The sequence below is a fragment of the Elgaria multicarinata genome, chromosome 4, assembly GCF_023053635.1.
Source record: "Elgaria multicarinata webbii isolate HBS135686 ecotype San Diego chromosome 4, rElgMul1.1.pri, whole genome shotgun sequence".
Lineage (NCBI taxonomy): Eukaryota > Metazoa > Chordata > Lepidosauria > Squamata > Anguidae > Elgaria > Elgaria multicarinata.
Genome location: NC_086174.1, coordinates 94,695,201 through 94,767,289, shown reverse-complemented (window position 1 = coordinate 94,767,289; position 72,089 = coordinate 94,695,201). Strand labels below are relative to the sequence as shown.

Here is a 72,089-nt window from a genome sequence, read left to right as displayed (position 1 = left end):
TACACTGATTTTATTTGGTTGTTGTTATGGATGTATTTCCTCCTGGCTCTGACTTTTCATATTGGGTACTTGCCAGAACATGTTTCTTGAAGGTGGTACAAATAACATATGGGTTTATTGGCAGTGGCAACCATATTCTAAATCTTCAGCAGGCAGAGCTAACGTCTGTGCAGGTGTCAGCGGCTGGCTCCTCTAATCGCCTGAAGTAGCTTGGAAGAGTGGCTGGAAAGCCATGCTACCCCAAGGCCAGATGTCACTGACTACTTATTTTGCAAAGACCATGTTGAATGTTAACCCTATCACATAGTACTCTAAACTGAAGTAATGGGGACAGACTATTTCCTCACACGGGACATGGCTAAAACAGGTCCCATCCTGTATTTATTGATTAAAATTATTTATATCCTGCCTTTCAGGATAAAAACCTACCAAGGCTGCTTACAAGTAATACAACAATACATTACTAAAACCTGTTCTAAAATAATATTTTAAAAAAACAACTCATAAGGATAGTAGAAAGCCCTGTGGGGGAAAGGAGAGAGAGCCCAGCTTGAGCAGAAGCCTGAGGTGATCTTCCTCTGCCTGCCTGCCTCTCTCTTTTGGGATCTTTTCCACAGGGCAGTTGGTGGTAATGGGGAACTGGACAGTCTGAAGAGATCAGCTTCTTGTATTGTAAAATATCTGAACTATTTTACACAGACTATAGAAGGTTGGGATTATTGCATATCCCTTCTCTACCTTACTTTACCGTCACAACTTTACCTTGCTCTGATGAAGCAAACAAAAGTCTCAGAAGTCTTCAGCTTAAAACACTGTTTTCAGTTTTGAAATGTATGAGTAGGTTCTGAAACTATTATTATCATAGTAAAAAAAGATCTAAGACAATAATTCATTCAGGCTCCAACCCTAGTGATACTTAATCCAAATGACCCATTTCTAACCTTGCTTTATACTAGAAAGGACAATTTTGTGACATAACATGTAATTATAATTGTCTATGAAGGTGAACATTACTTTGTTATCATTGCCTGCCCAAATCATGCAGTATTTGACTGAACAAATATGTTACAGTCTTAATCAGATTTTTTTTTATCTTTCAACTCAATATTCCTTTCCCCTCCAATGAGTATAAATTTTTGACAGTGTGTGTACATTACTTTTTATGTTGCATAATTAGGTGGGGTCTGTGTGGCACATAAGAATAAGGAATGCAATTGACAAATGAATCTACATAACATTACATCCTCCTCCTCCTCAATGAGGTCTGTATAATGTTCACCATCTAGATTTCAACATCATCTTTGGGTGAATACAGATTCCCAATTTACCACATTTTTGTCTGGTTCTTAAATGTGTGCTAAATCACACCAGGTTGGAGATGGTTGTCCTAAACACACACTTGCCAGTTGGGTATCAAGTGAAGCTGTGCAGGTTAACTTTTAACACTAAAAGCAGTGTGGGAGGAAGAAAAACCTGCTCCCTCCCACTTCTTACTTCTGCTCTGCTGTGTTAAGACATTTCCTTTCTTCCAGCTTACTCTTGGTATCAGAACTGTGCTTGGACCAAGAATGTCTTAAAGTAGTGGACCACAGATAGGTACAATTTATTTATTTATTTATTTATTTATTACATTTATATACCGCCCCATAGCCGAAGCTCTCTGGGCGGTTTACAAAAGTTAAAAACAGTAAACATTAAAAGTATACAAAATTTAAAAGCATAAAAACAAGAGTATAAAATCAAAGGAGAGGCAGAGAGTTTCAGCCCAGACCCCCATGTTAACACCCAACCTCATTTTACAGCCAAACTGGAGACTCCAAATTTACTAAACACACACTTCAGGTTTGGCCCTCAATGTCCCCTGCCATGGATTACTAAAACAGATGGTCAAGTTTCCAAGTGGGAAAATGTGGGGAAACCTTCCCACTTGATAAGAACCCTCACTCTTACCTCATCAAACTTTTACAATTAAAAAATGTAGGGCAGTACCCTGTTTGCACAGTGCTGCCATGGTAATTGTTTGAATTGCAGGCACTCTTCATAAGAGCTCCCATAGCCATGCCCCCAAGGAGAGTTGAAAAATGGAAGCAGCTTTGTTGATCTGAATCAACAAACCAGTTCTAGAAGTTTTCATCTCCAGATTTTTTGGGAAAGCTAATGGGACTGAACTAGCCAGTCAAGACCAAGCCACCCCAAAATACTTGGCATTACAACAAGGAACAATATACTTCTCCTGTAATAGTACAGACCAGACGCAAAGTTACCTAGGCTATGTGAGATCTAAACCTCCTTTATAACAAAATATTCCAAATTAGTCTGCTCTGCTCCACTTGTAGGTCAGCACTGTGATATGCATCATTTAGTTGTCCTTCATAACTCTGAATAGCTGCTTTGGTCACAGCTAATATGATTTTATTAGAATGTAAGCCTATGCGGCAGGGTCTTGTTATTTATTGTTTTACTCTGTACAGCACCATGTACATTGATGGTGCTATATAAATAAATAAATAAATAAATAAATAAATAATAATAATAATAATAATATACTGGGCCAGTTCGCACATCACAATGGGAAATTGAATAAATTAGCCCAAGATTTGCCAGGATGTGAGTGGCTTCCACTTTGCATAAACAACTTAGAATAAAACCTATTCATAGGTTGCTGCATGACATGCAAACCCAGACACTCTGGGTTGTTTATAGGTTAAACAATCCAGAGTTGACTTAAAAACTGTAGGAACTCTGAGTCGTTTAACCCACAAAGAACCCAGAGTTTCCAGGGTTGCCCATTACACAACAACATACAAATAGCGCATTCATAGCTTGTTTGTCAAACTGGAAACAGATATCGTAGGAACTGGCTTATTGTTGCTGGAAAATTCATTTCCCCCATCCACCTACTGTGAGGATTGCAGTTAAACTCAGAGGGACCAGGGAATTCTGAGGGGGGTGGGCAGATGACATCAGCATACTTGCTAATAAAAAAAGTGCTGGCTGCAACCCTCTGAGCTCCACTACAGCACTGTGTTTGCATTAATACAGACAAGCAAGCAGTAGGAAGCTTTACCACATGGTAAGTTGTCTGTGTTCATCCTTTGTGATAAAGCATTGAAGTCTCCTCATTTATGAATGGTGTTTTTATTATCTTTAAACTTGGGCTAATTAGCCTATGGTAAAAGCAAAGTTAAACCGGTTATTGTAGTGGACAATTTCCTCACATGAATTAAGTGTAGGGTCCAAACGTGCTTGACAGCGGATCAGGAGGAAGGATGAGTACTCTTACCTAATTTTGTCTCACAAACTTGTTGTTCGCCTAAAATAGACCTGCCCATCCAGTTCTGCTTGTTCATTAACACACCCTTCTGGCAGGGTAAGCAACATTTGTGTAATTAGACATTCTAAGGGAAGGCTACCATGTATTATTAACTTTACATGCCAGGTGTGTTTTGCCTCGTGCCTTCAGCCACACTTTGGGATTTCGGCATTGCACAACAGTCATTTTATTATTATACCACCACATGACCTTCTCTTTTACATTATGTACGTTGGCATTATGCTTTTAAAGAGGCTTACCAGTCCTCAAATGGAATGTGTTGTGCCAGGGCTGTGAATCAGTTAAAGCAGTTGTCCTTGGTAAACAACCTTTCTTCTAGCTGATTCATGGGTTAATAACTTCAATAAATGAATCAGTTAACATTTCCATATTAACAAAACTTCAATATAGAAATCTTATTTAGAAATACAAGAAATGTAATATTATTATATTAGTGGAAAGCCCACGTCACCAGGGGCACTAGTAGTCTGAGGTTGAAACGATATTGCAAATTGAAATTCTGGGTAGCGCTGGGGGAGAAGAAAATGCCACCCATTGGGACGCCTGAGAGGAGTTGGACTTTTTAGTCACTGTAGCAGGAGATGATGCGGATGATGTGCTCCCAACTCTGGGGAAGGAGAAATGTCTCAGCTTAGTTCGGCCTGTTCTGTGCCTGCTCCATGTGCCTTCTGAGTCCAGGCTGGAGCAGAGTCAGGAGAAGGTGGCACCTTTGCAAGTTGTTGTTGTTGTTGTTATTATTATTATTATTATTATTATTATTATTATTATTATTATTATAAAAAATCTTTTAGGCTGGCTGGAAAGAAAGCACCATTGCAAATAAAGATACTTGGGGAAGAGAATTGGAGAAGCAGTAACAATGGTTGCTGATGGGGGACCCAAGATCCGGATCCGAAAGGAAAAGGGGAAGAGTTCTTGTCTTGGTAGGGCAGAAAAAGATGGTTGGATGTGGGTGCCAGGACACTGTCTGAAAGACAGAGGGGGAAAGAAGAGGCTATTTAAAGATAGGAGGATGAGGAGATCAGGGGCATTTCAGGGGGGGCTTGCTATACATTCCAATGATCATTGGCTTTTTTTCCTTTTTCTGAGGGGCGTTGATGTTGATCTATTCGTTAGTGAACCATATTTCCCCGCCTCACACTCATTTGGGTGTGGGTGGGGAGGAAAGGAGGAAAAGGAGGGCCTGGAGGGTTTCTATGACAACTGCAGGGCCTCTTCTCTCATGTCCAGAAAGCTGCATTTGCCCTTTTGCAAGTAAGGGGAGAGATCCATTGCATAATTCACTGACACTCTCTTCCTCCTTCTTGATTTTATTTATTTTTATATCAATAAAAAAATCCCTTGTTAACTTATGGTAAGGGGAAGCCTTTTATGCACACATACACACAGAGCATCTAGAGTGCTTGAGGGGGAAATGGATAAACACGACAGCAGGCACCATCTTCTCTGGTAGAGAGACTGCTCTTTTTTGAAGGGTCGACGGCAGGTCACGCCATCTTTGCTTTTGACCAGGATTTTAACTGGAGGGAGACTGAAACTGACCGCTGGGAACTGCCATCTTTGTTTCTGGCACAGAGGCTTCACTTCCTAATGCAGCAACAGCAAGAAATGCCATTTTTGCTTCTGGCAGAGAGGCTATTCTTATTAAGATGCTATCTGGCTAATAAAGCTTGAGCTTTGGACTTTTTCAAACTTTCAGAATTTTCTGCATATCTGTGCTGCTCACGCTTCAGTTTAAAACAAAAAAAAATGAGCAAAACCAATCTGGTAGATCTCTCTAGTAATAAGCCTTAAATAAAAACGATTTAATACTATATGATTAAATTTAATACTATTTATTAAATTGTGAGTTAATGATTTATTTATTTTAAAGGAAAGCTGTCTTCACAATTATTTAGTTGCTGCTGCTGATGTCCCCTGCTTGCAGTAACACGCCATGACAAGAACAGGCTCAAAACTTGAGGGAGCTTCTTTTTCAGAATGTTTGTGTCACTCTTTAAGAGCCTCTCCAAGTAGCCTGGATTATCCCTAAGCACAAGTCTTAATGGTAAAAGAGCCTTAAGATGCTCAAATAACTCTAGTAATGATGAAGCTGGTTATGTCTTTGTGGGCTACTCTTGCACCTGTACTCAAGACACCTAGAAGTGCTTTTCTAAACTTCTTGCAAGCATCTCTGAGGCCTCACAGATTGCCTGTTCCTGCTATATGTTTGAGGCATATTAAAATTACTATGAGCTCACCTGTTAAGGGTGTTTAGGAAAAGTGACTCAATGAATGTGCTGGATGACTGTCATGTCTTTCCTGGTTTACATTCCTAGGAACTAGAATTAGGATTCCAGAACTGGTGGACTGTATGGGAAGGTATTGTCATGTTGTAACAAATTAATGGGATATGGACCTGACCATTGTGTGAACAGGACCTAAGAGCTCTGTGTAAGCTCTCCATGAACCAGCAGGATGTAAATATAACAGTAAACAACAATATTCCCAGTTCTACAACTCTGTGAACGCTCACTGTGCATCACGATCAGTTCAGTGTGTAAATTTTAAAGTCTTGCAATTAACACTAAAAGTTTCAGTACATGGCATGACAAACTGCAGTGTGAAGCATGGTAAGCATTATTTCTATCACCACCCATTTTTAACTATGTTTTGTTGTAAAGCAGGCTGCAATACTTTGTGATTAAACTGATTGGATCATGCACAAATGTCCTGCACTCCAGTGCTAATGTGATAATATTCTAAACAAAACTAATGGTGCAATTTGAACACAATGTAGTAGATGTTCTTTTTGTACTTAAACTATCATTGCACACTAAAATGATTTGTATTTTTTTCATATTTACTCTGAAAATGTATCAGTTTAGGCCCCAGATCTAAACTCATACTTTAAAGAATCTGAAGTTTCAAAGGGGAAACAATAAAAAAAACAGCTTCGATATACAAGTATTCAAAAATACTGCCATTCAGTTACCAATCTGCTAATTACAATATAATTTTTAAGGAACTCCTGACCATGTATGGGTCTGCTCAATTCCTTCACTGGAACCACTGAGAGCCCCATGTAAGAGAGGAATGAAATAGAATAAATACAAATTCTTCAAAGTATTTTATGTAAATAGCACCATTGATAGGAGTTTTTTTAAAACCATCCAATTCATCTTTTATACCCCTTGCACTTTCTGCAAAGGAAAAAAAGCTGCATTTATTTGATTATTTATTTTATTTATTAAAACATTTGTATCCCGCCCTATATCAATAGGATCTCATTTGTTTTCGTAAGTCATTTAATATGGCTTAATAACCCAAGGGTGCTGTCTTCATGGCGCTGGGTTGGCACTGCCTCCCTCTTCAACCCCTCACTTTCCCTCTCCCGAGGTGTCATTGGCTATCCAGGTCCCAGAGCCGCCCCCTACTCTCTTCCGGGTGGAAAGTGACCAATTGCCGGTCACCTTCCACCAGGCTCTGCCCCCGGGTTGACCCCAGATTGGCCATGGAGTGGGGTTAAATGGCAGAAGCACTGTGTTAACATTGTTCCCTTTGAAAAAGTTGGGGCAAATCCCTAACTTTTTCAAATTGGAGCATCGAGGGAAAGCCCTACGGAGGTTCCGGAGCTGTGTTTGTGTCGTCTAACAGACGAGGTGCAGATCCACAGCCATCATGGGCTTTCCCCGCATGTAGACAGCCCCTTGAAATACAATGAAAGCATAGTTTTACTGAGGATTGGGAATGTTTCGATTCAGTTACATCTCTGCTGTGTAGAAAATAAAAACAAACAAACCACACAGAGACTAGTTACACATTTCTTATTATTTGGCCCATATATTGCACCATTATAAGTGCCTCATCACCTGGATCCTTCCAGAAAGTTTTGTAATTATTTGTAGTTCTTGATTTGCCCACCGAGATTGTTCTTAGGGCACGATCACTTGGTTTGCACAACACAACAGCCCACTGTAGCTTAATTTACTTGCAGAAGTTGTGGCATCATGTGGGTGTTCATGGTTTGTTTTAGGGTTATTTGTTTTAGGGTTGTCTAACCCTCAAACAGCCTCTGCCACCTGGGTTCACATGACACAACAAGCAACAGCAAGCTGGTGCCATGCAAAAATGCTGCCAGCGGATGCCCGGCACGATGCAACAGCCTCCCTGGGTGAATTAAGCCATGGGGGTTGTTATTACATGCGAACAGGCTCACTATCTTTGACTCCTTATTGTCACTGCCATCCTCTGGTTAGTAGATTCCACTGGCTCTTCTCCAAATAGTTCAATCACCTATTAACCGAGAACCAAAATAAAGAGCTTGGAATGAAATGTGTCAGATTTAACAGTGATGGTTTTAAATCTTTTAACCCACACAAGTGGCTTATCTATATTCAGGGTCCGAAGAACCAGATTTTTCTAATGGCCTTATATTATATTAGAATGGAAGGACTCAGCAATGAGCAGCATGAAACTGTAAATTTTAGTAAAAAGTCAAACAAAGCCGAATCACCATAATTCATGTTAATCCTTACAACAACAACAACAACAACCATAGAACCCTCCCAGATTGTTTCCTCAATCTCCTGTGTCATATGTTTAGCCTGTCTTATTGCTCCGTTGTTCTAGGTTGACTCACATCGCCAATGCAACACAATGCAGGTGTGACAGCTTACTAGCCTAATGGCTGTAACACCCCACCCTAAGAAGTTTTGGAATTGGGCTGTTAAGCCCATTAGTAAGGAATCCAGTTAAACTCCTCTTTCTTGTTCTCTTCAGAAGGGCCCTCCTCTTTCTTTCCTGCCACTGTGATCACATTACCTTTGTCCACCAATACAATCAAGTTTCTAGCCCTTACTATTTCAGTTTTCAAGAACATATTTTACAACACAAATATTTATAATAAAAAGAGGAAAGAAAAAATACTGTGGGTTCAGCAACCTTCCTCAACCTCCAGATGTATGAATTAGAACTCACAGCATTGGCCATGCTGGCTGGGAATTAAAGTCCAAAATATCTGGAGGGCACCAGGTTGAAGATCGCTGGGATAGAGAAATGTAATGGAAAATGGCTATATAGCAGAGAAGAAGGTAAATTTGTGTGGGTACAATCCGGCGCAAAGGTACGATTAAAAAAAAACACTCCACAACAAACTCGGTGCTGGAAGGCACTGAGAGCCATCGCAAACATGGTGAAAATGCTCTCCCCGTCGCCCCTGATGCTCACGGACTTGCCTGCACAGCTCCTTGCCCATTTCCTGAGCCCCGCTACTCACCGGGAAAAGGGAGGATCCCGGGAGGGAGAGCCATACCGCCTGTGGACCTTGGGATTGTCCTGAGACCGGAGAAAAAATCGAGACAAAAGCAGTCCCAGATATCACGGGAGACTTGAGCGGTCATCCCCAGTTCACCACGGGATCAGCTGTGCATCATTTGGACCCGCAGGGGCGACCTCATGTCCACATTGGATATATGGCAGGTGTAAATTAGGCTTCCTTCACCTAACTTAGGTTATAATCACTCTGGCAGGAACTACACCATTTCTGGTTTTCTGTGCAGCATCTAAGACATGGGTGAGACAGATAGACAGACCGATATAAGTTAGTCGCAATAGAACTTAACTATCACATCAGGTATCAGGAAGCATTTAGGTAATGTGTTATTTCCTAGTAGATAAAAGTGAAATTGATTCAGTATATGTAAGTAAAGGGTCATTGATCATAAGAAGGTTATAATTAAGTAATTTGGTTACTCTTAGTCATAATTATGATTCATTTTTCCTTATACACCCCACCCCTTTTCAACACACACAAAACTTAATTCAAGACTTAATTCCTGTTGTTCCAGCTGAACAAACCTGGAAGCCGACAAGCAAGTGTACATCTCCTAATTCCATTTGAATTTTGTCTTCTCATTTTCCAATATATATTTTTCAATTTTGGCATAATTCAGCAAGAGTTTTTATCCCATTCACTGGGATGTGCAACTATGTAACTTCAGCTGGTTTGTGTCTAATAGATAACACAATCCAATACAACACACACACACACACACACACACACAGAGAGAGAGAGAGAGAGAGAGAGAGAGAGAGAGAGAGAGACTGTGTTCACACACAACACATTAATCTATACTTTATTTAAAGCATGGTTTATTGCCCTTCCCAGGGTTTGTCTAGCAGATGATCCATGAAACCACAGATCTCTGGGTTATTTTCCCCCACCCCATCTCCTTTACCTGCTTCCTCCTCATATCCCAGAAGCCTTTGTGGTGGTGTACTACTGGCAGGGTTTCACCATGTCAGCTACCTGCTTACCATCGGTCTGGTCTACATATGGGGCATGGAAGATTCATTGGCTGTTCCATGCCCAGCTCAAGGCTGGCTCACTGAAGACATTTTTTCTTTCAGGGAATGTTAACCCTTTCTCACCGCAGCAGAGTTCTTGACCTCCAGAGATTTGGTAGTTGGGGTCAGCATTTTGCAGAAGGAAAATGTGTTTTGGAGGCTTAAGAGCTCTGTGTAACCTGCAGGATGTAAGTATAACAGTAAACGACAATATTCCCAGTTCTGCAACTCATCATCATCATCTCTATACCTCCCCATAGCTGAAGCTCTCCAGTCAGTTTACAAAAGAGTAAAACATTAAACATTAAAAATTGATATACAAAATTTAAAACTATAAAATGTAAGACAGCATACAAAGACAACATACATTTAAAAACAGCTTTGAACTTTCAGCCAAACCTAAACTTTGATCTGGGATTGAATAACAACTCAACATATGCTGCTAAATGCTTGGGAGAAAAGTCTTGACCTGGTGTTGAAAAGATAACAATGTTGGCACCAGGCGAGCCTCATCAGTGAGATCATTCCATAATTGTGGGGGGACACCACAAAGAAGGCCCTCTCCCTTGTTCTGAACTTCCCTCAGAGTAGGCACCTGGAGGAAGACCTTCGATGTTGAGTATAGTGTACCTATTACATAGCAGATATATAGAGTTGATTACATTATAGTAAATGGTAAATCTTCTATATATTTTAGATTGCTTTAATTGTAATGATTTCTATATAATTCCTTTGTGCTTTTAGAAGCCCTTGAAGAAGGAATTTATTTATTTATTTATTACATTTTTATACCGCCCAATAGCCGAAGCTCTCTGGGCAGTTCACAAAAATTAAAACCATCATAAAACAACCAACAATTTAAAAACACAAATACAAAATACAATATAAAAAGCACAACCAGGATAAAACCACGCAGCAAAATTGATATAAGGTTAAAATACAGAGTTAAAACAGTATAATTTAAATTTAAGTTAAAATTAAGTGTTAAAATACTGAGTGAATAAAAAGGTCTTCAGCTGGCGACGAAAGGAGTACAGTGTAGGAGCCAGGCGGACCTCTCTGGGGAGCTCATTCCACAACCGGGGTGCCACAGCAGAGAAAGCCCTCCTCCTAGTAGCCACCTGCCTCACTTCCTTTGGCAGGAATTGTCCTTCTAAAACACATTGAGCAGAATAAATGTTTCAGGCACTTTGAGAATTGTGTGTTTTAAAAAATTAACTGCTATGCTTTTAAATTGGGTGCTTCTTTTATATTATAGCTTTATTGACACATTTTGATTGTTAAAACATGTTATTTCTTTGCTAGTGAGCTGGGAATAGCAATGCTGGATATTAGCCTGTATATAGTTCTAATATATATATATATATATATATATATATATATATATATATTTAAAAAGTTACTTTATAAAACACCTTTGAGAATTGCCCCCATCTCTAAAGTCCCTTTATAACTCCCCAAGGGAGATCTACCATGCATGAATCATATACATCGGTCATCACTGCCCAAGCTTGGTGTCGGAAGCCTTTCTCTTCAAAAGCACAGAAAAAACCCCTTAGCAATGCCTTATTCGTTTGGAAAAAGCAGAAAGTTGAGCAAGATCATTCCTGAATTGCTGCCTTTTAGATCAGGTGATTACACAGCTTTCATTTCAGTGTAGGCACAATTACATATAAGGTTGCTTAAGGGTTGCATTTTGCATCCAGGAGGATACAAGAATGATGTCATCCACCAGCACTTTTTAAAAGTTAAGATTTCAGGTAAACTTTTTTTTTCCAATTTACAAAACTACTAAAATGTCCAATTAGCCACAGCAGAAAAACAGAGACATGGCTTAATTTCTCTTACAGAGCACAACGGAAAAAGGCAAGAAAGAGATTGGGACGGAGAGGCCTCATTCTCACAACATGCACATCACTCGCGTTAGGCATGTTGATGACTCAGAAGGAAGTCCCGCTGCGTTCAGCATGGCTTCTTCTTAAGTAATGGGGAAGAAGGTTGTGTTTAGCAAGCTTCTTCCCCAGCCGCCCTCTCCCAAGCCCCTTCTCAATGTCCTTGTCTACAGAACGAGCTCCTACTGGGATGGAGCCTTTGTACACACAAAGGCTTCCATGTGGCCTATAACCTTAATTGCCCAGGCTCTCAGGTGGCACAGCCGCCTTTGCATGTACAGCTGAATGTCAGAGGGCTCCATCGCTGGAGGTGTTCGTGCGCTAGACACGGGCATCGGAGCAGAGGCAAGTTGGTGCAGGCATGGGGTTTGTTGGAAAAGCTGCCAGCATAGTCCTTCTCCCCCCACCCACATATACTGGGACAACATGTGAGTAAAATGTCTGACTAGGACTTGACTCTATTCAGCTGAGAACATTGCTCTTAAAGTGATACGTGAGATACTAATGTTTCGTTTCTGGCATTGCACCTATTGAGATCTCTTTGCACATGCCAGGTGTAACTCAATGTAATGCTTATCATATAATCAACATGCATTTGTCACCAACCAGCAGTGTTTGAAGCAGGCTTGGAAAACAGTGAACCAAATTATCAAACTAAATATTTGAGGATCATTCTAATTTTGATTTATTCTCATCATTTCATGAAACACCTATCCATGCTGCCTGTAAACAGATAAAAAGAAAAGTGGGAAACCTGGTGAGAGAGTCATGTCGGAACAAAGCTTGCTTAATGGTTTCCTAATTACTATTAACTTTCTGGAACTAGAGATGAAAATAATGACTTCCTGTAGCTCTTGACATTAGAGCCATTTCCTCTGACGTAAAAGACAAGTGCTATGTGGGTCCCCTTCCTTAAGTGGCATTAATTTTTTTAAAAAAAATCACAGACTCTCTCAACCCTGTGAGCAATAGCACTAAAATCCTTGTGCTGCTCTCATTAAATTTACACACAGGCAACTTTCTATTGTGCTAAATTGATGAATCATATATTCTTCTGTTATACCCGATTTCCTCTGTAGTTTAGCTTTTCATTTCCCTCCTACCTGTTCTTCCGAAGTATGATTAAACACCCTGATTAATGTGAAGTCCCTCCCCTTCTCCACCAGTTCCCTTCTTTCATTTCCCCACCACCTGAGTATGCACTGAATTATGAGTTCTGAAGAGCAAAACACGTATGGGCATACATTTCTTGAGATCACACACAAAGGTGCTTCAAGGATGTATTTTACTATGATGTAACTCAGCCTTCCCGAACTTGGTGCCCTCCAGATGTTTTGGATTGCACCTCCCATCTGCTCCAGCCAGCTGATTGCCAGGGGTGTTGGGAATTGTAGTCCAAAACATCTGGAGGGCACCAGGTTGGGGAAGCCAGATGTAACTCTTCCTGCAGTCTGGTAGTGGTATGTATATTTTGTCTTGAATAGGACATCCAACACTTCCTCTGCATGACATGGCAAGATGCATAGTAAGAATATGTCTCCATGATGAGTTTTCCTGGAATCATCATACTTGTGAGACTGTCTCCATGCCTTGATGTTTCAATCCAACTGTGCATTATTCACCCTCCCCTTCAAGGAAAACCACACGCCAGCCACAACCATTTCCCTGCTCGGCATGGGGTAGCAATAGGTTCCCCAGTCAAAAACAATTCCTCCACTCAGCCTTATCGGAATTTGGTCCGATAATCTGGAAACATGGAGTTACAGAGCTTTGAATTAAAATACCCTCTTTAAATGGTTTTTTGAAAACTGCTCTATTTACGAGTTGTGAAAAGTTGCCTCACACTGTCTAGTCATAACATTAAACGCCAGAGACAAAATGCAGGGAAGGGAATGCCTTTAGTCACAAAAACGCTCGTTGCGTGCTTGTGACAGAAAGAACGGCAAGCTCTTCTTTTAGTTAAAATCCATGAGCTGCCAGAGCATGTTTTGTTTCAACAGGAGCCCAAAAATGAAAGGGAATTCAAAATGAACCAGATGAAAGTATTACTCTTAAATGCTAATATAGGAGGCAGTGTAGGTTTAAAATATGTTTTAGTACCACTGCCCTATGGTACTGTAGCTAAATGATCTATAAATCCATGTTCAAGCTGTCCAACACACACACACACACACACACACACACACACACACACACACACACCACTTCTTTGTACAGTGTGGAAACTTGAAACAGCTGGATTCACCCAAAATCATGGTTGAAACAAGCCCTGGTGGCTCGCTTAAGCCATGGTGTGTACTTGGCGCTATTTGCCCAATTACCTGCCTGGGCACGGCTTGTCATGTCATCCAAACGTGTACGACGTGGCTTGTTGGAGGAGGAAACAACCCTGAAATAATACATAGATTGTTTGGGGGCTTATTTAAGCCACAGTGATCATGCAACTCATGTCAGTGTTTCCTATTTATTAATAATTGGTTTCAGCTGCGCTGGCAAATAGTAAAACAAATGGCTAGCCTTTAACATGTATTTTCCCCCTTTTCAACAATCAAATGGACAGAATGGTGATATTCCTGATGTCGGAATGTATCAGAGAATGAAAACTACAATCACACCTCGGCATTAGGGTGATTTACATGAAATTCGTTAGGGTGGGCAATTAGTAGCTGATACATAAACAACATTGTTTGATCATACTTGCATGTTTCAATCACTGCATTGTTTCTGGGTGGCATGCATGCATAAGTGTGTGTGTGTGTGTGTGTGTGTATGACACCACAGTGTTATCTGACCAAGGCAAGATCAACACTACTGCTTTAAAACAGTTTATAGCAGTAGTGACAACTGTTGGGGCCCAGGACCCACTCCATATACAGTTTTCAAACTGTTTTCAAAGTGTCATATCCTGCTTTGTCTAGATCTGGTCCAAGACAACTCTGTGTAATTAACTAAGAGTCTCTGACCTTGCTCTAGTTCAGGAGATAGTTACGCAGGCTTCCATGCTGGATCAGAAACTGCAGACACAAATCCAAATAGAAACTGCCCATCTCTACTGCACTGCTTTCAGTAAGATGTGTATTCAAATACAAATGTGAGTGTACATTCTGGTGCAACTGGACATCTTTTTAAAGTCCAGCTATTATCTGGGTGTTCAGTCTCACCTTTCCATTCATTTGTTCTAAAAGGCAACTGATTCAACCAGATTACCACAACTGGCCTAGGGGTTAAAGTTTTCCAAGTGTTGCTCCAAAGGGCATCCAAAGTCATGGATAGCTTGCATCCAGTGTCTTAAGGACTAGTGATTTTTTCATATAAAGCAGGAGTGTGCAACTTGCGGTCCTCCAGATGTTTTAGCCTACAACTCCCATCAGCCCTAGCCAGCAGATCCAATTGTGAGGGGCTAAATTGTGAGAGGCACAAGTTACCTATCCCTGCTGGGAAAGATATTGCCTTCCTTGCTTTGTCATGGAACTGAATCACTTAAGGCTGAATTCATGACAAATTTATAAAAATGATTGATTTAAAAGATGAAGAAAATAAGTCTTAGCTCCCTTGGTACACTTACAATGGCAGAGCAATTGGATACTATTTCCATTTGCCTTCTACGTCATACTTCCAAATTTTAAATATATTCAGTGCTGTGGCTGAGAACAAGGAGAGAATATCTATGTCCATTCTGCTTCCCCTTACCCCTAAGGGACCTGAAATGTGGCCTTTTGCCAACTACTAGTAATCAGAGAAGTATCCAATAGCCTCTACTAGTTTATGTGTAAACAGAAGAACTATTACAAAGGCACATCAGACTAGTGCTGTCTTGCCAACGACATTAAAACCCTGGGATTTTGTCTCTGGAGTTCTCCCTTCTCTGGGAACTGTCAAGCATTTATCAAAGCCTTCTCCACAAAGACTAACAGCTTATTTTTCTGGCCCAAGTAACTCATCTAGTCAAGAAACAGTCAAGGCACCTACTTCTGTGGCTACTGGTTTCTCATGCAGACTTGTCTTAAGCTAGCTTTTAACAGTCTGTGAATGCAATGTTCTTGGCAGTAGCTTTCAGTGCTTCCTCAGATGCAGAGGAGGTGAACCAGACTTCTGGAGTGTAAGCCAACCTTCCCACTTGACAATAATGCCTTTGAATTTCTATTATGTTCTTAAAAAGAGTCCACGCTTGTCATTCTGAAAAGTATTTAAGTAATTATCACATTGCTAAAACTTTATATTCTGCAGATCTGGAGAATATTCTTATGGGTACTGTAATGGTTCTTCCAACGTATCATTGCTTAATGCAACCACTAAGCAATGAGCTCCTGCCAAAGGAAGTAAGGCAGTTGGCTACCAGGAGGAGTGCCTTCTCTGCTGTGGCACCCCGGCTATGGAATGAGCTTCCTAAGAAGGTTCGCCTGGCACCTACACTATATTCTTTCAGACGCCAGGTGAAGACCTTTTTATTCTCTGAGCATTTTAACAGTCTATGAATTCAGTTTTAACTTTGCTGTTTTAAATTTGTATTTCTGCACTGCTGCTGATGCATGTGTGACAAAAATGCATGAATTGATATTCCCTACGAAGTTATTCCCTTTCTATTATAGGAATCTTGTCCTCCATTGTATCTCATCACTCTAGCCTGCTCTGTTTTGGCCTGTGTAACTGGTGGGATTGTTACTTTTTGTCCTCTTAGGGTTCCTGTGTCTTAACAAGAATAAATTTAATACTCAGTGCAATTGTACACATGTGTACTCAGAAGTAAATCCTATGGGGTTCAAAGGAATTTACTCCCAGGTAATTGTGTATAGGAATGCAGCCTTAGTTGTGGAAGTTTTGTCTATCATTTAGCTGTTAAGTGCCCAAGAGCCCTGCCAGAAAAAAATGTGCTGTTCCAGAGAAACTCCCAGGGACGTGCCAACAAGCACAGAACAAACAAACAAACTCATTGTGCAATGGAGGTGGCCCAGTTTCTTTACAAATATCATTTATGCAATTTCCTTCTACTGCTTTCCCTTCTGCATTATGTAACCCAAAGTGGCTTCAAAAAGACAAAATACACATAGAAGCATGCTATTTACGTAAGTAAATCAAATCACAAATGTAAATCAAGTGATTAATACCACAGAATTTAAATCAGAACAGAGGCAGAAGTCACAGCAACATGGCAACAGAGATGCAATCACATTATCACCAGAGTTCATCACAGTGAAGCACCAATCTGTTGGCCCGCTCTATATTAACTGCCAGAGAGGAGGAGAGACTCTCTTAGGTGCCAAAAGATACCTTGGCTAGCCATACCTTAGGTGCCAAAAGATACTTGGCCAAGGTATTATGTACCTTGACTTGCAGGGGGAGAGGATGCTGTTCATTGCTCTGCCTCAGGTGGCAAAATGTCTCGGGTGGCCCTGTTTGTGCTGTACTGTGTCCAATTGGCATACAGCGCTTGTCCTATCGGCCAACCCTTGGACCTGCATGTACTGTTGTTGAATGTCTGAGGAGTTCTTAGTAAAATTTCTTTTATCCATTATTTGTTGCTCTCGAAAATTACCTTTGTTAGGAGGGAGGGAGGGAGAAAGGAACTGTTTCTAATCCTTGTCTTTCAGTGGTTTTTGACACCATTGATTGTGGTATCCTTCTGGAGGGGCACTGCTTTGCACTTCTGCTCCTTCATGGAGAATCAGACCCAAAGGGTGGAACTTGGAGAGGGTATTATTCGGCCAGGTGGGGCCTCCAGTGTGGGGTTCTGCAGGGTTTGATCTTGTCTCCTGTGCTGTTTTAACATCTTCATGAAATTGCTGAATAGGGTCATCTGGAGTTTTGGACTGCATTGTCATCAGCATGCAGAGGATACACATCTCTATGTCTTGTTTACATTACAAGCAGATGTGAATGTGGACACAGTGATCTTGTGCCTGGCCTTGGTAAAGGACTGGATGAAGGCTAGCAAACTGAAGCTCAACCCAGATGACACTGCAAATAGGTGGGCATTCTGAAGATACAACTCCAGCTTTGGCCTGCCTGAGCATGCTGCCAATTTGTTTCAAAGCCGAATTCTAAGTGTTGGTTTTGACCTATAAAGCTTTGCAGGCTCAGGACCCAAGTATCTCAAGGACCACCTTTACCCAGAACCTGCCCAGACTCTGAGATCGACATCTGAGGCCTTCCTCTCTTTGCCCTGAAACATTCAGAGGGTACTGATGAGAAAACAGGACTTTTTTAGATGGATACTTTTGTAAATGTACATTATTTTAACACATTTTATTGTGTTGGGCAGTTGCTTTGTTTTTATTATTTGTAAATCACTTCAGGCCTCCTCTTGGTTGTGTGAAGCAATACATAAAATGTAACTATCTCAGTAATGGCTACTCTGAACAGAGGTTTTAAGGGTCTAGAGAGATTCAGGCTTTGGAGCAAGAGTGGCATGCATGCTGGAATAAATAGCTAATTGCATTTCCTGCTACAATTTGAATGACACCTGAAAAAATTATTATGTCTTAAGCCAAGTGGTAGAAGTGGACACATAACTTTCCTATCACATCTATCAGAATAGATAATTTTAAATATTGGTTATTCTCCAAAGTATATAGGAATTCTCAAAGCATCTGCCTTAAAAATTGGTCAGATTGCATTTACAGTGACATTAATGATGGAAGTGTTGATTTTCACAGGCGCATTCATCTGACAACGATCTGTTCAGGGGATCTTAATAACTTACAGAATGTTTTCCTACATGTAGATGTAGATGTAGATTACAACCCATGCATACTACAGGCTAACCAACTGGACACCATCTCAAGCTTACATGAGAGATTGGCTGAGCAAACACTGCAGTCTAAACAGATCTCCCTGAGGGAAAGGATATTGAAAGGACACTAGCCAACCCCTTGACAATCTATTATATACACTATGACCTCATGGAGACTAGCTAGGTAAGGGGGAAATGGTCTGGAAGAAGTAGACCAACATTCCTGATTCCTGAACTATAGTTCGTGTATGCAATTAGGACACACAAATTGCCCTAAGTATGAAGTTAAGAGGAAAGGGGAGGAGAAGCATCCAATTTCTTACTTCTGCTTTTGTGAATAGATGATACCATTATTTAGAGTAAAAAGTGTGCTGCTTATTTTTCAGCATTCCTGTTTTATTAGAATAGACAATCGTATACAATAGTGAGACAACTAATAATATGATTCAGTGCACAAGTTATCGTTTGTAATCAGCAAGCACACCACAATCAGAAGCCATAGTCTGAAATGGATTTGCAAACAATACTTTTGGATTAACTATGGTTTGGTGTGATTTCAGAATTCCTAACCATAATCACAGACTTTGCTGCACCATAAAAATAAAGAGTACTGAGCAAATGGGAGTGGGATAGCAAATGGACATAACCATGGTGTGCGAGCTGCGTGTTTAGAAGCTCAAGCCATGGTTTAGGTTTTAAACTATGGGTAATCAAAACATGGTTTGTTGTAACATTTAAATTGAGCCTATTTGACTCATTAACATAATTGCCTGTCTAGTGCTATCTCATATACCCAAGTTTAGTTTCCATGACCAGGTAGCTTGAAATCTAAGAGTAAACATTGACCAATGAAGCAGATTTGGAGAGGCACTAGGAACTGCAGGAGACCTCCTCATTCTATACTGGTCAAAGTATGGTTGGATACAATACTGAATTCTTACCTGGGAGAAATTCCAATGCTGTCCACATGTCAGCAAAATTTAAACCATTGGAATAATGGATTCTGGCCCCATTCAGAAGACACGTTAAACCACAGCTTTTACCACGGTGGTTAAGCCAGAAAGCCGGGCCGTGTTCAGAAGACACCTTAAACCATGGCTTTAACCATGGTGCATAAAGCATGGTTAAAGTCATGGTTTAAAGTGTCTTCTGAAAACAGCTCAACTTTCTGGCTTAACCACCATAGTTAAAGCTGTGGTTTAAGGTGTCTTTTGAACAGGGCCTCTCTCTACTTCATGTGTTCCCAAAATCTGCTGCAGAGGGTTTGCGAACCGTTTAGAACAGATTTGGAAAGCAGGTAGGAGAAGACCCAAGCAAGACTGAATGTGGCCATCTGTGTTTAAAACACAAATGCAATCAAAATGTGGTTTCCAAGAGGCAGGAAAACCTTATTTGTTTAATGCCAAGTAACCATTTCCTTCTATTACCTTAAGTGTTGTTCTAGATGTGTAAACCAGACAGACACGTAAGATTCAGCTGCATATATCACTTCCCCACTTAAACAACATTATGAAGTTATTCTTCAGCTCAACAGTGCTGCAACTTTTGACAAAATACTCTTTATTTTTTCTTAAATATATGCAGTTAAATAATTAAAAGGGAAACAATATTGGTACAGTAAAGGAAAACTTTTTTATCTTTATTTTAAGGAAAGCTTTATAGACTAAGTAATTGCTAAAGACCTTTAAAAAAAAAGGAGAGAGAGTCATATTTAGGAGGCTGGAACAGGGCAGGGCAGTTAGGCAAGAGTTTAACATTCATATTACCAAACACTAGTTCTGATTGTTTACTAATGGGAGGGTGGGGTTGACAAATCTCCTTTAAACCAAGCCTTTATTCCTATCAATACAAAACTTTCACGTCCTTCTTAAGAATGCTAGAGAAAATATGAGCCAAAAGAGAGTGAAGGAATCTCCAATTATTCCAATCATAATTCTGGATCAATACAGGTAATTTAAAGGTATACCTTTAAATCCCTGGTTTACATCTTGTAGTCCCAAAATTTCTGGAGTAATCTGCTAACTGCTCTAGAACACTTTAAAAGAGAATGCCTCCTTTGTAGTATTAGTGATTTTTCTTTTTGTAGAATACTTTCTCCAAAATTTTATGTCAATTCATTGACATAAAAACTTTATTTTCCTTTGCTTTTTGTTCCGGTTTTTAGCTTTAAAGAACTCTATTTTCCTTCCAGGACTTTTTCCACACAGACACATATCTCTTCCTAGTGTTGACTCCAACTAGGAATCCTCAGCTAAGGCACTCTTACTGGTCTTCCACAGTCGGCAGAGGAGAGTTACACAAACAAAAACTTTCCTATGCTGCCTCCAAACTTAAGAATGAGAACAGCAGCCCTGAACTTGAGAGCCCAGCAAATACCAGACCTTGTCGCCTTCTGGTGCCAGCTCTGCGCAAGCAACTCCTACCTTAGGCAGAGCAAGTATGGTATGACAATGTGATCCCCTTTTGCTTTTTACATTTTTTTATGACAGTTGCCTAGAACTACTTTGCTGCAGCCTTTGGCAGGGGCTTTGTTACACTTAAGAGATGATCAGTGCTATCTGCTCTAACCTTTCTAGGGCTGAGGCGAGCAAATCAAGGCCCTCTCCTTTAAAACCTCAAGTCAGTGATGATAATCCATGTGGCAGAAGTGAGGTCTATGCACATAGCATACTGTTGCATACATGATTCCTGAATTGGGGTTAATGTATTTCTGGGTTTTAGAAGGGGGGGGGGGAACTACAGTATATTCCAATAAAAGATATTTTACACTGTAGGCTCCATCCTACATCACACAAGCAGACCTTCACTCATGCAACAGGACTTCCCTTTCCTCTCCTCCCCCAGTATCTCATATGCTTGCACTCTTCAATTCTTCTCCTGAGGGCCCTTCAACCCTCCAGAGCATAGGGGCTTTCTCTTTTGCAGTGGTGTCGGCTCCACTGGCAGATGGACACCTTTGTATACTATTATCTTAGTACCTGCTTTAATATGGCATACAGATTTGAGACCATTCAGTAGCCATCTCCATATAAATTATGCAATACTCCTAAATATATTACATGGAAATAAAATACCCTAAAGTCAGTAAGACTTTTTCAAGTAATATGTTTAGGATCAGAATGTAACTTGTGTAATACAAAACATGCTGTGATAGTTGTTTAAAAAAATCTAACTATATAAAATTGAAGAGATAGCTTGCATATGAAATCCTGAAGGAAAGAGTTTCGTGTAGTTTCATTTTTATAAAGTTTCTCCAAGTTAATATTAATAGAACTGCTTATTTTCTAGAATAAACCAGTCTTATCACTCTAAAGACAAGCCGTTGCAACTTTAGAAAATACCCCCGTTTATTGATTAATAAGAAATACAAAGTGGCACATATTTCCACTTGCTCCTCATGCTCTCAGCTTCATATTTTTAATTAGAAAACAGAAGACTTGCAGCAGCAGCCTTATAAAGTTTCTCATGTCAAATTTGAAGTTAATGATGGCAGTGGAAAAAAACATGGCTGATGCAAAATACAGCTGGCCCAACTGCTCTTATCACATGAAGGATGTTACTTCCTGTTTGGCTTGCAGCAGCAAAGATTTCTCGTCATCTTCACCAAGTGAGTTCATTTTGTTACTTCGATCAAAGGTGGATTCTCCTACAAACAGGCTGACACCTCAATCTGCAGGTTGAGGAATAACACTGATATGAAGAAAATTATCAGGATAACTCATGTGTTCACTTAGCCACTGTATTGGCGTCTCCAACATTGGTTCTATTCCATGAATCACCACTTGAGTCTTCTTTTCACCATCTAATTCCAAAAGAAAGAAAAAGGCCACTAATCAAACATCCACAGGCTAAAATATGCTTGAAGCAAGAGGCACTTGCTTTCATTACATGGCGAAACGCTGAAGAATCCTTGCTTTGTGGCACTGATTATCTTACTACTGCATATTTTAACTGAACGAACAGCTGGAAAGCCTGTCATGGAGAAAGTTAGAGCTAAAAAACATTTGAATTCAAATGTGTTTGAAAAAAATGGAAAGTTTTGTTACATGAAACTTAAAACAACTGTCAGTTTTTGAAACAGCTGTAATTTTAATAAGGCTGTAAATGGATTTATATTTCTGTCTGCTATGATACTGCAATTAAATATGTAACGGCCTTAAATAGGGCATTCAAAGATTTCTTAATTCAAAAGATATTAAATTGGAATTGAGTGGAACTGCCAAATAAGTGTGCTTTGGATGCCAAAAACCAAACAGTAATTCCGCATCAGAGGGGAGGGAAGAAGGAATCCTTAAGACACAGTGGATCCCTTAGGAATACTCTAGACCTATTGAAATAAATGGGACTTAAGCTATTCGATTCAGTATACAATGATCAGAATGTCTTCCTCACATGCTTTCACTTGGACATGTTTTAAGGAGTAAATGTAACTTTCCTGATCTCCTGTATGATTAAGAGCAACATTATTTCATAGAATAGTATAAGGCCATCGAGTCCAACCCGCCGCTCAATGCAGGAATCCACCCGAACGCATACCTGACAGATGGCTGTCCAGCTGCTACTTGAATGCCTCCAGTGTGGGAGAGCCCACAACATCCCTAGGTAACTGGTTCCATTGTTGTACTGCTCTAACAGTCAGGAACTTTTTCCTGATTTAAAGAACTATGGATAAATTATGGCAACTGTTTAGAATGACTCTCCCACACAAACTGCTTATGAATCTTTTACCCAACTCCTTCAAGATGCCACCCAAAAAACTAATTTTATTTGCTCTTTATTCAAGTTATTTGTTTCCTTTCCATAACTTTAACACAAACTACAAAGAGCAGTAGTGTTTTCTATAAACTACAACTACCTTGACACAGTATAGCAAAAGTGATGCAACTAGGTGAAACATGGTCTATGAGCACAGTTCTGATTCTTCTGATTCTTCTGATCTCTTGAAGAGAAAAGTATCAATTAGCATAGAAAGAATTCTGCTGGTATAATTGCATTTACATTAGGCATCTGTACTCATTAGCTTTTATTATTTATACTTTCACATGATACCAAAGTGAAGATCAAATTTAGAACAGAGATCATAAAGCTGAGACTGAGGATATAACATGGGATCCAGGGACAGTTGTAGATGGGATCCAGCCTTTCAAATAGTGAATGTTGGAGACTCTGGCTTGGATAAGTTAACTTAAGGAGTCTAACTTAACTTAAGGAAATACATGGATGGGTGCAGGGAGGGCAATCCTAAATAACAATATAGGTTAGGAAAGAAGAAATAGGAAGCCTTTCTTCTCTGAACATTGAGTTAACATTTTATAAACCAAGCCTATACTACTTATAACAGAAATGTCCATTTGCACCATTTACACATTTACCAGAGTGGTTTTCTAAGGCACTTCCAACTCTAAATATGACTGAGCCTGGATCCAATTCAGTACACTGACCAGTGTGGTGGGATATGGGTAAATAAATATCCTAAACAGTTCTGCATGTCTTACTTGTAACAGACTAGCAACTATCAAGACTGAACATTTCCAAAAGTATGCCAAACAAGGGAAGAATAAAAGCCTGAGAGAGTAGTTACGTCTAAGGTGAGGGAAGTGTAAGAGTGTGTGTGTGTGTGTGTGTGTGTGTGTGTGTGTGTGTGTGTGTTCAGGTAGAAACTGAAAGGCTCTGGGATAGGGAAACAAATGGCTAATTTTTATTAAAAAAACCAATCCAACATAAGAATCTCACTGCAACTCCAAAGTGTCAATATCACAAAAGACCCTTCGGACTTTTTTTAAAAAAACCTTATACATGCTTTCTAATTAAGGTAAGAGTATTCTGAAGATGCTTAGCAATTTAAAAACTTTTTGTTTTGGAAAAGGTGGGGCAAAAGCAGGCCGTTTCAACAAAAATGGTATATTGAATTAGATCTGGGATTGCAGTTTTGATAAAGCCTGATATAGCTCCACATGACAGAAATGATCACTTAAACCTGCTCTGGGGTTTTTAAACATGCAAAGCATCGTAACATATAATACCTTTGTGTGGATTCCAGCAAGAGAATGTAGCATCATCAATATACAGAGAATCATTTTATCAAGCTATGGAATGTATTGCAGAGACACGATTTCATTAAGATTTAACATTGAGCTAACGGCTCTGCAAAGAACTCTAGAAACTTGAGGTTTTGGAAAGGAGGGTACTGACATTTAAAGGACCTAAAAAGTTTGGGCTCAGGATATTTTTTTAAAAAAAAACCTGCTGGCATCATACATACCTGCTCATACCTTAAGCTCAGCCTTAGGGGCTCTGATAGAAGGCACATCAGCAAGACCTATTAATTGGCAGGCACTATAGAAAGGGCCTTTTTGGTCGAGGCCGCCTCACAGGTAAATCAATATTTTTTATTGGCACATTATAGAGGGCTGGTTCACATATCACAATAAGCCATCCTGAAAATAAGCCACAGTGGGTTGGTTGGTCACTCGTTAATCCAAGTTACTCCTGACAGACGATTGGGAGCTCTGACATGGCTTGTTTCCTCCTTAGTCCTCCTGCCTGCTCTTGGCATGCATCCCATGGGCCTTTGCGGCACAACCCCTCTCATATCCTCATGCCTATGGAAGGACACTCTCCTGGCTTCCTGCCCCAATCACTACCTGTTTTCTGTGCAATTTTTCAATTCATAACTTTTTAAAAAACAAAACAAAACTATGCTTTGGAAGTACAGAAACGGGCTCGTGTTTAATTCTGTCTTTTGCAAGTGCGCAATTGTATACATTTACCAATCCACTATTTACTTTGTTCAGCAGTACAAATAAACACCCCCTATGTATGTGTTGAAATACCACTTGTCAATTTCATCCTCTTACTCTATTACAGCTTGAACTGACCCTTGTCATTTCTCTCAACACCACTTCAGCGTTTCACCTGACCCTGAACCCCATCAGCAGCAGAAGAATGGGATGGGGCTATTGGGGCAGGCTGGCATATGTACTTACTGCAAAAATGTCTTTGCTTTTTAATTTGATTTTTCTGTCCTCAAGTGGATGTTTGCAAATGACAGAAAAATAAAATGAAAAAGTGAAGCTGTTTTCACAGTAAGTACATACACCTACCTACCCAAGAGCTCCAGCCCATTGAGTTGCTGCTTTTGGAGTTCAGGTTCAAGAGAAGTGCCAATGTGAGAGAGGAAACTGACAAATGTCAATTTCATTCTCCAGTATGTCTTGATTAGACAAATGGGAGTTTATTGGTGCTTCCTGCCCCAATCAGGATCCCTTTTCAGAGCAACTGGTTCATTCACATGCTTTTTCTTTTCTTTTTCGGTGCTTCTTAAGTGTGCAAATGGGTTCTTTTGTTTTTGCTATTTGCCCCCACACCCCATTCCTGCAAGTGAGCAGATATACCTGTCCACTAAGTACAGTCTATAGTAGTACAATTTATAGTACTGTCAACTTCCTACCTATTCCACTTTTGAAAATTCGCACACTTGCGAAGGACCAGGGGGTGGATTATGAAGCATTGAAAAATAAATAAATAAATAAATAAATAAATAAATAAATAAATAAATAAATAGTTGTGAACAAGTAATGGGCATTCCCAAGTGCTATTTCAGTACTGGTGGAGGAGCAGACACCACTGATGAGGAAGGTTGGCACTAGCAACACTAATGAGATCACGAAGAGCGGCGGGGCTATTTCCTGCTCTTGCCAGGCAGCTTGTAAGTCATGCCGAGAAGCCATACTGCTGGGTTAGCATGTCACAACACACCACCCTCAACAACCCAACAACAAGCCACGGTTTCTCAGGGTGGCTTGTGTGTGGTTAACAAACCACACTGAATCATCTGCACTGAGTTCAGATATGATGATATGCTACGCTGACACAAACCCACCAAGGCTTATCATGATATACCAACCAGGTCCAAGAGTAACACAGTCCAAGAAAGAATATAATTCCTCAGCAATAGCCTGAGAAAAATGTTTTTCCCCCTGTGATGAGGTTTCCAGTGAAGTAACCATGTCAGTGGTTGAAAAGGAACTGAGGATTAGGATGGGAACATACTGAGCATGCACAGTACAATGGTGGGGGAGAGTTCCCGCCAAAAGTGTTCCCTCAGCTATGGAAGTTTCTGAGGAGAGGCTCTGTGCAGGCGCAGAACCCACATGTGTGATGCACAGAGACCACGAAGAAGAACTCAAGCTTAGGGTCCTAACCTTAATAAGTACCTTACATTAGCTCTACATGATTCCAGAACCCAAGCAGTAACCACAAACTACAACAGTGCAAGTAAATGTATATTTGTGCTATGATATAAGAGATTTGTAGTTGCTGGAAAGTTTAAGCAATTGAAATGGTTACAAGCTTTACATTCCATACTTCTTCCATTCCGGCAATGTTACTTCACATTCCTACTTTTAACACTTTCAATTGACATCAAGATAAAGATGAGCAAACTTATGAAAATCTAGATAGCCCTGATTTTGCTTCTTTGTGGAGCAGTAGAAATCCAGCTAATTGAATACAAGCTGTGAAGAACCACATGCTTGGAGGCTGTACTACATACATCATGCTGAAGAATTTCTTCCTCAGCCACGGTGGTAATAGTCAGTGGGGTCAGGTCAAAGAGGGTTAAACTGAGTCAGGATATAGCCAGCCAAAACTAATACATCAAACACTGAGTTTAAAAGGACAATTAATCTTCAGCAGAAAATGCTTCCTGAGAAATGAGATCTCAATCTTAAGAGCACACTACATGATGTAGCAGTAAAAAAAGTACATATACAAGCTTAGACAGCTTTTATCCCATGATCACAAACAGAAGGGGAGTGCTGTTTATAAGAAAAATATAAACCTAATACTTAGAAACTTTTTCCAGGCTTCTACTCTGTGTGAAATAAATGAATAAAGTCATAACACTTAAAATCCATTCCTGATGTATACTACAATTACATTTGTTGATACTTAAGTATTTAATAAATTTGGACACCGCAAAATCAATAAATTGGGAAAAGAAGGCAGAAGGGAACGTCTGACAAAAAATAGTGGCAATATGAAAACAGCAGTTATACTGACACTGAGTAGATTTCAAACTGAGTTCTTTTTCCCATCGGTGTAGAAACCACAGGAAAAAGTTTGCCTTTGCCAACTCCTAATTATTTCAACCTGTAGCAAGGCTACATTTGGCATCTACTACTCGGCAATTCACATTCTGTTTGTCACAATAATTTGTCTGTGTTCAGACAACACAATAGTCAATAGTAGGTTAATAGTCAACTCCACGGTTGATTATCAAGGCGGTGCTCCCCACATGACATGATTATAATCAACCATTGTATGGATTAAGGCCATACTATTATTCAACAGTATGTCTGATTGACACATATCCCCTCTCCCTCCCACCCCAATCCTCTCACTGGTATCCCATCAGCTATTGAGAGTTATGCTGGCTGGACTAGAGTGGCCGCAACCGCTTTGGTTGCTCTTGCCAGGGGACTCTGTAGTTGCCAAAAATAACCCTGTGTGTGCAACAAAATAGTCAATGGCGCCTGACACACAATACGATAATGAATGGCTGTTCAAATAATCAACTCTGCACAGCTTTGGTTATTTGCATTGGTTACTTCAGACCAATCACCAACCATGGTGTGAAAAAGTCCCAACAGATGACACAATAACCAACTGTTGATTATTTAACTCACCGCTGATTATCATGTCGTCTTATCCCAGTCTAAGTGTTCCATTGCCCTCTGATAAGCGTGATGAAGTCAAGCTCCAGAATTCTTACAAATCTTGGAGCTGTGAAGGGGAGATTCTCACCAGAATTACACTGTGTTTTGGAGATGTTCCAAGCACCTCAGAAACACAGTACAAATACAGGGAAGATCTCTGTTTTCTCCCTGATGCCAAGGTTGGGAAGAAGTCTAAGACTAATTTTGGTGCTGGGCTCCTAAGATACTCCAAGCACCTGGAAAAGCCCAGCATAACTGAGGCTGCAATTCCTGTTCCCCTCTCCAGGTCCAATCTGGAAAGGACGACTGGGGATGTACAGCAGGTTGCATGAATGATTCTTCACTTTCCAGCTCCAAATTTAGAGATGACGCAGGAGCAAATTATTGTGGTTGCCAGCTAAAATTTGTCACCCCTTGCTACCAGCACATTCTAGATTAATCACAATAATCTTCTGGCACACCAATATAAGTGTTGCTATTTAACTAACCAAAGTGCCGTGCCAAAAGCCATGCCAAGCAGAATCTACCATATTCCAACTGATACAATGGCACAGGAAGTCAAGGCAGTATTTTTCCTGTGGCTGCCACATGCTGAAATGGTCTGGTGAAGAGCCCTAACTCCTTTTCTATTATATCCAATTATATTAGGTATAATAAGTAACTTATTTTCAACTACAACTAAGTACTTATGAACCCACCACTGCAGCAGTCTGCTGCATGTTTGCAGAAGAGGCAATTATCCCAGGTTTCCCATTCCCATCAGCTCTGACTGCAGCACTATAACATAGTAACTCAATGGCACCAACAGTCCAATGATGATAGATGATGATAGATTGGCATGGAATGATAACTACTGGAGAAAACTTGGAAAGTGGGGGAAGAATGGTATGGAGTTATCATGGAAGATGGCATGGCTGGCTGAATGCAACATTCTGTTCCAGGCCTGATTTGGATTTATTATTGGGCGAATTGTTATTAATTTAGACTGTGAACCAAACATCATGGACATTTATATTTCATGTCACATAAAAATGCTGTTCTGCCTAAAAATGGTCAGCCCTTGCTTCTGTTATGTTACGGAACATCATCTTCAAGAAGTGCTCATGCTTATGAAGCTCCCGAAAAAACATAGAAACATCTCAGGGGCAAATCTGAAAAACTGAATAATTTTCTTTTAGAATTATTAATTACTAAAGGTGTTCATATATTTCTACCCAGCATTTACTCCCCAAAATTATTTCTAAAATTATGTAATAGACCTTTATAGGAAGACTAAAGATGTCAAATTTCTAGAAATGTTAATACCATGGGAATTTGGTATCAAATTCTATACCAGCTACATTTCTATACCGGCTATTGGGCGGTATAGAAATGCAATAAATATATTTTTTTTAATCCTCTCATTAAAATTCTCAGCAGAGTTATTTATTCTATTGCTAATTAAAATTATAATCTAACACAGGGTAGGCAACCTAGTGCCCTCCAGATGTTTTGAACTACAACTCCTATAAGCCCCAGCCAGCATGACCAGTGACCAGGGATTCTGGGAGTTGTAGTCCAAAATATCTGGAGGACACCAGTTTGCCTACCCCTGATTTAATGTATCTTCTTCTGATAGACATTTAGGGATAATCCAAGTTATGTTCAGTTTACCAACATGTGACTCAAATTATTATATCGTTTGCAAAGAAAATGTGCATTGACATCAGTTTGGGTGTTCAATAGTGTTCTGTGTTTCTGGGCTTATTCTGATTAGATGCTGTAGGTGTGAAACCCATATGAGAAAAACACTGTATTTTATCTTGCCACTCCCACCATATATGATGGAACAGTGTGAGGCTTGGGTCTATGGGACTCACTGCCACAGTTTTTAATAGTTCCCAATTAGACCTCACTGTTAAAGAATGCTGCCTAAGTTAGCTATGAAATCTTTAACCACTGCCACCAAAATTAACCCTCTATACCTGAAAGAAAGTCAGCAGGCTGGTCCTACTCCAGAATGTTTACTTGCACCTTGTGTAACTAGAGAAAAATGGGTAGTAAAGAAACGGGTAGAGTTTGCAACACATTACTATAATAAAAAATATAGTGGCATAAAAATGAAGAGGCAAAAGTTATAGTGAGCGAAGAGGCGAAGGTTATACTGCAGCTCGTTGATCTACTCCATTCTTTGTAGTGAAGTTCAACACATGGCATACTCAATGCAGTGTCTGTTCTGAAAGTAAGGTGGGTGGATGGGGAGGAATGACAAGTGATCATCAACTATCACCATCTAGTAGTGCTTCATACTATATTGCATCAACTAGTAGTGGTTCAAAGTGTATGGCATCCTACAGACACCTATCCTTGATTGAAGGAATTGCCAGCTACATGAACGACAGGCTAAGAGACAGGGATAGCATTGCCAAGGTCTGTCATTGTCCAGTTCAATCATTGCTGAACAAGCCATCACTGGTAGTGGATAGAATTCTTGAGAAGGGAATAGGTTTTGGGTTGAACCTTTCTTTTTCACCTAAGAGTTGACAATAGATATCATGAGCATGTGGATTAAACCCCACTTCATTATGGTAGTCATTAATATTTCTCTCTATTTTTCAAATCCTGTTATATTATGGATCTTTAACATATTCTACTGTGATGAATGTACTGTCAAAGAGCCATTGTATTTATTTTATACCTGGTTTTAATCATGTATACCATAGTTATTTCATGCTGGGGAGCTATATGTCATTCTATAATCTTTCACATGTCCCCAAGCATTTCTTATTTATCTGTAGGAGGAAGGAGTGTTGCCTGCAGTGATCAGGGGAGGGGAAACTGTAAGCTTTCAGATGTTATTGGACTCCAACTCCCATCAGCCTTAGCCAGCATGGCCAATGGTCACAGTTGCAGTCCACCATCAGGAAAACTACATGTTCCCTTCTGCCTTTAGATCAGTGGTTCCCAAACTTTTTCAGGTAACCGCCCCCTTGGTTCCACAAACTCATGCCCAGTGCCCCCTACCCTACACTATAGAAATCATTATTCAGAATAGCGGTTTTCAAAGACCTACTAAGGAAGATAATAATAAAATTCAGAACAGTAACAATTGAATATTTATTCAAAATCTGAAGCACCTGCCGCACCGCAGGCTTGCCGAGGGAGGGAAAAGAGAGCGAACGCCTCTGTTTTGCAGCCGGCGTTGTGGAGCACACCAAGCAGGGTATGTCTCTTCATTAACATTTTGGTGTTTTTGAAACATTTCAATTCACCGTTAAAAAGACTCTTCTTAAACGGTATTAATACATTTGCCTCTTAACGCCCCCCTATGCAATCCTACCGGTACCGGCCACTTTGGGAACCACTGCTTTAGATGTTCAGATTTTATGCAAAATTAACCCAACTCTGTTAAGACCTCCCCATGCATGGTAACATGCACTGTCCAACCAACAAACAAACCAAATTCAGGCACCCTTCTTCGCTTTCACAGTGTGTACTCTTATATAAAACAAATATACATGGTTTCAACATCTATATTTTGAAGGATATTAATATTAATCATGATTATTCTATTATACTGGTTAAGATAAAAATGACTACAAATGTCCCTTGTCCTCATAATACCTACCTTGATAATATTTTATTTAAAATTCCCCAGACACTGCAAGCAAGAAAGCACATGTTTTATCATGTCTTTATCTCATACCTTCAGGGTTAATTGCAGCAGGGCAAACATCTTTTAGGAGATCCCCCAGTGTATGTAGCTGTCCATCTGCAGCAACAGGACGAAACAACTTCTGTATAAAAGGTCGCTCAGTTGTTACCTGGTAATAGATAACATTAGTAAAAATTAGCTAGAATAACCTTAATGATCTTACAACAGCATTATAGATAAAACAAACCTAAAGGTCTTCAAACAAAGGTTCAAGGTTACAAGAGACTACAAAACTCAGTCTCTTTGGGTTCCTTACGCTAGAAATTTGTTAAATTATACCAGTAGGTCTTTTATATCACTATTTTTGGCACAGGAGCTTAATGAAGAGGGAGTGGACATTTTAAAGCTATGTTGTTTTGGGCAGTAAGAAAGAAGGAAAAATGTTAGCATTAAGGAATTATCCATAGTAATCTATTATTTCTTTTTATAGTAATCTATTATTTTTAAATTTTTATATACTATTCCTTTATTGCCAGAAACATAAAATATAAAGATTTATAAATATTAAACAAGGGCATAAAAGCCATAAAACCTACAAATAAATAAATCATTCTAAAATACATTTAGACTGTGAGTTTAAATTCATTTCAAAATTCTCCTTTTATTGCCTGGGCTAACCGAAACATTGTAATCTGGTGCTGAAAAGAATAAAAAGTTGGGGGGAAACTTAACTGCCTTGGGAGGCATTCCAAAGTGAGGGAACCACCACAGAGCAGGACCTCTTCTGAATACTTCAATGCACAGACAGGATAGTACAGGAAGAGACATTCTTTCAGACTTTATTTATTTATTTATTTATTTTATTATATTTTTAAACCGCCCAATAGCCGAAGCTCTCTGGGCGGTTCACAAAAATTAAAACCATAATAAAACAACCAACAGGTTAAAAGCACAAATACAAAATACAGTATAAAAAGCACAACCAGGATAAAACCACGCAGCAAAATTGATATAAAATTAAAATACAGAGTTAGAACAGTAAAATTTAAATTTAAGTTAAAATTAAGTGTTAAAATACTGAGAGAATAAAAAGGTCTTCAGTTGGCGACAAAAAGAATACAGTGTGCCCATTGCCATTTAGGGCTTTAAAGATAATCATCAGCACCCTGAATTGGGCATAGAAACAAACCAGCTTCTTGGAACTGGGAGCCATCTACCCACACTGCATCCATTGACCCTCATCCATCCCATTACTAAGTTCACACAATGGTTTAGTGCATCCACAGCTCATCTGATTCAGATGACACTGAGAAACAGGTGGATATCATCAGTCTACTGATGACACCTCACTCCAAATCCCGAGATGACATTTTCCAGTGGCTTCATATAGATATTAAAAAGCATGGCTGACAATATGGAACCTTGTGGGACCCCAGAGGTGAAATGCCATAGAGTCAAGCAGAAGTTCCTCAATTCAGAACCACTGTATCACCATGACCCCCAATCCACAGAACCATTTAAACAAGATACCCTGCTCAATAGTATCAAAAGCTGCTGAGAGATTGAGAGGAATCAAAAGGATCACATTCCTCCTAACCAAAGCTGTTTCAGTGCCAAACTCTGGCCTAAACCAAGATTGAAATGGACCTAGATAACCTATTTCATTGAACAGCACATGGAGTTTGACCACCACCACCCTCTTGAGGAGCTTTGCTCAAGTTGTTATAACCTTCCAGGTTCAAAAAGTTTTTCTTAAAGAGTGATCTCACAACTGCCTGCTTTAAGGTAGCTGGGACCACTCCTGAATCATTATCTTCTGCACTCAACTGGTTAGTCCCCTTTGGCTTAATGTAAGGAACCAAGATGGCCTAGGGTTAAGAGACAATACAGATGTATGGAATCTTTTCAAGTACCATATCCACATTCTCAGACTGCAATAACTGAAACTGATCCCATAAAACCAGACCTGACAGTCTAATGTGAATCTTTTCTGGATCTGTATGAATGATGGCATCTAGGTCACAGTGAATACAAGTGACCTTACCTTTAGAGTGCCTAGCATGCATGCCATACCAGACTTTCAAAGATTCCAACATATCTCTTCTAGGGTCTAGAGGTAACAGCCCTTTCACAATACGAGAAAGCTCTGCTGGACAGCTACTTGAGGATGCAGTGGAAGAGGATAAGTAGGAGAGATTTGCCATTCCATGTTTGTCATGGCTGCCATCTAAGAAGGCTCCATTAAAGTGGTTCTGGCATGAATACTAAAATCCCTCAAGTCAAGCTTCTGAGTGTTTTCTAACACCAAATAGCTCAGACAACGAACTGATGGGCACTGGAGGTGGCTGGTACACTAGCAGAATCCTCAACCTGTCTCTGATCCAACACTAGGTACAAAAACTCAAGTCCAACAGATGAGTGGACTAGTCTCCTTGTCTGTAACGAGTATAACTAGTGTATATAAGATTGTACTGACACAAATTGCTTGTGTGAAATGAGAAGGCTTTGCTTATTTTGAAGCCTGGTGACAAAACAACCTTCACCTACTTTGAAAGCTTAGGTCAGAAAGCTAGAGTTCAAACTTTGGAGTGATGTAGCAGCTAAACAAAGTAGAGTTATCTCAAAGTAAGAAGAAGATTTAGAGAATAGTTGTTCCATAGGTATCATGATTAAATATTACTGAGTCTTGTGTGTAAGGACATTGGCTTATACACTTCGCTTAAAATTCCATTAACCAAACAGTTTATACAGGATGTAATCATAACTTTAAAAACATAACCCACAAATTACAATTCTTAAGAATAAAAGCCAACAAACTTACTAGTCTTTACATCTACATAAAAGAATGGGTTTCCTAATTGTATTTAAACCACTGCAAATTACCTTACATGTTGAACCCACTATAACCATCTTATGATTTCCACATGTCAATATTTTAGCACTGTAAAAACTGTAGCTCCTCTTCCATTACTTCATGTATATATCAGCATACTACATATAAGTCTATAAAGTTTTCTCAATTTGCTGTTGAATAAAACTGTCTGACAACAGCTTTTCAACTCTGCCTTAAAATTGGCTTCAATTTGACTCCTAAACTTCAGAATTAGGAACTATTTATTATTCATAGTGCAAGCCCATTGAATTCTCTCGAAAAGTAATGAAACACTCATTTTAAGTTTATTCTTTAACTACAATCAGCCATATACACACATGTGTGTGTTTATATTTCCAGGAAGTTTTTAAAATTAAGACATAGTTTTAAATTTATTTCTTTTGTAACTTCAATGAAATACAACAAATCTCTGTTACATGATACCAGTTCATATTAAATGAATTATTGCAGTCACTACCTGCTTGGCATGCCTGAATTCCTGGCAGTTATCAAACAAGTGGGTCAACCAAGCCTTGAAAAGTCTCTCTCTCTCTCTCTCTCTCACACCCACCCACACACCCCCTGCCATTGGATATCAGCCCACTATCACAGTGATGAGGACAGGCCTGATATACCCAGTTCCACCCATCACATTGTACAGATGGCAATATAACTGCAGGACAGGCAAAAAGGTATTCCAAGCAAAAGGTATTCCAAGCAATCCACCACTATCACTACAGTGATGCTTGTATTATGGTGGCAGGTGAAGACTACAAGGGTGATAGAAGATGAAATGAAGCCACAAAATCACACCTCAAGTGTCAGTTGATGTGTGCTTACTCCTCCCACTACGCAAACAGTTGAAATAGATGGGTATAAGGCTAGTATAATTTTAAAGTATTACTCAAACATTTTCCCATCAATGACTGCTAGTAGATTGACATTTAGCTCAGAGTTTATAAGCAATTTTGTCATTAAGTTTCTGCAAAACTAAACACAGCTGAACGTAACACACCAAGTTATAGAAAATAGAATTTCGTGAAAACTCAACACCAAAATCTTTATTGCAATCTAAAATGAAAAACACAATCACTTCAAGTGCCACACAGGCCTATTTCTACAACTCACTCAAGGCAATAAGATATACTGCTGCTGCTGCTTCTTAGGGCACCTTCTCCTATTGGAGCTTAGCTATCATTACAGCTATTTTTGTTTTTGACACCGCTGCTCTAAGTAATTGTATAGAAGAACAATTATAGTGCTTGATGCAACAACAAAAAATTATCTAGGTAGAGAGGATTGACTTACATATGAAGTCATGCCAAGTTCTGAAAATAAATACATATATTGGAACCACACTGTCAAGAAACTTTCATTCTCTTATCCCATTTTTTCTGTAGTCGGTCCAAGTGTTCACTGTCCAGCTGAGTTAATTGGAAGATCTTTGGGGGTAGCATATTACTAGGGAGCCATCAATATCCCTATCCTCATGAATTTATCTGATCCTGTTTTAAAGCCATCTAAGTTACTTGCAGTTACCACATCTTGTGATAGCAAATTCAGTTTAACCATGTGCATTCACATCTTTGGCAGATATAAATGTAATAAATAATAAACAAATACAGATATTTTCAACTGTATCTGAATCACAACATTGCTAAGAATTGGAAATGCTAAGACTTCATGTAATCTATAAAAACTAAACTGTATACAAGCATTTCAATGTTAAATATTATATATATATATATATATTCATTCTTTAAAGTTAGCTCTGTTGCACTTTGAAGCACTGTTGTTTGTTGAAAGCTAATAATTATACAGTCCTTAAGGAATCTGAAACAAATACATATGTAGTACACCCATAGCGGAAATCTTTAGTTGTCATGGTCTGTTATTTAGTAAAATGTTATCATTATGTCTATAACAGTATCAAAGTAATGTCAGTGATACTTAACCTAAATAATATGAATGTCTCAGAGACTGTGGTTGAATTAAGGGCAGCCATTAGAATTACACACACATCTGGAATGAAGTTAGACTTATTTATTTTTATATAGTAAGGTTTATTACAATGTTGTCTAGACAATAACGCTGAAAAGATTTTGGTCACAAATAGTTTAAGGACAATTTTCCTAATCATATGTGGGCAACAACCCATGTCTTCCTCACATCCTTTCATTTGGCAGGATATGTTGTAAGGAGTAAATGTAACTTTTCTGATCTCCTACATGATTAAGAGCAGCATTATTTAAAGAACTATGGATAAATTATGGCGACTGTTTAGACTGACTCTCCCACACAGACTGCTTATGAATCTCTTACCCAACTCCTTCAAGATGCCACCCAAAAAACTAATGTTATTTGCTCTTTATTCAAGTTATTTGTATCCCTTTCATAACTTTAACACAAACTACAATTGTAGTAGTGTTTTCTATAAACTACAGCTGCCTTGGCACAGTATAGCAAAGGTGATGCAACTAGGTGAAATATGGTCTATGAGCATAGTTCTGATTCTTCTGATCTCTTGAAGAGAAAAGTATCAATTAGCATAGAAAGAATTCTGCTGGCTTAATTGCATTTACATTAGGCATCTGTACCCATTAGCGTTTTATTATTTATACTGTCACATGATACCAGAGTGCACAAAAAGACCAAGCTTAGAACAGAGATTCTAAAGCAGAGACTGAGTACATAATATAGGATCCAGGGATAGTTGTAGAAGGGACTCAACCTTTCAAAGGTTGAATGTTGCAGAAGATGGCTTGGATAAATTAAGGAGTCTAAGTTAACTTAAGGAAATACATGGAGGGGGCAAGGAGGGCATTCCTAAACAACAATATAGTATAAGAAAGAGGAAGCTTTTCTTCTCTGAACGTTGAGTACATCTTAGAAGACAAGCCTATACCACTAGTAACCAGAAATGTGTATGTACACCATTTGCTCATTTACCAGAGGGGTTTTCTAAAGAGCTTCCAATTCAGCAGTGAAAACAGACATCAAACTTAACCATGGTTTGGCTTGCAAACTTACAAAAGGCAAATAATAGTTTAGAAGTGTCTACTTTCATTTCCTATTATCTCAGCACTCAACTTCATTAGTTCACGTTCATTCCTTTCTGCACAGTGCAACTGCAACAGCCTCTAGAGGGCAAATAACAGCCATACTCATGGTTCATCAATCAGACTCAAGCAAATCAAAAGTTAAACTTCCTTAAATGACAGTTTGATGAAATGTCTGCATTAAGCTAGCAACAGTCCACACAGTACCCCAAGAGTGTTTTGTTTTTTAAAAAAATTCTGAACGTTAGTACAAGAACAGATTAAAGAGAAAGTTTCCCAAGTTTCTTTTTCAACAGCTTTTGCATAAGAGCTATACAGTTTGAAGGGTGGGCCATGGGACCACCTACTGAGGGAGAAATTTTATAAAACTCTAATGTACATGGACATGATTAGTGGCTCTGAAAAATTTAGCTACAACTAGTATTCTATTTAGCCACTGTTTTACAAACAATTTCCACTCATTTTTCTTAATTCAGACTGCACATTATACACTTACAAAGAATGACTTGGTAAGGTGGTGAGTGGTACAAGACCAGGAAGGTGAAAAGTAGCACGGCAACTCAAGATGGGCAGGACATTCAATCCCACCCCTGGTAAGCATGTGTAGTAGTTAGATTACGGATACAAAGCTAGCTTACAAGACAATTGGGCTATGTGGTATTTTAACTTATTACATACAGAGAAATCGTTTTTAAAAATAAACTCAGGGCCAACATTAAATATCAGAAGTTATTATTTGAACCAAGGTTTCCTTTGTTCAAAATGGCAGTTGTACTAGTGAAGAACTGACTGATTTTACATCAACAATACAACAAAATGGAACTCCAGTGTAGATTGTACAAAAGTCTCATGAAAGCAGCAAAAAAGGGGAAGAAGCAAAATTCTTATACTAGGAACAACTGAAATTAAACCTCAAGGTTATTAAACTAAATTAAAAAATGAAGGGATGCTATAACAGTTAATAATTTAAGGAAACTTTTTTTAGAGAAGGGGATATCCATATTAGACTGTTATTAAATTTATACTGAGTATGTATTTACTAGTGGGAGGCAGCAACTAATCAGCTGATGGAGGTGGCAGAGTAGTTACTTCACATCTGTCTGTACATGCAAAGTATATGGGTGCCCAGTCCAGCTGTCAGGTATCTCTCAAGCTTGAATTTACTGGTGCCAGAGGGACATCATGGGTGGGCTCTATGCTAATCTCCTTGAACATCTCAGGGTAGAGCTACCCTCTCCACACTGATCTTAGTGAACGTATGTATCTCATGTCCTTAGCTCAACAAAAGGTTTCATAGCAATGTAAGAAGGAGTACAAATCTTTTCTTGGTTTTTATGCTGTTTCACAGTTCAGAATTAGCAAGACTGAGCAATGTTTATGTGGAAAAGAACATTCATATAATCTCCTACCAGATATATTCTAAATGGGATGTAACGGAATCCACTATCTTCTGGAGGGTACTCCATGAGTTTCTTGTTTATGGCCCAAAACTGGTCAAATTTGTCTGAAAACAAATGAAAAGAAATATACTTTATGCAGTGTTTTTTAAAATAAATTTCTTATTTTTATTAATGCATTATTGTATGCAGTGCTTTTATAGAATAGTTACAAGAAAGCAGCTTTGAGGACTAGATTCAGATAGAAAAGTGAAAAATAAAATAGAAGTACCCAAATACAGAACATAAATCTTTCTCTAGGTCAGCTTGTTCTCTGTGCAATAAAGATGCCCCACTCACAGTCAGGTATGAAAACTTTGGGCCAGTTCTCATGATCAAAATGCACCACTGTGTCTTATTTAAACCATTGTGTGTGTATGGGGGGGCACAGTTTCAGTCATCACTGCCTGAATTATAGATCATTATAATTCTGGATTTAATCCAGGATGAGCAGACTAACCTGGCTACTCACTAAAACCTAGTAGCCTGAACTAGGGTTTCATGGCTTGCTGAGGAGTAAAAAATTTTCTCAATAATCATGGGCTGTTGTAGGGTTATCAGTATGTTGTTTCCCCTTCAAGAAGCCATGCCTCCCAGTTCAGATGACATGATAAGTTGCACCCAGGCAGTGGTTATTTAAATAAGCCATCACTTATTTTGATTGTGTAAACTGGCCCATTCAGTTACTTACAGCGTGACTGAGTTTGCATGACATGCCAATCCATTGCCTGGAACAACCCAAGGTGGGTTAGTTAGTGATCTGAATCTGGGCGGCTTTTTCAGAAACAACCCACCCTGATAACATATGGACTGTCGTAGTGGTTGTTTTACCCATGATGGATTGGCATGTCGCCTGAACCCGGACATGACACCCCATCGTTGGTAAAGGGCATTGGTCAACAAGTTTCTTGGCAAGAGTGGCAGAATCCCCTGTTGCTCTTCCCAAGCAATTGTGTCCAACCCACTTGTACTGCCCCTTTTCCATTGCCAGTGACAGCCCCCCAACTGTGCTCAAATGGCACTTTAGAGAGGCAATTATTGGCCTCTTTTGTCCTGCCGATCCATCCATTCCCACTCTGTTCTTGATCCGAATCACGGTCGGAGTCCTTTTTAAAAAATAAATAAATAAATGTTTTCCTGGGACAAGGATTCCACCCCCTTCCCATATTTTCCTGGTCTCCATGGAATGTGCACAAATGCCCGCTTTAAAAAACCCCACAAAATCACCATTATTTTGTAATTCACATTTTCAGAGCTGTGACTTGAGCAAGTGGGGATCCTTAACAGGGCACCCGAAAGGATCCAGACAACCCTTTGAACCCTAGGGATAACCCCGCTAAGGGGGTGGTCTACACCAGTGGTTTTCAACTGGTCAAGACCTGAGATCCACCTCAGACTCCCAACCTGCAACATGCAACACCATTTTCACAATTGCCCAACATGACTGCAACAGCTTTGCTGAACCCATCTGGTTGAAGACCACTGATTTATACCCTGCTTCCCCACCTCTCAATTGCCAAGGTCTAGAAAACCATTTGCTATACAGTCTAGCATTACCTGTTACCTTGTATGTTTGACAGCTGAAACATTCAAGGATTCAGACAAGGCAAGCCTGCACTTGCACAACTCCAAAAATGCAAATAATGTTTCTTTTTTAAAGGGGCATTTGTATACATTCCATGGAGCTCAAAAAAAAGCTAACCTTCTTAATAGTTTGATATCCCCTACTGTGTTAGAAGTCTAGACAGCTGGAAGGGACCTAAAGTAAACAGAGGTCAGACAAACTACGGAGTGACTCCCAGGGTTTCTCTTTACGAAGGACATACCAAGTGGCCACACACACAAATAAAGACCTCCTGTAGGAACCTGAACTGCACTAAAAACTCCTGATGCTCTAACTCAGTGGTTCCCAAACCTTTTCAGGTCACCGCCCCCTTGGTTCCCCAAACTCATGCCCAGTGCCCCCTACCCTACACTATAAAAATCATTATTCAGAATAGCGTTTTTTTCAACGACCCACTAAGGAAGATCATAACAAATAAAATTCAAAACAGTAACAATTAATTGAATATTTATTCAAAACCCAGTTACATTTTTTTAGTTTATTCAATTAAACATAATTGATGAACTTGATCCAGTGATATCATCTTTTCAAAGTCGGATAGTCATTTAGCAAGAATATTAGATATCACATTTAGTAACTAGGGCAGAGTACCTCACTATTCTGTAAATTCTTAATGTAATGGATGGGCTTGATGAAGTGCTACCAGTTTCCCAAGGTCTGGTTTAAAGTCACTTAACATGAGTCTTAAATCACCACGTTTAGTAATCTGGAGTCAATTTCTTTGCTTGGAGAGAAGTAGGCAGACCACACTAAAACCACATTCCACCAAATATGATGTTGGAAATGCAACCAGGAGCTTCTGAACCACTCTCCATAGTGCAGGATAGTGACCAGAAATTTCCTTCTGTAACAAAAACTCCTGGTATGGAAAAGACCACCTCGAGCGCCCCCCTGCCGCCCCTTTGCCTCTTAGCGCCTCCCTGCCGCCCTCTTGCCTCTTAATGCCCCCCTATGCAATCCCACCACCCCCAAGGGGGCAGTACCGCCCACTTTAGGAACCACTGCTCCAACTTCAAACAACAATCTCTTCAGATGAAAAGATGTAAGATAATATTCGACCTCAAAGTCTGAGGATATCATAGTTCATGCTCTACAAGAAAAATAACTTCACTATTTCTAATATGCACCAATAGTGAGCTTTCTTAGAATCAATGCCTACAAGAACAAATGGATCACATGACATGAAGTTCTTTTAGAATATACTTCCAATTTTACTTGGACAGATCTAGGTTCTTAGCAATAGGAACATAGTATTTCAAGAGTAGCATTTTACATTGTATTAGATGATACTTGCAGAAGCTTCTTGATAGCAAACTTTTAAGTTAAACCAAAATTGTTATGGGTAGGAAGACAAATGCGTGATGTTTCATAGAAAAAGCAACTTGCAGATGTATCATTAACTATGAGGCAGTTATCACAACTGCTACTTTCTTTTCTTTTTTGTGGTCATGAATTTTGTTTCACAGAAGGTTTAAAATCATCCCATGTATAATGAAAGCCACAATGAAAGCCATACTGAAAGATACAGCATGTATTTTAAAAAGTTCTCTTGGTTTCATAAGTTTTTCTTATTTCTCTTTTACTAAGGGCTGTAATATAAAATTAGCATTTGAAAGCTTTCAAAACATTATCTGTTGAGTTCTACAGGTGCAGTTTCCAATGACACACACTGAAACCTATACAACCAACATTTGCGGGCAACCTCTTATCTTGGATTACTACAATGTTCTCCCAAACAAGACAAAATACACTTCTGCTTCCAACCTAAAGCAAAGACAATCTTTGATAAACTGCTTAATTAGCAGAAGAACAGATCCTAAAAGGTCACCTTTTGAATCTTTCTATTTTTCATTGCTTTGAATGGTCTGTTCGATTAAGTACAATCTATTATTATGCAGCCCATTTCCCACCCCACCCCAAGACTGTCTGTATTACTTCCTAAATGAGCAGGATCAAATGAGGGTGGTGAATTGGGCAGGCAAAGTGTTACGGATACACAAAATACTGTTTTATACTTGGGATGTCTAGCTACAGGAAGATATGGTTGTATGGACAGAATAATCATCCTTGGGGATCTTACAAGTACTACAGTTTCTGTAGCTGTTCCATAAATGGGCTCTCCACCTACACATGCCCATTGCTGTGACACAAAGTTTAGTATTTCGTCATTTACCCCTTCTATGGATGCACACCACACATTTAAACTCTTGAACAAAGAGGTGATGTGCCAATCTCTAGCTTCAAGAACTAGAAAAAGATAAAAACTAATTTCCCATTGCATTTAAATAGTGTATGGCACAAATACTGAAGACATAGTGTAGGAAAATAAAAGCAGCCCCAAACGAACTAGCAACTGAACCTTAGCATTACCAAAAGGTACAGGCTAGGGGTAGGGAACCGGTCACCCATGGTCCAGTTCTTGCCCGAAGAGCCTGCCTATCCATCCTGCCAATCTTTCTGTCAGGCCCTTCCCCCTTCTCCTATGACTGAATGACATCATCCTTGAGTGGCTCCACTGGTCCATGCTACTGTGTGCCACCATTCATCCTCAGGAATTGCTCTTCAGTGTTCAGTGACATGAAACAATTGGACATTTTTATAAGTACTATGCCCACAGATGGAGAGAGAAAGAAAGCTGGGGTCAGGCAGATAAATATGGGCTGCAGTAACTAGAATGTCTTTTGGAAACATCCCCTAGAGGGAATGCAGACCTCAACTTACACAGGGTTCCCCACCCCAGTATAGGATATCTATTGTACTTAGTAGGGTTGTTGATATAGCCAGAATCAAATACCTCACTTTTAAATACTGGACTGTCATTTTAGTATCAGAGGTGAAATGTTTGGTAACTTTTTCCTAAACTATGGGGATTCCTCATTATGCAATGGGGTGGGGGTGGGGGGAGTTTTTTAAAACTATAACTTTTAAAAAATCCTTAAACTCGGTGTGCTACATAAAGATTCAGTCTCTTAACTTAGAAGTTATACCTACCATTCTGTAAACCCATCCAAAGTTGCTTGTGGTCCTTTTTTTGCATCTCATTGATCACTTGACTCTTATGTTTTAAGGCATCCGCTTCTTTTATACAAGCCATGAAATGGGCTTCTATTACATCCTTAGAAGGACAGTGTAGAAGATCTTTTTCTGGAAAGTTCTAGAAGTACACAATTATTATAATCAAAAGAGAACAGTTTACTCAATTTTTACTTTAGAGCAACCACCAAAACTAACCATAGGTCATAATTCCTACCATCTTAATAGAACAATTGGTATGATATTCTAATTTCCCACTCCAGCTTAGCGGGGGGGAATTTTTCAGGATGTTTGCCCCACAATGCGCTCTCTGTAACAAGATCCAGTAGAGAGCAACATGATCCTTCCTATACCCTTCCTGAGTAAGGCAGATAGAAAGAGGCTCACAGAATGGAAGCTACAGGGAAAATTGGCTTTTGAATCACTAGAATTAGGTCTTCTTTGGTTTGACCCTATCAGACGCTGCCCTCATTTGGTATTTTATAAGCAAGAACTTTTAAAATTAAAGCAAAGTTTCTCAGAAAGCCAAATTCTGGACTAGATTCTGCATGTGTGGGAAGCTGTCTTGTATTTGCATACTGTTACATACACACCAACAATTCTTTATGCAACTGTCAGCATGTGGGAAGCTCCTCCAAAAGCATCAGAATTAAAACTCATCTCATTCTCCATTCCAATGCAGCTGAACTAAACTCATAATAAGCCAAAATGTAGAAAACAGATGTACTCAAGTCTTGACATACAACTGTGCATTTATTTATAAAAATATTTGCATACCTTTCCTCTCTAAAGGTTCCCAAGGTGACTTACAACAATTAGAAACGATTAAAGCAGGAGAGAAACAAACCAAACCAAGAAAAAACAAATAAAACAAAGCCAAACACAGGCATGATCCTCACTTGCTAACTACCTTTCACGTTTACTCATGTATTCAGTTATTATGACGGTGGCTTCTGCTTTAAAACTTTTGAAATCTAAACTAAAGACATACCTTAAAATGTACTGTAATGCTCCATGGAAGAGCTGTATTTGATGCATGAAGGTCAAAAAGCAAACCAATAGGATGATGCCTAGGAACAGAAGAGAATGTTAAAGCACGAAACGAAAGTGCAATAATTGCAGCAGTAAACCCTTCTAATTCAAGACCAGATAAGTAGTATTGCATTTAGTAATTTTGTATGTGAGGGTTTCTAAAAAAGATTGCAGTATAATATTTAAAAATCCAATTATTTTGAAAATCTTTCGCAGAATTGTACTGAATGGTTCCTGCAATATATTTTAAGGAAAATGCATGCTGATCATGTGGGATGTTTTATTTAGTTCTATCATTTATACTCTAATCAACTGAGAAAAGTCTTCCTAGGTAGACAAGGCACTACGTCCAAATTTAACATGCACGATGAACCAGCTCCATGCATAGTCACTGCATGAAAATGGCATAGCTCATTTTCTAATGAACCTTTGAAGTGGGGTCATGACCTTAAAGTTAAAGCCTCTCCCCACTGCCAGGGATCCTGATGTAGAGATTACCATTTCCTCACTGCTATTAGCAAAAAGGAAACAGGGCCCTGAACACCCCCTTCCCATCCCTGTTCACAGCAGGAGGATGTTTAAACCTCTCAATCCCTGTGAGCTGAGGTGTGTGTGTTGTAGTTGTGCATGTACGTGTGTGTGTACGTGTACACACACACACACACACACACACACACACAGCCTCCACCCCACTACTTCATGCAGGCCTTGGGGTCAAAAAGGTTATCTATTCCAGGTTTAGTGGTACATGCATGAGCCTTGTGCACTCTCCTCTGTCATGACTTCCTTGGAGTGTTTCTTATCAAATGAAGATTTTAGAGAAAAAGGTCTCAGGGCTGCTTCAGAGCATCTGGAATCTGCCTCCTCAAAAAGTGGAGAGCTTGGTTTCTGGGGTGGAGGGGAATACTGAGCCACCACCTAGTCTCCAAAAATGCCAGCACCTAAAGGTATAGCCTAGGATAGCAGCCAGGTGAAGGAGTGGCTATTTCCAGAGAAAAATGCCTCAGAAGTAAAGGCCTCCTTTAGAGCAAGGTCCCCCACATGGGTAAATCTTCTGCCAGAAGGCTAATAACAACTTGCAGCTGAGCCTTGGTGGACCTCAAGCTTATAAGCCTCAATCTTAGGCACCAAGAGTTGCTGAAACAACATCTGTGATCCAGCTCTGGGCTTTGTGTGCATGATCCCTGATTGTTTAGCCCAGTGGTGCAGAACCTCTTTCAGCCCAAGAACCAAATTCCATTTTGGAGAAGTTTTCAGGGGCCATATTCCAGTCATGAGTGAGGCCAAAATGCAGCATATTTTAGTTTAAAGTGCTTACTGCCAGTAGCTAAATCTTAGGAGAAACATTTCAATCTTTTAGAATAGGGAGGAAAAAACTTCAGAAAACCCAGGAAACTACCAAATAATTGGTGGTTGCAGGGGAAAGTAGGTGGGACCAGATGAAAAGGGCATGGCCATCTGGTGAATCCCAGACAACCAGACTGGGAGACCAGGAGGGCCAAATCTGACCCCTGGGCCTGAAGTTTTGCAGCCCTGATATAGCCCTTGACCCACCAGACCCCACTGTGCTGGATAGTGGACAGTCTTGTGACTCTGTGTTTGCATTCACCTTTGCCTGGATATTAGCTCTCTGATTGAAACCAACTAGCTTAGACCTGCTTGTGGATTGCCCTTGGCTGGATTCTTGGTCTTTGTTTGTAGGGGTAGCCTGCAAAGACTTTGAACAGCCTTTAAAATCTGCTCTCCAACTTACCTCACCTTGGCCTCACCTAAAGGAGGACACCCTCCAACACAGCTGTGAGATTAGAAACTTTCACTTCTCTTCAACTAACCATGGTGTGTTAAATCTAAACTGTAGTTAATCTCAACTATGGTTATCATAAACCATGATTTAAAGTCTATGACCCTGTTCAGATGACATTCTAAGCCACAGTGGTTAAACATTTTGAGTTAAATATTATGGCTTAACATGTCCTGTGAACCATTCCTAACTATGATGGCTACATAATAACAGTTTAAACTTACTCACTAACCATTTGCTGCAAAAGGGTTAGCGGTCTAACCATGGCTCAGTGTGCTGTCTGAACAGGCCCAGGGTGTTTCCCTAAACTAGCCTTCCTCAATCTGGATCGTCCCAGATGATGTTGGCCTACAGCTCCCATTATTTCTGACTATTGGCCATGCTGACTGGGTCTGACGGGAGTTGCAGGCAAAAACATCAGGAGGGACCTAGGTTGGGGAAGGCGATCCTAAAATATATAGTTAAGGCTAAACACTGTTTGTCTGGATTTGGCCATAAAAATGTGATTAGCTGAAAATTGAAGTAAATGTTTCCAATCTCTTCCTCAGGAGAAGGAAAGTGAAGGAAGAGCATGTGAACTTGAGGTTTCTGCACACAAGACTAAATCATAGTTTAGCATTATGTCCACAGCCTTTTATATAAAGAATAAAAGGTCAAGCGTTCTATTCCCATTGACTACAAGTTTAATTAGATGTGGTGGTGGCAGAAGCATTTCAAATAGATTGCAGATGAAAACCTTTCCAAACAGCCTCATGTAAGGGATCCTAACAAGAAAAGGACTCCTTGATTATAGTGTGCCCAAAACTTAAAGAACCTTTCTTTTTAGGGATGGTTCAAGCCCTCATAGCACAGGCTAACTTCTGGATAAAGTAGAGTGAGTGGAACATAATCCCGAGGCAGAGACTAACAATAAAAAATTATTTACGGAATTCAGAGTTTACATGGCATAAAAGTAAAAAGGTATGCAGAAAAACAGTTCAAACTAAAAACAAACTTGCTTTCACACCAAATTCTAATATAGTTCTAGCCAAGTGAACACTCAGGACATTGTCTCAATTTCATCCCATTTTAAATAAATGAAGATAGTACCAGGCCTACATTGCCTCTGAGAACCCAAGAAGGGGAAAGACAGTCCATGGCTTCCAAAGTATTCTAGCCTCCTAAAAGAAGGTGCTTCTTACTCTCCCTGGCACCCCCCCCCTCTACATCCCTTTTGGAATTTCCTATTTGGTCTTTTTCACAGACAAAACCAGTTCTAACTGGAATGAGTAGCCAATCCACTCTGAATGTGAGCCAATCTATGTTGGCTAGCTGGCAGGGGGGATGGTTCGTACAAAACAATAAGAGACTGTGACAACATTATGCTGATAGGAAACTGAAATTAAGTATCTGTGATGCTCTGAATAATCACACCTGGTCTCCCAGTATGATCTGCCAGGATGCCAGACCTTCAAGCTTGTTAACAGCATGTATTCAACAAAACTAATTAAGTGCATACACACACACTTCCAAGGAGATAGTCTGTTCTAAATGAGACTTTAGACAAATACAGCTAGTTTCCATCATAACTGTCTCATCTTTTTTAGTGAGTACTCTGGTTGTGGGGAAGCACAAGAAAAAGTAGTGGAACCAACAGCAGCTACTAATGAAGATTTCTCATGGCAGCCTCTCTGATGTAGTCAACATATAGCCTATGACATGACAATTCCCCACTGTGGACCTGTCCACTCCACAGTAGCAAGGGCAATTTAAGTGGCAATTCTGGGTGGGCAACATTGCAAGTTCCTTTTCGTCACTCGATTGCAGGAGGAAATAATTTTTTGAGGGGCTGAAGAAATATCAACAAAAGTACTGAGTATACTTTGAATAAATGGGTTCCACTGTAGTCAGCAGCTAGATTAACACTTTACTTCTTGAGAAATTCTTAAAGCTTTTGTACCAGGAGGCTTCAGTTTTTTCATAGCTGCCATTCTTAGGTATGTGACAAGAGTCATAGTTTCACAATTAAACTGCCACCAGACAAGTGCTGTATTGTTTGGATGTGGGGGGGAGAGGGATCATAAGAGTATTAATAATTAAGCAGTGGAGAAAACAAACCCATTGTTAGTTTTTCAGCACAATTTTATCAGAGATAACTTTTTAGCTCTGCCCTGCTGACTTTCAGTAAAATACAACTGGAAATAATTTAATCGTTTCATCTTATTGGACTCAACTTTTCAGTAGCCATTGAAAATGACAGACAACCAGTAGACTGGTCAAAGCAACTGCTTAGAGCAGCGGTTCCCAAACTTTTTCAGGTCACCGCCCCCTTGGTTCCACAAACTCATGCCCAGCGCCCCCCTACCCTACACTATAAAAATCATTATTCAGAATAATGGTTTTCAACGACCCACCAAGGAAGATAATAACAATAAAATTTAAAACAGTAACAATTAATTGAATACTTTATTCAAAATCCAATTGGTGTGCCCTGCCACGCTGGCTGCAAACAGAGGCACTTGCTCTCTTTGCCCTCCCTCCCTCGGCAAACCTGGGGCGGATGCTTCCCATTTAGAGGGGATTCTAGGAGTTGAAGGACTTTTTTCTGTCTAAGCATGCATAAAATTGTGCCTTTAACTTATGTCACACTAGCATGAATACAGGAATCAAATAGGATTTCCTTCTTCAGTGGAAAACACTTAGGAGTAAGCACCATTTTGTTATAGGAAAGGATAATGTATTTTAATTTAAAAATTTAAATAATTATCTGCCACCTGGTACAGAGTTTTCCTATGGAAAATCTGGCTGGGACTGAAGTAGAGGGGCACTAATTTTACTGTACTTATTGTCTTTAAATATGGTTAAATATCCCACAGTTACCTTGCTATTCTATTTCTACAATTCATTTTCTCATGTCTTTTCTTCACCCTCTCTTCGTTTTCAGGCTGAACCCCATGCACATTTACCTCAGAGTAAGTTCTATTGATCTCAGTGGGGCTTACTTCTGAGTAGACATACTTAGGATTGTGTTGCAGCTCTGTTTTTATGGTGACACAAGATACACACATACCATGTTTACCAAAAGAACGCTTGAAAAAAGGGGGTTGGACACCCTGAAATAAGCAAGGGCAGATAGGAATGGTTTCAGCAAGCATTCTGGAAAAAGGTGCTGCTGAATCTTCTTTAGCCAGGAAGGACCTGGGGAATTGCAATTCTCTCCCCCGCCCCCTTTTCTCTCCCAATCCTGCTGTAGTCCAGATTTTTTGGGGGGTGGGAGCACACACACAGACACACAGCATCTCTCTCTCTCTCTCCAAGCCCCCCCCCTCTCTCCAACCCCCTCTCCCTCCAAGCCTCACAATAGCTGCTGGGCTGATTACGACAGGAGGGCAGCAGCTCAGAGGGGAAATGGCCCCAATCTGCAACTCCTGACAGGGGAAGGGAGCCTGGTGATACCTTGCAGCAGCACAAGCAGTCCTGCTCCCCACCCAGCCTGCCGGCTGACTGCTGTTCTTGGCAGCCGCACTGCCGCCCGCCATCCTCCACATGCTCCTTCCTCTCCGCCACATGGCTGCCGCTCCTGCCTTGTACAGCAACTATGGCGAGCAATACAGCAACAGCAACCGGGGCAGCTTGTAGGAGGGAGCAGCTCTGGCCAAGGGAGCGAGCGAGCGAGCAGGCGGCCATGGCTCCAACAGGAAAGAAGCCCTGGGCCCTCCTAGGCAGGAGAAGAGCGAGCAGAGCAGCTGAATTCACCGCTGTTTCCTGCTCTGATGCCTCCTGTGGGCGCTTCCCCACCCCCCTACTTCTGGTGGGGCCACTGTGGGCTTGAGAGAGTGGCTGCGTGAGTGAGAAAGTCCTTCCTGAGCAGGAGCGGTGTGGGGGGAGCAGCTGAATTTGCCGCTCTTTCCTGCTCGGTCCCTGGGTTTTAGGACCTTCTGGAGAGACCACCTCGAGCGCCCCCCTGCTGCCCCTTTGCCTGTTAGTGCCCCCTGCCAGCGCCCCCTGCCATCCCTTTGCCTCTTAACGCCCCCCTATGCAATCCCACCACCCCCAAGGGGGCAATACCACCCACTTTGGGAACCACTGGCTTAGAGTTTCTCTTATCTGTACCCTTGTACGTCTATCCCCAGTCTTCTGAAAACGTTTCCCCTCAAATTCCAAAAACCTCCTTTAACATTTTAAGTTATGCAGGGCAGAAATACTGAAAATGGATTTATAGAAGTCAAGCACACTTGTCTTTTTAAAAAACAAAAACAAAAAACAAACAGAAAGCTTGAATTTCCTAAAATATAAATAATCCAACCCTAACAGTTTAAAGTCTGGTTCAAAAGTCACAAAAATAGGGGCTTCCTCTAAATTAGCCTTCAAGTCTACTGACACCGTTTATACAGAAGATTCATATTGCCTTTTAGATGTTCAAAAAGTGGTTGGATGAAATATCCAAATAACCTCACATTCTGACAGTTTTACTGGTAGCTCTTGTCAAATTTCATGGCTGTTGCTGACAGAAACTGAAAGTGGTAATACTTAGACAGAGGCCGAGTTCGCATGTCACACTATGCCACCCTGGAAATAAGCCACAGTGGGTGAGTGGCTCATCTATTATTCCCGACAGATGACCAACTGCTTGGTGTCTTGCCATGACTGGTTTGTGCCTCTGTCGCTCTCTGTTCCCTTGGCCACTGCCAACATGTTTCCTGGGGCTGTTGTGGCAGAAATTCTCATTCCCTTCCCCCTCTCCCCACCCTATGTCAGTACCCTTTCTTCAACTGATCTGCTGGGGTTGCCAGCTCATGAAGGAAATACCCCTCCCCTCTCCCACATCAGATTGCCAATGGAATTAAGTTTCTGAGACCATAGCAATGTGTGAATGCATACAAGTCCACAGGACTGCCTGTCTGCTATTTAGCCAAGCAATTTCTTCAAGATTTATGTAGGGAAAATGATTAAAAATCCAACGAGGTGGGGGGGGCACTGAGTTGGGATGAGGGAGAATTGTGGTGGCACTAGTTAGTTTGTGAGGAGCAGAAGAAGTTTTCTCTGCTCTTGCCAGCTGGCTCTCTAGCCATTCCTGACAACACATGATAAAATCACCCTGCTGGGTCCAGGTGTAACAAAAACCCATCCTACAAGCCAGGAGTTCTCAGGGTGGCTTGTCTGCAAAAACAAAACAAAACAACAACCTACAATGGAAAAGCCATTCCAGGTTCAGATGTCATGTTAAGCCACCCTGCAACCACCCACAATAACAACCCAACATGGCTTAGGTTGACATGCTAACCAGGTCAGAGTAGGGCTTCCTGAAGCTAGAAGCCACACACAGTTAGATGCAACTCCTGCAATAATAGTCTTTTGTCATCTTTTCAACCATCTTAATTTTGCTCGTCTTACAAATATCTCACACACACTGCAGCATAAGGCTGAGGGACCCAGGATGTGCAAATACTCTCTTCAAAGAAAGGACAAATACTTGTGTAATGATTATAAGAGAATTGATCATTTATGTGAAAGTGATGACATAGTTTCTAAAGAGAGTGTGTGTTTCACACACAATCATGAGAGAAATATTGTGATCAATTTTAACAGAATTTTAATAATCCGGTCTAGATAGCATCAGATCTACTATCTTGTTAGGCAGAACTAATAATTCTGCAGAGAGCCCAGCAGGGTTTGGGCTAAGCATGTTGAAGCCTTAAAAGAGGGGCTGTTGTTGTTTTTAGCAAATTCAAAAAGCCATTTGAAAACAAGCCATGTTTTACAAACAATATTGTGACTAGATGTGCATGACACAACACAAGCGTAAAATTCTCTTTTAACAATGCAGTTACTAAAGGGGTTAAAGGAAGGTGTAAGAAGTGTTAGCTGAAAGCTAGGGTAACAAAGCAGAAGCTAGAATTCAATTCTAATGTTGGTGTCCAATATTAATTGTAGAGTATAAGCTTCACTTAATGATTTCAAGCCAGTAAATTAATAGATTTTTTGGCTTGTTTGAATTTTATGATCAAAAGGACCCACCACAAACAGGACAAGCTGTGTAAGGTATGTGCAAAGAAGCCACTATATGTAGCTATGTAGCACCATCTACTGGCTAATACTCTCAAAAGTTCAATCTAGCAAATTCAAGTGAGATACTAATGCTACCAAAGATATGAACATCTAAAACCCTGGTTTTCAACTATTAATAAATGCAGGTTAAAAACAGATGCAGCACGACTAAGAAAAAGGCCTAGGCAGGCCCATATGGAATAATCTGGTCTTTCAGATAGCTTGGTACCAAGATGTACATGGCTTTACAGATCATAACCAGCACTATGAATTGTGCCTGGACTGGTATAGAAGGAAGCTGTTGTAACAAGGGAGTAACATACTACTGTAACCAATCCCAGCCAACAGTCTGGCCACAGCATTCTGGACCGATTGAAGTTTCCAAAGAAGATGCTACAGAACTCCAAATGGAATGCAAGTAAGGCATGCACCACGGCCAGATCAGACATCTCTAGCCTCAGCTGTACAAATGCACTCCTGGCCACTACTGAAACCTGGGCATCCAGGTTCAGGCCTAAATCTAAGAGTACACTGAAACTGCAAACCTGAGATGTGAGGACTGTAATGCCATCCACCACAGGTTGCATCACTATACTAACACAACTAACCAACACAACACAGGTAAACATTTCAGACACAACTTTAAATTCAGAGCTAACAAGAAGGCAGAATACACCAGAAGACTCATCTTAAGCAAGCCATACATGCAGCCTATAAAACTTGATTTAGCACTTTCAATTAGAAAGCATTTCTCAGACACCACTATTTTATTATTATTATTATTATTATTATTATTATTATTATTATTATTTATATAGCACCATCAATGTACATTTTATAAGTGATGAGATGCAAGAAGTAGTTTATTGACAACAGAATCATGTTCTCTTAACAGAAGACACCTATCTGAAGTCAGTTTTGTTATACTATAGAGTGACCAAGAAACAGAACTCATAATAGGGTTAAGATGTCAAAAAGGCAGAATTATGTTAATAGGAGCAGGGGTAGTGATCGGGAGCAGGTTGGTACCTCCATAGTATTCCTAAGAGACCCACTTTGTCTCATGTGGGTGGATGGCTGCCATTCATACCTATAGGGAAACCCTGGGACCACAGTTACAATGAAAGCCAAACCTAGCTCTTTTCTCCTTCCACTCAGACACCCTCACCCACAGGGAAAATACCAGGGATTGTGATATACTCCTGTAACTAGCACAGGAATCTACTACAGGAGAGGTACTTGCAATATACATCCTCTTGCTCCAAATACAACCCACCTGTTATGATGACATGTATTTGATTGCTTTATATAAGCCAGTGTTTTGATTTTGAAAACTGGGCTTTGAAGAAAATGGTTTAATGGAATCGTTTTGTATAAGAGATACAAACTATTAGAGGATCATTGAGTCATAGGACTTTAACCTTAGTCTTTTAGACAGAGATAGGTGGTTGGGAGAGGACAGAGAATAAAGATAAATAAGCCATATCTTTGTTCAAAGTAAGTCTGCAGGCACTTCACAAGATTAAATGTAGGATGGGACAGTGAAGACAAGCTTTTAAGAGTTTGTTTTGGAAGAATGTGCTATATGTGCCAGATCAAACTAAACTAGAATTTGAGCCAAGAGGAAGAAAAACCTAATAAACTTTCTCCCTAAGGCAAAAGAAAAAGAGGGTTTCAAGCAACCACAAACTCTTTGAGTTGCTGTGAACAACCGTTAGTTAATGAAGAAGTTTAATCTTTATTTCCTCAGCCACTGAAGTTACTAACGCAAGAGTAAAAATAGGTATTCCTAGCATGTATGTTGTGCAGTTGTAGAACTTTCTTTGCTTGAAAGTTTAAATATTGCAAAGTGGCATTTAACTAAAAAATACCATTAATTTCTTTTAACTTTACAATTTTGTTTGAAAACATATTTCTAGACAAATATTAAATTAGGAATAGCAGTCTGAATACTGTGCCTTCACTTTATAAATACCATGTATGATCACCTAAAAGAATTCAAATAACATTGGGGAAAACCTTGAAAATCTGACCACTAACAGTTATTACACATTTGTGGGTATGTCAGAATCTGAATCATATCCATTTTAAGAGGGAAAAAGGCTTGTTTAAGCTCCCCAGCACCCCTGCCCAGTATTTTATAGTTAGTGCAATTTGAATTTCAAACTTAAAGATTTTGAAATTTTATAAGGTAGCAATCACTAGTTCGCATTCACAGATTCAAGATATGAACTTCCTAAAAATGTCTTGGCACCACTGGACGTTGAACTCCACTATGGGAGAATTTTGATGGTCAGACTTCACTTAAGCTGATATGAGCCACATACAGCACCTGGATTCCTAACTTCGCATGAGCCAGCAAACAAACAGGAAGTCTTCAATTAACCATAATTATCCATTTCATCCAAATCAGGAAATGATGGTTAACAGCTTTGGAACAAGCCACAAAGCTAGCCTAAGACATTTTGCTGTCTGAGGCAGAGCAGCAAATTTTGTCCTCTTACAAGGTAAAGTGCCTGTTAACTAAGTCTGGCAAGGTAATTTTGATCCCTGAGGCAGAAAATCCCACAAGTGTCTTTCCATGACAGTAAAAATACAATAAGCATAAATTAAACAACTCACCATCCTTTTAAGACACCCCAAACCAGCTGCCTGAAGCAGCTGCTTCACTCTACCTAATGATAGGGCCAGCCCTGACAAGCCAGTATATTAAACAGTGTTAACTACAGTTTCCCATTTTGTCTGAACCACGAAACTATAGTTAAATGAAGCCTTCCTGATTGTTTGCTAATACACACCAAGGCAGAAATGATGGAGCTTGTTCATCTGTCAGCTTATTAAACTGAAATATGATCGTCCAACATGGTCCATTTGCATCCACTATAATTACTACACATTCTTTATCAGGAGGTATTAAATAGCACTGGGTTAACATGTTATTTAACATGTTAAAATGTTATTTAACCTTAAAGAGAGGTTAAATAACATTTAACCTCTCTTTAAGGCACGTCCCAGAGATATGCATTCCAAAGAGAAGTAGTGTTAAGCATATGATTTCACAGTCCATTCCTGAAGTAAGCAATAGGAGAATTATGTTTGCACTAGGCCATGGCGTCTGTACAATGGACAAATATTAAAATGCTAAACCATTAAAAACTACAATTTGTTTTAATGGAAATGAGAACTCTTTATGCTTAGATTTCAAGCATATGCAATCTTCTGAGACCAAGCTTGATGTGAGACACACATGCACACAGCTGAAACTGAGGAAACAGCACACCATTTTTGTTCTCAAATCACCAACGAAGAATGCAGATTATAAACTATGCATGCGTTGAGAAAGCAAGGGAAAAGCACTTTTCCTACTTAATTCCGAATGCATACAAAGAATGAACCACATATGTTCCTATGTATAGTGAAAATGCTGAATTGATATCTTTTTATAAAGGTTCAGTACAGTCCTTAACAAAGCACCCTTTGTTACACAATATTATAATGCTTCTATCAGCGTTCCACTGATAGAAGCAGTTCCATCAGTGAAACCTGTAAGGGGGATTCTTATACTAATGCAACATTGGATTTAACCTATAACAAAAATTCATAATGGTTAAATTGAAAACTTGTTTTTCTACAGCTTTTAGAACTTGACTCTGTTCTTACTTTTACACTGTTAGTTTTACTGTCCCCTGAGCCTATTTGGTGCATTCTCTTACCTCTCTTACTGTTTTATTATGACTTTATTAGAATGTAAGCCTATGCGGACTCCAGCAAAGGAGATCGTTACCTTGTCGTGGTGCTGGAGCTTGAGCACCTCAAGGATGCCATGAGCTAAACCGTGAAGGGACACCCAAGACGGGAAGGTCATGGTAGAGAGGTCAGACTAAATACGATCCCTGGGGAAGGTAATGGCAACCCACCCCAGTATTCTTGCCGTGAAAACTAAATGGATCAGTACAACCAGAGATATGTCGGTATACCATCGTAAGATGGGACCCCCAGGTCAGAAGATGGTCAAAATGCTACTGGGGAGGAACAGAGGATAAGTTCAACTAGCCCCAGATGTGATGACGCAGCTAGCTCAAAGCCGAAAGGACGGCTAGCGGCCGACGGTGCTGGTGGTGAACGACGAATCCGATGTTCTAAAGATCAACACACCATAGAACCTGGAATGTAAGATCTATGAGCCAGGGCAAATTGGATGTGGTTATTGGTGAGATGTCAAGATTAAATATAGATATATTGGGTGTCAGTGAACTGAAATGGACTGGAATGGGCCACTTCACATCAAATCACCAACAGATCTACTACTGTGGACAAGAGGATCACAGAAGAAATGGAGTAGCCTTCATAATTAATAATAAAATGGCTAAAGCAGTGCTTGGATACAACCCAAAAAATGATAGAATGATCTCAATTCGAATTCAGGGTAAGCCATTTAACATCACAGTGATCCAAATATATGCCCCAACCACAGATGCTGAAGAAGTAGAAGTAGATCAGTTCTATGAGGATCTGCAGCACCTACTGGATAATACACCAAAAAGAGATGTTATTTTCGTTACAGGAGACTGGAACGCCAAGGTGGGTAGTCAAATGACATCTGGAATTACAGGTAAGTATGGTCCAGGAGAACAAAATGAAGTGGGACATAGGCTGATAGAATTTTGCCAGGACAACTCACTGTGCATAACAAACACTCTCTTCCAACAACCTAAAAGATGGCTTTATACATGGACTTCACCAGATGGCCAACACTGAAATCAGATTGACTACATCCTTTGCAGCCAAAGGTGGCGAACATCTATACAGACGGTAAAAACAAGACCTGGAGCTGACTGAAGTTCAGATCATGAACTTCTTATTGCACAAGTTAGAAACAAACTAAAGAGAATAGGGAAGACCCATAGATCAGTTAGATATGAGCTCACTAATATTCCTAATGAATATGCAGTGGAAGTGAAGAATAGATTTAAGGGACTAGATTTAGTAGATAGGGTCTTGGAAGAACTATGGACAGAAGTTCGCAACATTGTCCAAGAGGTGGCAACAAAAAACGTCCCAAAGAAAAAGAAAACCAAGAAGGCAAGATGGCTGTCTGCTGAGACACTGGAAGTAGCCCAAGAAAGAAGGAAAGCAAAAGACAACAGTGATAGGGGGAGATATGCCCAATTAAATGCAAAATTCCAGAGGTTAGCCAGAAGACATAAGGAATTATTTTTAAACAAGCAATGCGCGGAAGTGGAAGAAGACAATAGAATAGGAAGGATAAGAGACCTCTTCCAGAAAATTAGAAACATCGGAGGTAAATTCCAGGCAAAAATGGGTATGAACAAAAACAAAGATGGCAAGGACCTAACAGAAACAGAAGAGATCAAGAAAAGGTGGCAAGAATATACGGAAGATCTGTATAAGAAAGATAATAATATCGGGGATAGCTCAGATGGTGTGGTCAGTGAGTTAGAGCCAGACATCCTGAAGAGTGAGGTTGAATGGGCCTTAAGAAGCATTGCTAATAACAAGGCAGCAGGAGACAACGGTATCCCAGCTGAACTGTTTAAAATATTGCAAGATGATGCTGTCAAGGTGATGCATGCCATATGCCAGCAAATTTGGAAAACACAAGAATGGCCAACAGACTGGAAAAAATCAACTTATATCCAAAAAAGGGAAACACTAAAGAATGTTCAAACTATCGGACAGTGGCACTTATTTCACATGCCAGCAAGGTAATGCTCAAGATCCTGCAAGGTAGACTCCAGCAATTCATGGAGCGAGAATTGCCAGATGTACAAGCTGGGTTTAGAAAAGGCAGAGGAACTAGAGACCAAATTGCCAATATCCGCTGGATAATGGAGAAAGCCAGGGAGTTCCAGAAAAACATCTATTTCTGTTTTATTGACTATTCTAAAGCCTTTGACTGTGTGGATCATAACAAACTGTGGCAAGTTCTTGGTGGTATGGGGATACCAAGTCATCTTGTCTGCCTCCTGAGGAATCTGTATAACGAACAAGTAGCAATGGTAAAAACAGACCACGGAACAACGGACTGGTTTAAGATTGGGAAAGGAGTACGGCAGGGTTGTATACTCTCACCTTACCTATTCAACTTGTATGCAGAACACATCATGCAACGTGCTGGGCTTGACGAATCCAAGGCTGGAGTTAAAATCGCAGGAAGAAACATTAACAACCTCAGATATGCAGATGACACCACTTTGATGGCTGAAAGCGAGGAGGAGCTGAGGAGCCTTATGACGAAGGTGAAAGAAGAAAGTGCGAAAGCTGGGTTGCAGTTAAACCTCAAAAAAACCAAGGTTATGGCAACCAGCTTGATGGATAACTGGCAAATAGAGGGAGAAAACGTGGAGGAAGTGACAGACTTTGTATTTCTGGGTGCAAAGATTACTGCAGATGCTGACTGCAGCCAGGAAATCAGAAGACGTTTACTTCTTGGGAGGAGAGCAATGACAAATCTTGATAAAATAGTTAAGAGCAGAGACACCACACTGACAACAAAGGTCCGCATAGTTAAAACAATGGTATTCCCCGTAGTAACCTATGGCTGCGAGAGCTGGACCATAAGGAAAGCTGAGCGAAGGAAGATAGACGCTTTTGAACTGTGGTGTTGAAAGAAAATTCTGAGAGTGCCGTGGACTACAAGAAAATCAAACCAGTCCATACTCCAGGAAATAAAGCCAGACTGCTCACTTGAGGGAATGGTATTGAAGGCAAAACTGAAGTACTTTGGCCACATAATGAGAAGACAGGATACCCTGGAGAAGAGGCTGATGCTAGGGAAAGTGGAAGGCAAAAGGAAGAGGGGCTGACCAAGGGCAAGATGGATGGATGATATTCTGGAGGTGACAGACTTGACCTTGGTGGCGACAGCCGACAGAAAGCTCTGGCGTGGGCTGGTCCATGAAGTCACGAAGAGTTGGAAGCAACTGAACGAATAAACAACAAAAAAGCCTATGTGGAAGGGTGTTGCTGTTTTATTCTTTTACTATGTACACACCATGTACACTGATGTGTTAGCAGAACTTGGGCTGCAGGTCAATGAACCTGAAGCTAAAGGGTTAATGTACGCCTACAAGGTGGAAGGGGATTGCTGCAATGCTTGTTTTGGTACTTCCTGTCTCCTCCCTCCTTCTTCCTTACCCTTACTTCCTTCTTGCTATTTATTCCCACCTGCATGGTATGCTGACTACGATGGGGGAACTAAGCCATCCCACCGTAGGATATAAGTTAAATGTCCCTAAGTAAAGTTTTCTTTCAAACCACCAGTGGAGTGTTTCTATTGGCTGTATGCGTGGCTACTCACAGGGAGCTGATTCAGACGACATGATGGTGCTAAATAAATAAATAACAACCAATATTACTTTGTAAGGCTGCTACAAGTTGCTTAGAAATGCAGGCTTCCCAAGAACAATATGCAGACAGGAAATATACATGCTAACATTCACAAATACACAGAAGTTAAACTCACCATTTCAGTGGTGTACCTTCATTTTCAAACCATATTTCCCCAATGTCCTCTTGTCTCATAACCTTCTGAAAATGTTTTTTAACTTTGTCGGTTACAAGTGTCAGATAGCTAATTCTAGGTAAAAGTAGCTGAAAGAAAACATTAAGGGGAAATTAACCATTTAGACTTTTTTGGCATATTTTGCATATCTGATTAAAACACAATGCCTGTCTTTAAATCAAAATATTTGTTAAGTTCTAAAATGTAATTTTAATGCATTACTATGGAACAGGAGACAGTAAAAAAAATGGAAATGGGGAAGAAAGAAAAGGAAGGACTTCTGTTCCACCCACTGCAAGATGCTGTAGCTACAACTTCTTGGCATTTCTTCCACCACCACAGATCTGTAGGATTATAGCATTTGTTATTTGTAAATAAAGATTTTATATTGTGGGGATGTACGGATAATCAGGTCAGAAAAAGAAGCAATTGTGGCTTCTCCCCCTGCCCCCATGCCTGCCACATACATGACCCAATATTTGCCAGCGTGGATTGATGTATCGTTTGAACCCAGTGTACAGCAACATCAGGGAAGGCGTCGTGCTCATTCTACAACCCCTAGGTGTCCATTTCTTGCAAAGCGAATTTAAGAAGAATTTTTCTGCTTTTGCCCATCCATGTTTGTCCTTATAATGTAGAGTGCATCTTTATGAAAAGTAGTACGAGTTACAGGATTCAGAAATCATACTTGCTTGTCAAGACAGATGGGCAGAAATTGCACACCAACCACCCAAACCTATTTAGGTTTACTTACAAGTAAGTTCTACTGAGTTCACTGGAACCTACACTCCAATAAATATGCTAAGGATAGTAGTTAAAGGAAAATAATGAAAGTGATCCAAAAAGCATAGCTGCTGCACAAGCTCCATTTAAAGAAGATAGAACACCAATCTTCACTATCATTTAGCATAAGAAACATATTCCTACCATGAACTAATGTGACTCCTATACACAAGTTAGGAGGATACTACTTGTGGTGAATATAACCCACAAGGATAGCAGAACAACATTTTGCTAAAAGTGAAGTTTCATCCACATAGACTATTCAGGTCTTCATTTCACTAGTGTATACCTGGAATTATTAGAGGAAACACTTCACCCTTAAATTTTCAGGCTGCTGCTATTTCTTGGGAACAAAATGAAGCTAGCCTAATGTAGTAGCAACACAGAAGTGGATACAGAAGACAGTTTTTATGGCACAACAACCTATTGGCTATAATTCCTCAAACACACTGAAAAACATTTTTAAAGAATGTACAGAAAATAAGTAAAAACCAAATAGACTTTTAAAAAACCAAGTTGCTAAATGACACTGAAGTCAAACATTAAGATTCTTAACCCACCTATCAGCTTTTACGAAATTAAGAACATAGAAGTTCATCGACTCACAAATAATACAGAAGCTCCTCAAGCAGTTGTTTGCTTTAAAACATTCTCTACCCTTTCTTGTTTGAAGGAGAGGGACAACTAGCAGAATGGAAGGAAAGAGGCCAACTGCTCCTTCCATTCCACAAGACTACCTTCCAAGATATTGGGCACAAGACCTTGTATTAGAGCAGGGGAATACTGTGCCAGAATTATATAGCCCATCCCATTGATCTGGCATCATCAATGAAATTAATGTTAACATGGTATGTTAATGTTAACACAGCACCATTTTTACTAAAATAAAGGTCTACGTATCAGGAAAAGCATTAGCAACCATTTGTTAAAGCAACACAGCATGTTCCTCAAATATAGGCAAAAACCACATGTCAAATTTTATTTCTCTACATGCATTTAGAATACTTACATAGTAAGGTTCAGCTTCCCTTTCAGTACTCTCATCTTGATATAATGTAAAACAGGTTGGTATTCGCCCAAACCACACATCTCTAAGTACATCTTTGTCATCTGTCATTCTTCCAGGAAGTACAGAAGCACATGTAGGCTAAATTATTCCCTCAGAAAAACCACTACAAACAAAAAAATAAGAGTCAGCTTTTAGACCCACAAGTTTACATGAATCATATTGCCCCTTTAGTATACTTCCACAACACATGATAATGACTGTGTTTCATCTTCTTTTGAATCTACAGTGTAACGGTTGGCTGGAGAGGCTTAGGCAAATCATTATACACCTGCACATTAAATTCCTTCTAAAAAGAATACCATGGTGGGAGGGAAGAAGGGAACCTACTCCCCTCCACCTCCCTGCAGCTATTTCTAAACAAAAAAACAAGAATAGAAGAGAAAACTGCATGGCAAACTTCTTGTTTATTCAGGGTTACAGCCTATTTGTAATAATAAATATTTATCTATATCTACTGATAAATCCTATCCTTCAACTGAGACGCTATCATCACTTACCTGGGAGTAAGCTCCAGTGAACGCAATGGTACATATGGATAGCATTGCACTGTAACTTCTCAGTAAAATGTAGGAGTCACTGATCTGGTTTGTACAACACGATAAGCCACAATGGGTTGTCACCATAGGTTGTTTCAGGCTAGTTTGTCCCAGAGTGGTGTTCTCATCATGGCTTGTTGGGTTATTCAGGGTAGCTTGTTTTCAAAGTGGCTTATCGTGATGTCTGAATCTGGCACAGCAACTTCATTGTGTGTTGTCAGGAATGGCAGTGAAAACCCCTATTGCTCTACAAGATCTCGCTAGTGCCACTGCCACCCCCCCCTTATCACTTCCCTCCACCTTTTGCTCCTAAAAACCCACTAGAAAGGACACAGGAGGGTCCCAAACACGTTCACAACCTTTTAAAAATGGTCTTACACAAGTGCACACAATAGGGTGACCATATGAAAAGGAGGACAGGGCTCCTGTATCTTTAACAGTAAAGTGGAAAAGGGAATTTCAGCAGGTGTCAATTGAAGAGGGTGAAATTCCCTCTTCATCACAGCAGTTAAAGCTACACTAGCTATAGCAGAGTGACCAGATTTAACAGAGGGCAGGGCACCTGCAGCTTTAACTGTGGTGATGAAGAGGAAATTTCCCCAGATTCCCCATATATACAAATGACACCTGCTGAAATTTCCTTTTCAATACAACTGTTAAAGATACAGGAGCCCTGTCCTCCTTTTCATATGGTCACCCTAGCATACAACCACTGCTATTAAATTTGTATATTTGCATATATTTACTGATCCCACTCATTGCTCTGCATCTTTACAGACCACTGTCACTCCCTGCTCTCCATTGAAATTTGCATATCTTCACCTTAAAATTTGCTTATTTTTACCTATTTCCCTCACTCCCTGCTCTGCCTTGAAATTTGAGCATCTTTACGGATCCTGGTCATTGCTCTGTAACCTATTTGCATATCAGACAGCTAACAACAGAGACCAGTGGAGAGAAGTGACAAGCCTGAAGGGGGCAGGGGAACGGAAACCAGCTTGTGGCTGTAGGAGAAAGAGCTTTTCTGTGGGTGTAATTACTTTGGTAATACATAAAGCAGCCTTTTTATAAAAGGTGTTTGCTAGCAAGGCAAGCCCAGAAGTGGAAGATGATATTGACAAGGACATTGACAAGAGGTGGATACCAGTATGCTGGTAATTGAGTTCATAAGGGCTGTAGTAGGTTACACTGGAAGACATGGCAAAGAGTATACTGAGATTCCACAGTCACATTCTACACAGTTTGTTAAGTGCATAGAGATCGCTGTTAACCTAGAATAGAGAGCATCTTTTAAGTAAAACATAGACTGCCTCATAGTGGGAAAGTTTTATATGTCAACTGTTTTTATGTTTCTGATGGTTTTTTAAATCTTGTATACTTTTTAATGCTTACTATTTTTAGCTGTTGTAAACCGCCCAGAGAGCTTCGGCTGTGGGGCAGTATATAAATGTAATAAATAAACAAATAAACAAATGCGAAGCTGTCTTGAGTTTTGCCAGGTCGCACTGGTCTCTCAGATAACAGTGCAGTGTTATGTCTCTCTGAAGAACTGAGAAAAATTTTCCAGACTGGATTTCTGTGGTGTCTTTCTAAGGTAGATCATAGTTCTAACTGTGATGCTCTATGCATCCACTAAGGCATGTAAGGGCACGGTAATGGACTGGATGAGGGCTAACAAACTCACACTCAATCTAGACAAGACGGAAGTACTGTTAGCGGGGTGATTCATCTGTCCAGCGAGGTGATGTTTGCCCTGTCCTGGACAGGGTTGCCCTCTCCCTAAAGCAGCGGTTCTCAACCTGTGGGTCGGGACCCCTTTGGGGGTCGAACGACCCTTTCACAGGGGTCGCCTAAGACCATCGGAAAACACATATTTCCGATGGTCTTAGGAAACTGTATTGACTGAACTATGTCATGTATCATCTTTTGTATTATTAAAGCTATTGTTATGTATTATTTTCATTAGCAAACCATCCCATGACAATGGATCGTGTAGAGAAGAACGAAAATAATTTTATGGTTGGGGGTCACCACAACATGAGGAACTGTATTAAAGGGTCACGGCATTAGGAAGGTTGAGAACCACTGCCCTAAAGGATCGGGTCCGTAGTTTGGGGGTGCTCTTGGATCCAGAACTGTCACTTGAGGCACAAGTGAACTCAGTGGCAAAGAGCACCTTTTATCAGCTTAGGCTGATATACCAACTGTGCCCTTATCTGGATGGAGGTAGCCTAGCTACAGTTATCCATGCTCTGATAACCTCTCGTTTGGATTACTGTAATGCGTTATACGTGGGGCTGCCTTTGAAAACAGTCTGGAAACTTCAACTGGTACAAAACAGGGCAGCACAGTTACTAACAGGGACTGGCCGACGAGACCACATCATGCCAGTCCTTTTCCAGCTTCATTGGCTGCCAGTCCAGGTCCAGGCCTGATTCAAAGCACTGGTATTAACATTTAAAGCCCTAAATGGCTTGGGACCAGGCTATCTGAAGGAACGCCTCTTCCCATATGTACCTGCCCGGACCCTAAGGTCATCCTCAGGGGTCCTTGTCCGCGAGCCCCTGCCAAAGGAAGTGAGGCAGGTGGCTACCAGGAGGAGGGCCTTCTCTGCTGTGGCACCCCAGAATGAGCTCCCTAAGGAGGTTCGCGTGGCACCTACATTATATGCCTTTATATGCCAGGTGAAGACCTTTTTATTCTCCCAGCATTTTAACAATCTATAAATACATTTTAACTGGTGTTTTAAATTTGTAATTTTGCATTGCTGCTGTTTTTATCTAGATGAGGTTTTATACTGTATTTTATATTATGGTTTTATACTGTTGTTTTATACTTTGAATGTTTTTAATTTTTGTGAACCGCCCAGAGAGCTCCAGCTATTGGGCGGTATGGAAATGCAATAAATAAATAAATAAATAAATAAATAAATACAGTGCCTTGCGTAACTATTCACCCGCCTTGACTTGTCCACATTTTGTCGCATTACAACCTGGAATTAAAATGGAGTTAAATAGGATTTCTTCTCACTGATCTACACAAAATAGTCCATAATGTTGAAGCGGGGTTTTACAAAATTATTTACAAATACAAAACTGAGAGGTCTTGATTGTATAAATATTCACCCCCTATGCCGTGACACCTCTAAATAAGCTCCGGTGCAACCAACTGCCTTCAGAAGTCACATAATTAATTGAATGGAGTCCACCTGTATGCAATTCAAGTGTCACATGATCTCAGATAAACTAAAACATATCTACACAAACAGCATCATAAAGACCAAGGAGCTATCAAAATAAGTCTGGGATAAAGTTCTGGAGAAGAACCGATCAGGGTTGGGTTATAAAAATATATATATCCCAAACTATGAACATCTCCCGTAGCATCCCATGTTATCTTGATTGGAGGCATCCCATGTTATCTTGAATGGAACCCAGATACACACAAGGCTGTGGGAGTTGCCAGCCCCAGCACAAAGGATGTGTGAGGTTCTTTGGCTTGCTTTATTTACTATCTTAAGTGTAATTAATAAACTGTTAAACTGATCCATCTCTGACTTTGTCTCACTTTGGCTTATCCTGAATCTATAATGATAAGGATTCCGACAAAAATCAGGATCCCAGGCTAACACAAGGACTTAGAAAATGATATGCATTTGGCAAACTGATGTGGGGGGAGTTTCCCTCATGAACCAGCTACTGCAGTGCACCAATTGCAGAAAGGGTACTGAAGTAGGAAACAAGGATTTCTGCTGCAAAGACACCTGGGATACATTCTGGAAGGAGACAGTAGAACTAAGGTAAAACAAGCCTCAGCACACCCAATTGTCTGTCAGGGATATCAGGGGTTATTGAGTGAACAACTAACCCATGGTAGTTTATCTTTAGGGTGCCTTAGGATGACCTGCAAACTTGCCCACTATTTGTTCTGCTTTTTAAGATACACAATTTTGTCTTCTGTCCTCAACAATTGTCTTCAGTCCTCGGCAATCAGCATACACAGGGGAAAGTACTCACACGCAACCAAAATTGTCTTGAAAGCTCTTCCTACAGCTTAATAGTTAAGACCATTTTAAATCGAGTGGCTTGCCAGTTCCGCCAATTCTGGCTGAGTAAAAAAGTTCATGTACTTCTAGTTGTGTGCATGCTTTCCCCCTGAGTATACTGTGGCTGCCTAGAATGGAGGACTTTCTTTGTAGCTTTAAAAACAGAAGAGCAACCCTTCTAGATCAGAGAAACAGTCCCTCTAATCCAACATCCTATTTCCAATGGTGGATGACAGAAGCTACCAGGAACAAATGCAAAAGCTCTGCCCCTTTGCTTGTCCTTCAGCAACTTGTATTTATTTATTTATTACATTTTTATACCGCCCAATAGCCGGAGCTCTCTGGGCGGTTCACAAAATCACAAAATATTTACGGTATACATGGTATACCTCTGGTCATAGAAATTCCATTTAGCTATCATGGCTAGTACCCATTCATAAACTTAACCACCATGAATTTGACACTTTTTAAAAACTATTTAAAATTATGACCATCACTACATCCCATGGCCATGAATTTCATAACTTAACTACTATGTGAAAGAATTACTTGTGTCTGAATTGGACCTGTCTCTGAACAATTTGTTTGGTGACTGAGTTCTAATATTATGAGAAAAGAAGACTCTTTCCAGTCTCTCCACAGCATTCATAATTTTAGAAAACTTGATAATGCCCCCAGCTATTTTTTCCTTGAACTAAAAACTCAAATGCTCTAGTTTTTCCTCATGTAGAGGTATTCCAACCCTTGATGGTTTTGGTTGACTTTTTTCTAGTTATAATAATAATAATAATAATAATATTAAATATCCCGAGATGAGTGCTCAGATCTGTATACAGTATTCCAAATAAATTAGGGTAAGGCAATTTAATTTTCAACTCCCAATAATTTCTGACTAATAATTTCTAAAATTGTTTGCTTTTTTGACACTGCATATGGAGTTGACAGTTTAGTTAAGTGTTTATTATGATCCCAACATCTGGTCAAAGCACACTTGGAGTACTGTATCCAGCTCTTGCCACCACATTTTAAGGAAGACATTGACAAAATAGATTGATTTCAATGTATCTCCTATTACCCCTCCGCCCGTTGATTAGCGTGTTGTCCGAACTCAGCCAATATCTAGAAAGGGATTTAAACCACAGTCACTGCCTCCCATTGCAAGTTAGCTAGGAGGCTAACAGTTGTGGAAGAGAGCATTTTGCCTGACCTGCAGAAAGCGTAACATAGTTGCTAAGAGAGTGAGCTACAAATCAAGAAACTCCCAGTTCAAATGTCACTTCTGCCATGAACTTATTGTGATCACAGAACTGGGCCCGGAGAGAAAGAGGAGAAACGGGCCTTCCTGGTCCATTAAGGCACATATTTTACCGGTGTGCTTCTGGCCGGGGGTAGAAGTGGGGAGTGAGCGGGTGGTGGCTGAAGCCCGGGGTGAACCCTTGCAATGCTGCAAGGAAATCCCATTTACAAGGACTCTCGGGGAGGGGGAGGTTTCCATAACTCTTCACAAGCTCATAGTGGGTGTGGGAGAAAGACACAGGTCCCTTGCCATTTCAGCCCAGCCCAGCTCCCCTCATAGCCCCTAACAGGCTTCCCCAACGGCCATCTCCCCTTCAGAAGCCCCAAGTGGGAAAGCGGGACCCAAGAAAGAAGCTGCCATTACCTGAGAGTTTGTTTCCTTCCGCCACCGCCGAGCCCCTTGCGTGCGCGTGAGGCACGTCAGCGCCGCGCAGGCTCCCTCCGGCTCGGCCCCGCCCACTGGCAGCCACGGCGAAAGGCCTTCCCTGCTCGCGCTACGGCGGGGGCCCGCTCTTCGGGTCACGTGCTTCAATCTCCCCCTCTCTTTTCCCCTCTTGCTACTCTGGTTATGCAGCGGCTGGAAGGAAGAAGGTGACGTTTTGGGACCACCCGGCGTTCCAACCGTTTTCGGCTACTTCGCAACCCGCAAGTGGCGACAGTGATTGGCTAATCATCGCGGCAAAGGAAAATGACGTCGCGCAGGGGCGAACCCCGAAGTCGCTTGGCTTTGCCGACGTTCTCCTCTAGGGGGCGGCAGATCGGAAATAAAAAGGCTTCGTTTGCCGGGCTGGTGGCTGATTATTTATTATATTTACATTTCTATCCCGCCTTTTCCTCCAAGGAGCGCAAGGCGGCGTACGTGATTCTCCTCAGCTCCATTTTATCCTCAAAACAACTCTGTGAGGTAAGTTAGATTGAGGCCCAAAGTCACCCAGCGATTACCATATAGAAGAACCATTAAAAATAAACAAACGTTATGCTAGTTCATGAAGCTGGGGCAAAAACCCCCAAATCTATATTGTGCCTTTATTAGGCCAACCAAAATTCCACAAAAATGTGCAAGCTTTCAAGTTCTACAGAACTCTACATCAGGCTTGGTGGTGCAAAAGGCAGGAAATGCGGAAGGAAACAGAAAAAGGTGACAGTAGTGGGGCGGTTTTGGACTTAATAAGCCATTAATTCCCAGTAGAAGGAGAAACAGAAAAGTGCAAACATTTGGCCAGATGTTGTAGCCACCAGGCCTGCAATTCAGGTAGACCCAGTCTCAAACTGGAGATTTACAGGCTGAATGAATTAGTCAGTGGTAAAGTGTTGCAGGTATTAGCCCAGTTCTCCATTTCCGTTGAATTTTCAAACTTGCATAGGCAGGTCTATTTTTATAAATGTTTAGAAACTAAAATAATGAAAAATACAGAATAATATGTTCTTCCAAAAAATATTTTAACCATAAAAGGTTAAGAACCTTAAAAAAACACGCTTTTCACCCAAAGTAGGTTGTGAATTAGAAAAAGCAGGAACTCCTCTCTGCTGAACGGTTATGAGTGGAAGATGATGTCTGGACCTCCTTTAAGGTTCTGTATAAAGCCTTATCTGGAAGCACCCAACGTCTATTCAGGTGTTGTGGATACAAAGGGCTATGGGGCCACACATTTAACGACGTCCCCAGCTTGTGTTACTCCTCTTGGCCCTTTGCTCACTGAGTAATAGCAAGCTTCTCTACATTAAGGGGAATCCCATTGTTTACCCGGAGCTTTTGTGCTTCCTGGTTCTTTGGTGTGATTGGTATGAGTTGGATTACACAGAAGGAGAGGGGTGCCAAGGCGGAAGATCCTGCTGCTGCTTTCCAGGGCTCCTTTAAATGGCACACACTTTTGAATCAAGGGAGCGCCTCCCTCCCTCCCTGGCATGTGCGTGAAGTATCAGGTGGAAGGGGACTCTTTTTTTCCGTCTGTTTCCTTACAGCCCCCAGGAAAACAAGGACTTACTTCGGAGTAGAAGATTGTCCTGTAAGTTTGCAAACCTTGGCACACTTACTTGGGAGTAAGACCCATTGAATGCAAAAGGACTTACTTCTGATCAGAGCTGCCTCCCTTTGTTGCAGGGAGGCATTTTACCCTCTTTTCCCAGCATTTAAAGGCTTCCCTCCCTTCCTCCCTCAGCAACTTCATAGCACAATGCCATCTTTACATGTTGGCAATTTCACACCATTAAGGGTTTATTCTAGCTTTTCTCTGATCTATTTTAAAACAGAATGCAGGGTAAGCACAGCAGATGTCCTGTTTGTTTACAGCATCATTTATTTACTTATTTATTACATTTCTATACCGCCCAATAGCCGGAGCTCTCTGGGCGGTTCACAAAAATTAAAAACAGTTGACCCACAAACTTACATAAGTGGTCAGAAATGAGTGTGCTATAAATAGTTTGTTTAGAGAAGCCCAATGTCTAAAACAGGGAGCATTTTCTATCTGTGGAGGCTTCCTACATGATTTAGAACCCTGGAAAATAAATCTCCACAATATCTGTGAATGAAGGCCAAACGCGTTTGGACTTGCGATCTTCTTTAGTGGCCAGATAACTAAAATAAATAAGATAACATACACAAGACAATAATAATTGTCCGAGACACTTATTATTATTGTTGTTGTTGTTTTGTGTATGTTATCTTTATTTATTTTAGTTATCTGGCCACTAAAGAAGATCGCAAGTCCAAACGCGTTTGGCCTTCATTCACAGATATTGTGGAGCAGATTTATTTTCCAGGGTTCTAAATCATGTAGGAAGCCTCCAGTGAGGGAGGAAGCAGCAGCCAGGCACCTCTCCACCGTGCCTGGGTCCAGCTCCAGCTGAGAGCCCCCTCCCTCCTGCTGTCAACTGTAACTGCTGAACTTTACAACTAAGATTGTAGTGCCTGAATTTGCTTTCCTTTTCCCCCTCCTCCTCCCTCCCAATCTCCTTTCCTTTTGTGTCATGTCTTTTAGATTGTAAGTCTGTGGGCAGGGACTGTCAAGAAATACTTTTGTAAGCCGCCGTGAGAGCCTTTTTTGGCTGAATGGCGGCATAAAAATCCTTAAATAAATAAATAAATAAATTTATTTTAGTTATCTGGCCAATGAAGAAGATCGCAAATCCAAACGCGTTTGGCCTTCATTCACAGATATTGTGGAGAAGATTTATTATTGTATTACTGTTGTTTGTATGTTTATTACATTTGTGTATATGCTTACAAAAAGTGTTCCACATCTTATTCTTGTTTTTTTTGTAAAAGATTGCTTTTGCTATAATTTTATTGTTTCATTATTTCCTTAACTTTGTAGCCACTCATTGTTTAACTTTTGGTTAAGGTGAGCACTTGTTGTTCATACGTTTCAACATACAAAAAGCCAGGAGTCAGGGGCAGTGCTAAACACATGACTCTGAAGAGCCCTTGAATCCCTTTGGGCATATAACGCCTGCGTGAGCTACTGTCTAATCAATGTTGAAGGCAAAGTAATAATCAGTCTTAATATGTACCCCCAAAGCTTTTGAGAAGCCTAAATTGAAAAATTACCAAAGAGCAACGAAAAACAGATATAAAAATAATTGAAAGTTGTAAAGACTTGTCTTTAAGTAATGTCAGGTGATATTTCTGTAGAGTTCCAAACTGTTGTTGTTCTGACTACAAACCGATGATGTATTCCAAGAATCACTTTGTAAATTGAGATGTAACTTTAGTATTTTTAGTTCCCCCATTTTTATCTTTTCAGCATTGCACTAGTCTAGTTTATTCAGCAAGCTGTGCACTAACACAATTAGTTTTATAATTTGTACAGATTTTGCATTGTTGCCTAAAATACATTTCAGATGTTTCAGGAACAAGGAAAGGAGAAAGGACCGGTTTCCTTTTCCTACTTTCTAGAGCACCATCCTCATCCTCTGCTAGACAGCGATATCATGCTCAAGTTCTGGACTGGCAGCTAAACCCTCTAGTCTACTTAGCATAAACTCAGGTGAGTTGTGAGAGAAAAAATTGTCAGTGCTCATTTCAAGCCAGTTCAGAGTGGCAACAAACAACACCAAAGCCTATGCCCTTTCAAGTTATAGTTAAGCACCTTACCGTGTTATTTTATACATGACTCCTCAGATGTTTGAGCCACTGAATTCAATGGAATTCACTTGTAGGCAAGAAGTGAATCTTATACACTCATGAGTATAAGATGGCCGTAAAAGATTACATTTAGTCTCAGCCACAATATGGCTTCTGTATGCCTAAATTTGGAGTGTTCAATATCCACCTTGCTCACTTGTTACAAAACCTGAGCTATGATTCACAAGT

At 40.2% G+C, this 72,089-nt stretch overlaps 1 protein-coding gene across 1 annotated transcript; it reads right to left on the bottom strand.

Moving 5' to 3' along the window:
* Positions 1–20,996: 20,996 nt before the first annotated feature.
* On the bottom strand, positions 20,997–68,223 carry ATG5 (autophagy related 5). The gene is made up of 8 exons (XM_063124828.1): positions 68,139–68,223; positions 61,838–62,000; positions 60,007–60,134; positions 44,652–44,730; positions 43,619–43,781; positions 38,977–39,071; positions 31,688–31,805; positions 20,997–22,085 (listed from the first exon to the last, which is right to left on the bottom strand). The coding sequence occupies exons 2-8, from the start codon at positions 61,943–61,945 to the stop codon at positions 21,949–21,951; spliced, it is 828 nt and encodes a 275-aa protein (XP_062980898.1). The 5' UTR covers positions 61,946–62,000; positions 68,139–68,223; the 3' UTR covers positions 20,997–21,948.
* Between the last annotated feature and the right edge of the window lie 3,866 nt (positions 68,224–72,089).

Excerpts from the sequence above, each read along its gene's own strand:
- ATG5 (XM_063124828.1), bottom strand. The coding sequence starts at position 61,945 with ATGACAGATGACAAAGATGTACTTAGAGATGTGTGGTTTGGGCGAATA. Across the intron at positions 60,135-61,837 it reads GGGAAGCTGAACCTTACTAT|CTACTTTTACCTAGAATTAG; the intron begins GTAAGTATTCTA and ends GTTTTCTTTCAG. Across the intron at positions 44,731-60,006 it reads GAAGGTACACCACTGAAATG|GCATCATCCTATTGGTTTGC; the intron begins GTGAGTTTAACT and ends TTCTGTTCCTAG.